At 33.6% G+C, this 72,089-nt stretch overlaps 1 protein-coding gene across 2 annotated transcripts; it reads left to right on the plus strand.

The window, feature by feature from the left end:
* Window positions 1–15,763: 15,763 nt before the first annotated feature.
* Window positions 15,764–48,211, plus strand: LOC148652014 (BMP/retinoic acid-inducible neural-specific protein 3-like). 2 transcript variants are annotated; one of them, XM_088598480.1, is made up of 8 exons: window positions 15,764–16,729; window positions 26,561–26,846; window positions 33,089–33,279; window positions 38,010–38,200; window positions 43,671–43,776; window positions 44,673–44,909; window positions 45,807–46,029; window positions 46,748–48,211. In XM_088598480.1, the coding sequence occupies exons 2-8, from the start codon at window positions 26,653–26,655 to the stop codon at window positions 47,862–47,864; spliced, it is 2,259 nt and encodes a 752-aa protein (XP_088454606.1). In that variant the 5' UTR covers window positions 15,764–16,729; window positions 26,561–26,652; the 3' UTR covers window positions 47,865–48,211. The 2 variants fall into 2 exon arrangements, with proteins under 2 accessions (XP_088454606.1, XP_088454607.1); XM_088598481.1 differs by having other exon boundaries at window positions 15,764–16,168.
* Window positions 48,212–72,089: the final 23,878 nt, after the last annotated feature.

Here is a 72,089-nt window from a genome sequence, read left to right on the forward strand (position 1 = left end):
TATAAAGTCAATAGATGGCACCCTATCAAGCATTGCACCAATCATCTCAAAGAAGGTAAAATACTCTGAACAGGTTAAGTTAGGTGTTAGGTGCATAAGCACAATAAACTGTAAGAGTTTTCCTTGCTGCAACTCGTAGTCTCAGAGAGGCGACCCTTGCATCCACTACGACAAATTCCAACTGTATGGCCACTACCTAGCCTTCCCAAAACAAATGAGCACAGGGCACCTAAAAATAGTTATTGTTGCATAAATGTACGGGCCTGTACCTAAATTAAAACAAAAACCTAGCAGTAGATGTGTAGAAAAGCTATCTTCCTACCTTAGCCCAGATAACAACAAAACAAAGTGGCCAACTAATCAGAACAATAAAAAAACAGGAAGAGAGACACAAAAAATAAAAAAACAGAGTACAGCAAAAGTCTCACACAAGACAATTTTCTCAAGTTTTTCTACTCTCTCACTACATCTCTCTCTGGCCTCAATCCCATCACCTGCCTAGAGCACAGCTGGTGGCTTTTGGGAAACAAAAGTCCAGACAACATAGCTCTAAGGCTTCCTGGGCCACTCAAGCCCCTCCACCACAAGAGGGTCACAATCCAAGAGGGGGAGTGTTCTTCTCAATCCAGAAAATGAAATGCTTTGAAAATTGGTCACAGTTTTCATACAGGAAAGATAAAACCTGAACAGAAACAGCAGGTTTAAAAGAAAAATTATATAAGACTTCCACAGGCTTTATAACTGCATGGTATAAATTAGACTAAATAGAACAAATTACCCTTCTCAACAATAAAAGTCTTGCATTTATGAAAAAAAGCTATAGCAAATATAAATCCCAAAGAATGCAATATCCCTTTATAAACACGTGTGATTACGATTCTATTTTGTTGTTCTATGTCATACATTTTACTACGGAGCTTACAGAGCTCCCTACCAAAGAAAAACAGCCCTTGGACAGTGTATATTGTTACGGTTACAAACTATTACATAAGTGGTGTACTAGCCATGAGTTCAAATACGTTTTAATAGAAATACTAATGATATCTTTCTGAATCAATTTCAGTTTTGTCCTTTTGTCATTTTTGGAATTTTGACTTTGTGCGATTTTACATAAGATAAATATTTTATAGTTGATATTTACCCCCAACAGAGCTGCTGTTGTTTTAGAAACTTGGGTCCTCCATAAATCTTCTATTAAACAGATTTTGAAATGGAACTTGGAGAGGAATGACCTCATTGTAAAAGTTTGTCTGTGAAACATGAAATCCTTATTGCTGCTGTCATGTATAGTAGTTCCTTTCTTCTTATCTACAGGTTTTTCCATCTTACACATCCGAAGTCAGACAGCTGAGGCAATGTCACTGACTTATCTAAAGAAATATGTGAGCTCTAATCCAAAGTACTTCATCCTGTACTAGAGGAATTTGTTTCCAATAAAGTTTGTTCCAGAACCATTTGTGTGAATTATACAGAAGCTGTGGAATGTGTGATGAATTATTAATAAAATATACAAATAACAAAGACAGAAAATTGCCTATAATTTGTAAGATGTTGACTATTATTATGGGTATTACAAAGGAAATAGGCAATACACAATGCCAATGTAGGCTGAGCTGTCACTTGTCAAAAAGAAATGAAAGCTTTTGTATTTTAAACAGCAGCAAAACACTATCTGCATGATGCCTATTTACATTGTATTAGTATCACAATGAGCTATTACACAAGCATATGGAAGCAACATTTCTAAGTTAGAACATGTCATTGTTACTGAGAGTTGAAAGCATTGCAAACAATGCTTTCTGCATAGCTGTAAACCTGTCTTGATTTCTGACAGAACAGAAATATCCCTTGAGATGGGTGTAGAAGAAAATTTAAATGTATGTTGTCAACACATTGTACAGGGTGTCACACAACACAAGTGAAAGATATTCCGTCAAAAAAGTAATAAATATAAATCAGGAACAGCACAGATCTCACAACTGAGCCTTGTGGAACTCCTGACAAAAAAAAAATCAGTTATGGAATTAAACCAAATACTGAATATTTGGGAGAATAGCAATAACAGTTAAACATGGCTATTTGTGATTAAACCATTTTAGCTTATTTGAGAACCTGACATTTTGATCAAACCTTAGGAATTTTCTATTTATGGATCTTACAAAGAACACATTTAAGACAATAGTAGTTATGAATCATAGGAAAGCATATGAATTATTGTATCTGTAGCCATTTCACAATACTGGGAGTGTACAACTGTGTATTTACTAAAATAATTGATAATCTGTCTAATGCACTACATCAAAATATGTAAAATACAAAATTAGACATTTGATTAGATGGTTTTGCCAATACCCTGCATTGTGAAATAGCAAGAGTTAATCTATCTTTAGAACACATAGAGGTTACATCCATGAGGAAAATAACTTTTCATATTAATGACTTTTCATGTCAATATATTTTACAAAATACATTTTGTAAAAGAAATTCATAGACTTAAGAGTTCAACTATTTCATTGATATTTTAATTAAGCAATTTATCAGAAAATAATAACTCTGCACTGATATTTGCTGTTCTGACGGTTTTATGTTCTACTTAGATAGCATTCATGTACATATATTTGCCAAGCCTAAGATCTTGGTAATAAAGGTTATTTTTTAAATTAATTATTGTTGAATTTTCATAAGATTTGCATTCAAATTCTATTATAGAAATCTTAAAACCTTAGTTTACGGTTAGAGTTGCGTGTTTTCTTTGAAAAAGAAACAGTTAAGAAGAAGCATCCTTAGCAGAGTAATATATTTTCATAATTAGACTAATGAGGGTAGAACCTGTGATGCTGATTCTATCATTTAATCATAAACCTACCATAAGCTCTCACTGCTTTTAAATTAGAAACAGGTTTCCTAGTTCTGGAGGGAGACCACACACCACACACCTGCTTAGAATATTAATTCAGTCTCTATTGTAAAAGTCAGTTCTTTAAGCAGGTAGATCATGGAGTGTGTGTTTTTACTACTATTTTTTAAATATTATTATATCAGTATTATTATTATATGAACATATTATATTATTACATATTATTATACAAACATGTTATAAAAACATTATACTCATACTTTTACTGAAACATTAAACATGATACTTATTATACAAACATTCCAAATAAAATATATTTTGGAGGTGTGCTGGAAAAGTTGTTTACACAAATCTTAAATTAAATCAGGAGAAAATGGGTACAATATACAGTAGTACATTTTCAAATAGCCATGTTATGATAGACTCCTAAATACAAAAGGTAAAACAAATCATATACATATGTATAATACATATATATACACATACTGTATGTACACATCTTTTCATGGCATAAACTTATTTTTTACTTTTAGACACAGAAATACTGATGGAACATGACACAAAAAGTCCATAATATAATAAAAGAAAAGGTACATTTGACTGGAGCCACTTTGGTGTGCTGCTGTATTTTCTCTGTTTTGACTTATGACTTGCTGGTACTCAGATTGTTGTGATTTGCCTTACAGTACTATATGTTTCCAGTACTGCTATGTGCTAAATCAAATGTTTTAAGCAACAGAAATGTTCAATTAATCATTTTTTATCACTACCAGGGTAGTGATAAATTCAATATACTGTAAGAAAGTTCACCAAAGTTAATTTCATTAAGACATGTTGATGAGCACTGATGGTAATAAATATTGTATTGATTTAGAAGGCTAACTCTAGAAACATTTTAAAATTCTTTCTTTAAATTGCTCCTGTAGTTATTTAAGATGCTAGACTGAGATATTAAGAAATTAAGACATCAGTTATTGGAGCTCTCTCCTTTGTAAATAGAGGATGAAAGGCACATACTGCATTAGCTTTCACAATCTCTAAAACAACACATCATTTGATTTAGTCATCTTCTGCTAAGAAAGCAAAGCAATTACATTAGTATCTGATTAGCATCAGTACTTTATTTTCCACCCTTTATTGCAATATTTGTAAGAGATTTAGCATATGCAATACTCAATTTATACTGCGTTCTGTGAATGTCTCAAATACTCCATGATAATATAAAACAATGTAGTTATTGCTATTTTATACTGGCACAACAGGGTTTCCATATTATGTTTCACCCTGAGTATGTCCTAGATGGTGGATTTCAGGATGTAGTTAAACTATCCACCTGTTTATATTGTCAATAGGCAAAATTGTAAAGTTTACAATGGGATATCATGGTCATTTTATGTTGATGCAGAAACATTATCTTCCCATACAGCTGCTGAACTAAGAAATTAACTCCAAAAAGTCCATGCTTTTATGCAGAACAAAAACATATTTGTAAACATTTGTTAAAATATTTAAAAAAAGAGTTACCAATCATTTTTTTTTATATTGTAACCACCCAATTTGGAATTGTATCTTTATATATCTTGCCTCACCCCACGGGCTATATTGTACCAATGGAAGGAAAATGAGAAAATGCAGATTTGCTCATTCAATCCACCCTCCCTTGAAACTATTCATCTTATGGCAAGGTTTAAATTCCACAGTGAATTACATGAGATTCAGTGACAATCAGAAGATCTACATGTTCCTAATATGTAGATCTTAACAGAAAATAATGGTTCTTGCTGTTTCACCCCCTAAAAGGTTTTCTGCATCGCAGCGCACAGTAACATAAAAAACATACTCTAAATGTGACCAAAAATTCCCAGAATGCACAAGTTTGGTTATTATGCGGGTTGATCCATGAAATAGCTATCTCTGGGCTGCATGCCCATGCTCTAGACATGGTATTTTTTCATATATGCCTGTATGATGTCCTGCTGAATTCCTGGCTTTGGTTTTGTGCTGATACCATATCCAGTTTATTAATCCACACTCTTGTTCTTGTTCTTGTGCTTCACAGTGTTTCGCAGTGCACATCCATTTGAGTCTGTTACAATTTGTAGTTTGTTATTCTTGCATTTAGTTCCCTTTTCCAACCACGCAAGTTCATACGTTTCCAGGCTGGGAAACAACTGTGGAGGAAGGAATGACGTAATGAAGCATGCACATGTTTCTTTTGCTTTATTTGAATGTTAAATCGTTTTAGAATTATAAATGAATTGTGCAATAATGAAAATGTACTGTACATATTTGAGCAGAATATGTAATTGTTTTATTTAATGGGACAGTGGTAAGATCCTGGAGGCAGGGCTAGCCCTATTTACAGTACATACTGTAGCTCCTTGTTGCAGGGATCCTAATGTGGTGGGACTCCTGGATGTACTTCTTATAGTAGCCTTTATTTATGCAGTACATTTTAGTAGTTTCTGTTTCTGTATCTCTATTCATATTTTTGGGTGTTGTTATTTTTTATTTGAAGGAGCACTGTAAAATAAAACAAACATTCTTGCAGGTACTGTAAATACTATTGTGGGAGTAACATCATGTTTGTGTGTGCCGGGTTTAGTTTGGCAATCTCTCCAGCCTCCCTGTGACACACATCTTGGGCAGTTCTGGTCATAATGAATTTGTGACATGACTCATGCTTGAATGTGGGACATCTGGATCACAAAGACCAACCTGTATTTGGAGCAAGTATAATTAACAGAAGAATTCGTCAAAAACTGATTGTTTTTTAAGATGATTAAGACGATGTTGCTTCCTAGCTTATTCTTAGGGTTTGGTTATCTTTTACAGACAGGATGATGTGGACAAAAAAGAGTGAAAAATATTTCTGGGGTGCATTTGCTGGAGCGTTAGACCTGTGTTTTTTAAGGAATATCACATTGACAGATGTGACGTACAGTACAAAGACAAATTCTTTCATTACATTGTGAGACCTTAAGCTGATGTTATACAGTAGTTTTCTGTTTAAACTGATGGAGAATAATATCATTTTAACTGTACATTACCTGGAAGATCAAACAATCTACAGGATAGACTGGCCTGCATGGTCTCATGACCTGAACTTTAAAAGGCATGCTTGGGGCATGTTGAATCAGCTTGTCTTGTAAGTATGTGCGTTATTGGCTTGTCTTGTGCAGCTACAGACCCTATATGTGCTCCAGATTGCTTTCGAAGAGGTTTCGTTTTTGCCAATATTAAAGGTTTATCAGCAGCATAAGGCAAAACCAGATGATCATTGATGCTAGAGTTCAATGTGTATGGGAATGCCATTCCTCTGATTGTTACATCAGTCCATTTATCTTTAATTTCAGATACAGTGTATAAGTTTCTGAATTTTTTGCAAATGTGAGAACACAGCCATTGCTCCTGATGGTAATACTGTATGAACACATGTATAAACAGGATGCAACTGAATAATAAGTAATACATACAGTATATATTTTATAAATAACTATACAATTATTTTCATCTGCATTTGTACTTCTTTTTGCTGCTGTAGTGATTATTTTGATATCCCTAACTTTTATATACTATTTATGTAACAAGTACAGTACATATATACACATTTCTATACAATGCATTTAAAATATGAGCTCAGATTGCACCAATTTGGATAAAGCTTGTGCATTTCGAGTAACATTAATTAACTTGGAATTAACTATGGATTTACTTTTCTTTTTTTAAAGCACCCAGGGATATTTTATAACTGTTATACTTTTCAGAGACACATACAAATGCTTGGCTTGGATTTGCTGAGAATTATAGCAAGTCCTCTCTAGTGATTCACCTCAGGAGGAATCTGTAATTTAACAGTGCTGTCAATCACTATTTTACAAGTGCTCCAGTAAAGCTCAGAAGTGGCAGCAAGACAAAACAATGGTGAAGGTCAGGAGCTCAGAAATTGTCAAGAGAAAGCACCTTCATTTCATGGATTTACTGTTTTATTTTTTGGTTTCCTTTTTTTCCTTCTCTTACATATGCAAAATGAAGCTAAAATCAATGACGCATTTTAAGATAAATATAGATTTAAAATATTTCAGTATTAACATAAATGTACTATAGACAAAATGTTCAGAAAATATTTTAAGCTCATTAGTGGGAAGAAAGAACTTCAAATTGAATTAAAGAAATGTGAAACCCAACTGCCAGAAATTCATTATGGCTGTTTATTAGCCAGTGTCTACTCTTATCAAATCGTAACTCTCTATTGAAATAAGTATCTGTAATTCTTTATAAACTGTTAAACATTTTTAATCCATGCTTGATTTATAGATTATACCTGAATGTATTCCAATCTGAAATAGTTGTTGGAATGTTGCAAATAGACAGGTGATCCCCAAATGTTCTGACAGAGAGTTGGATTCTTAAGAAATAAAAAAAACGGTTATTATTTTTGTGACCATAAAATCCAGGTACATAACATCCTCTTTCAAATCTTGAAACAGGAGGATCAATGAAGATCAGAGCACTGCGTGTAGAAAACATGGACAACCCCATCCCCCTTCTAGACAGAGCAGAAAAATTTGTTGAAACCAAGACAATCCTTTATAATGTTGATACAGTAAAAAGAGTCTGCATATGCAATCTTCAATTTAGCAAAAAGATCATTTATTTTAGACATTCCCGAGATCTTCACTTATCAGTGTTAATTTGATATGTAGGAGATTACATGTGTTTATATTCTGAAATAAACAATACTATAATTATTATTCATACAGATAAAACCTACATCCAAGCTGAGTCAGACCATTATTTCCTCGCAAAAGTTACCATGACCTGGAGTATATTGCAGATGTATGGGGCACAAAGTGGATGAATAGACGTAGATACACACAAAAGCACACAGGACCTATTTTGAGATGCCAGTTAGACTACCCAGCTAATCTACGGCGCACAGAGTGAAAACCCATGCAAAAGCTTTGGTACAGTATATAAAGTACATGGGTAGAGGAGAATTTCTGTGCATTTTATTCATCCATCAATTTTCAAACCACTTCTTCCAATTCAGGGTTACAAGCACAAGACAGGCTATATTCTAAATGGGACTCCAGGTCATTGCAGGGCTGACAGACACAAATACAGACACATGCACTCTAACATCAGGGCCAATTTTCTCAGAAGCCACTTAACCTACCAGTATGTTCTTGGACAGTGAACATACAAACTCCCTGCAGATAGAACTCCAGGTCTGAAACTGAAACCAGGGCCCCAGCACTGTAAAGCAGCAATGCTACCCACTGTGCTGCCCTGTGTGTTTTATCTGTGTTTTCCCTGAAAATACCTGCAATAAAGTCTCCTGGACTTCACTGTGTTTATCATCATACGTTATTTTGTGTACAGACCCTCAGACCACCCTGGTAAAGGTCTCATGAAGTTTGTAATCACATACCTACAATATTTAGTTTTCATTCATAATCAATCAACACTATAACAGGCAGTATACAGAACCGCAGCTCACTCCAAAAACTGAAGGTAAAGCCCAGTTTGTAACTCAAAACATCCCCCCAAATTTGAAATGCAACCATAATATTAATGGAATATTATGGTTGAACAAAGTTATAACCTTAATCCTCTGTCCAACTCGAACTCAAACTTAAAGATCATCAGAAATTAGTTTTCTAGTTCCAAATTTGATTTATCATGCTGGAAAGAAAACAAACTAGAAGTATAGGCCAATCTCTTATAATCGTCTTCGTATACCTGTATAAATTATAGCTCTCTTTTAAGTGATAATATTAATTATGCACCTAAAACACTGAATGGTCCAACACTGCTAGCAAGAGAACCATATATTCTTGGATTCTAAATTTGGATAATACTGTTTCTCTGTGTTTTTTATTTTTAACTTGAGTGTCACAATAATATTGTACATTGTTTCTTAGAGCCCTCTTTAATTGATAATAGGCTCTTAGCCATTAAAGCCCTAATATGTTACCTGTGCCTACAGGTTTGTTTACCTTGCATTTAGATGCATGAATAACCTATTTACTGAATGATCTTGCTTTTAATTATTTCCCCATAGCAGTACTCTTATTATGAATACATTTTTTTCTCCCATTAGAGTGGTAGAAGAATCCCCTGGGTCTTAATTAATACATGGCAGTGCTCTGATCTTTCTCCTAGTGTATGTAATATATAAAATGTGATTAGTTCTATTTCAGAAGATTAGACTTTCACTCACTGTCTTGTGAAAATAAATTTTAAAGGCACCAGATGAGTGCAATAGTTTATAAATGTCTCCTAAGTTTAGAAATGCCATGTCAATTGGTCACCTGCTGGGAACTCCGATGCTACTGCCCTAAAATTGCTGTGAACTAAAGATGTGATTGAAACCCATCGTAAATTGAATTTTAATGGAGCCAAACCTTTTGCTTAGCCTTGGCATTTTTATTCAGCCACCCACCACTCACCGAGCACCTATTATTTTTCCTCTGTATTATCCACTCAGGCTTGTATTTACAGATATATCAAATGGACTTTGATTCCTGACAAGCTCAGAAGCAGTCCTTATGCAGAGACTTTAAGACACAGTAAAATTTAAACAGGTTGCTTTCTGGTTTCACCATGATAGGTCTTGTTGGTTTAGGCAGCTGTGATCCATGTTCTTCTTGGTTTTAAAACTATCAAAAGTGGCTGTTTTGCAAGAATAATGAGATAACACTATTGTATATATGTGGCAGCATCTTAATTATGTTTCCACTAAGGATGAGACATTTACACTGTCTCCTTCTACATTTGTTTTATACTATATATGAAATTGGGAAACAAAATCGCAAAATGAATATGCCTCTATTATTGTCATTTTGTAAATTTAATTTCAGGATTAACATGTTTCACTTCCTTACTGATGATTTGCTCCATACCCTTTTAATAACTAGTAGAAAGATCACAATGGCGTGACAAATGGCATGCTAACAAGGACTTAAATTCCAAATACCTTATTTCATCCTGAATTGACATGCCATACTTACTAGCCCTGTAATGTATTTTTCAAGTTGGAAGTCAATGTTTGTGGCATATTTGTGAGAATTAAATGTTTTATTAATTCAAACAAGCACACATAGAATAAGCATTGTCAGTTAATAATAACAAACATCTGTATTAAAACTTACAATTTGTTAATGGCATTGATATGAAATGTATTAAGAGTGTATGAGACATTTGATGAGGTGTGTGTGGTGATGGAGGAAATAGATATCTTAATAGTTATTTTGCTCTAAATAATGTAGCTGTAATCTATCATTTACTGCTCTAAATAAGTACTGCACATTTACATATCCTCAAAAAGCATGACGGTCTGTTGCACATTTCGAAAGAAGCTTTAGGTTATATGTAGTAAGATATTATACAGTATATCATACTGTACATTATATTTAATGTTTCTGAGTTGTGTTTGTTCTACCAATTTATTTATAATGATGCATTGTGACACATTTTATTTCTTTATGGGTGCGTCTTACTACTTTCACTTTTTCAGGTGAGAGGAAAAATGTGTCAACACTGATACTGGGATTTCAGCTTGATCTTCGGTCTTTGTGAAATAATTTCTTACTGTTAATTTTAAGGACTTGATATCCAATGAACAGGCCAAGAATACTTTATTAAAAGGCTATTAAATAGAAAATAAAAAGCTCTACAGTATGTTTAAACCAGAACGTTTGTGTACTTCCCTTTGTTTACAGTAGGTTGGAACTGCCTTTGAATAGTCTGGGTCACTCACCTATCTGTAAATTCACTTCTACTCATTGCTTTCTATCTCCATGAAACAGTGTATTATTGGTAACTTTGAAGTACCACAATATTGTAATATTTTAATAGATTAATTACTGTAATATTGTTCTTGTCACGATCGTCATCCCTCCTCTAGAGGGTGCTCCGACCCTTTTGTATTTTAGTCTTATTACGTACACCTGTCTCTGGTTTTCCCTGTATTTTTTAAGCCCCGTGACTCCAAAGCTCTAAGCTCAGCATTGGAAGATGGAAGCCCAGAACCCCTCCTACCAGCGGGTCCAGGAGCGACCGACGGCATAAGCTTCACCCCAGTGTCCTGATCATTTGAGTCCAGGGCTCGGAGCTCCTGGCTCTGTTATGATTTTAACCTCTGTTCCTGGTTCCAAGTTCCCTGTTCCTCGTCTTTATCTCGGGTGGACCTTCCCTGCTATTGGATTTTGGACCACGCCCCGATTTCCCCTTTGGACTGTTTTGGACATGTATGCCTTCTCCACGCCCCCCCAAGCACCGGATCCCTGCTATCAATGCCCTCCTGTCTGTAATCAAATCCAGATCCAGCTGTGTTTTCCCTGTTGTCCTTCTCCAGTCACTCCCGGATTATACCATCCGCATAGGGTCCTAAACAACGCACTTTACGGGAGTCAGGACCGGCTCCCGTGACAGTTCTCCTTGGTTAGTGTCAAGGCTGGACTTTTCCAATACACAGTCGACACTATGTAAATACTGGAAATTTCTCTGAATATTGGATATTTCTTTCTTGAAAGAACATTTAACAAACTACTCAATACTGTATATACAGTATTTTAAGCAGCTAGATTTTGAGGGAGATTGAATGGAGAGAAGTAAGGTGAGTAAATGCCTCTTCTTGCTTAACAGTACTAAGGCATCTCAGACATGTTATTTGTTAAATTCTGTCTGCCTTCTAGCATTAACTTGTTGAAGCTTTACTGTCTATCTCTTGCACATCCCGGCTACAGGATTTTAGATTGCATAGCCAAGCATAGTTGCCTTATGCACTATACCACTATTGATGGATGTCCAATCAATCTGCACTTTAAGTATTAATGTTATCTTATGAGCTCGAACTAGGCACCAAATCACATGTGGCATGTTTCCAAGATAGCTATTTCCTGTTTCAATATTTTCCCAATTATTTACAGCAATGGCATGTTGTATACAGTTAAAGCAATATATCATCTTATTTATGGGATTCATAATGGTACTGTGTATATATATACAGACACACACAAGATATAATATTATAGAGACAGTGATGATACATATGGGTATCAAAATGATACATCAATGGAATATTGCATGTGCTATCAATAAATTACAATGACAGGGTACGAAGCTTAGCTTTTCAATTTTTATCTCTCTATATTAAAGATATGGATTTTAGAAGGGGTCATTTCAATTTTATTCAATGGCATAAGAAATAGTATGTAACACCTATTTGATAGAATTTTTGCACACAAATTAATCTTGATCTGAAAGGTGACTTTGAAAATACAAGGATGTGCATCACAGATCTTTACTATTTAAATATAGATTGTCCCTCTAGAATGCTTATAGGAATAGAATTTCATGTTGTTTTTATTCTCAGATTTGATTATATCATAAATTGCATTTAATTTATTCACAAAAAAATAACTTTTTTCAAGTTGCTGTATTGTCATTTCAAGGTATCTATCAATTTCATGTTTCATTCAATTTTCATCCATCAATCAATCTTCTAACAGATTTATCCAATACAGGGTCAAGGGGGTGCCAAAGTCTATCCCTTCAAGCAACAGGTAGAAGGCAGAATACACCTTAGAAGGAATGGCAGTATATTAAAACACACACAGACATCAACATGAACACACTAGGACTAGGGCCAATTTTCCCAGTAAACTAGAACACCTAGAGGAAAGGCAACTGGAAATCCTGCAAACACAGGCTGAACATAAAAACTTTGTACCCACTGTAGCCAGGGCCCCAGCTCTGCAAGGCAGCAATGCTATCCATTGCACTACCATACTTCCCAAACCCATTTTCATTTCAAGGAAGAGTGCTTGTTAAACAATCTATTAATACCTACTTTGTCCAACTTCAATAGTCTTTCTTTTTAGGCTTTTTTTATCGCTGTAACCAGGTGTTGTTGTTGGCAACATTTGTAGTTGATTTATGGTTCTGGTTATTTGTTTTAGCCATGGTCCATGCAGTTAAAACATCTATTCAATGTTACTTTCATGAAAGATCATAGCTTTTGGTAGTGTGGCTCAGGGGAATTTAAATACTTAAATAACTCCAATCTTTGATGTTATTTTAGGGTTCAGATAGTTAATTAAAGCCAAGAACCTTTCTTCTTTGGAAAAAATAAAGCAGACATCTTCTAACAAAGTAAAAAGCTACTTTTCAAAATATTAAAAATGCCAACTTTAGAGAGGTTGGCTCCCACTACTCCTTTTTCTCTACTGTTCACCTACAGTAACTACCTACAGCTATTCACTTACTGTGATTACACACTAGTGAACTATTTACTTAAATTAGTCTTGAAACAATTTTGGCAGCCTCTAGTGGCAGATTTGTGGTTATTACAGACCTCTCACTGGACTATCTGTTCAAATTCCTCACCTATGTAAAATTATCTAAAACTAGTCAAGCCACAGATGTAAAATGCATGAATAAAATCAGAAAATATCCATGCCATCAAATGGTCAAAAAACACTGCAGCAGTGTCAAAGTTTGATTCATATTCACTCCAGTTCTGACAGAGCAACCTGCTGACAGACATCTTCAAGGAAGTGTTAACAACAGAAATTAATAACCTCTTTCTGCCTTTCTGACTGAAAAGCATTTTATTTCCTGTGGAGCATCTTTGGCAAGTACTAAACTAAATGGCACACAGTTTATTCAGCATTAAAATAAATTCAGCAAACCATAAAATGTCACCCCACTCTCCTCCATGGAAAGCACAAATGTTATTTCTAGCGACTTTCACTTTAAAATAAAAAAATATTTGAGTTATGCCTGTTCTTCCTAAGTGACATAAAATATTTTAAAGCATTTTAAGAAGTTAAAACTACATTGCCTTCTTTTAAATTTAATCCAGATGTTGAATCAATAAAAAAGGATTATATTTAAGTAATATTATATTTGTTACTGCTATACAATATACAGTATTAACAGTAGGTGCCTTAATTTTTAATGTGAGATCAAAACCTGGTGGAGTTTTTTACTGATATTTTAATAATGAACTATACTTGTGTACTATGGGGCTCAATGAGGACACAATAAGCATGTTATTTTCTCTACAGTAAGAATTGGGGCAATATTTTCATAAGCCTTAATGATTTTAAACTGATTATCTTCTTTAAAAATCCTTAGAACCCCTTGAATTCCATTGGGTTTACTTTCAAGAATCTACATACACTGAGGAACCATCTTCTAGAGGTTATTCATTAATATGCTAATTGAGTTGAGTCATAGCTGATGATGAAAAGGAACTGAACCAGAATATCATGTAGGCTAGAAAGTGGCTGAAGTCTGAGGAGCGGCACCCAGAAAACATAGACCTCTTCAATACACTGTATACTGTACATGTATATAAATATATTCAGAATAAAATAGTAAATTATAAAATGTCTTATGGATTTTCACCCATAGCAGGTACATAATTAAGCCTCTAGGTTATTTACCTAGATTAAATAGTTTGTTGATCTATAGAATTCGGGGGAAAAAATAGATTCACTGTACATACAAAATTTAGGCATGTATAAGATCTATTCAGGTTGCGAATGCCAGATCACGTAGACTTATACAAATTGAGGTACTTAATAGGTACAACAATGGCTAAAAAATTGTTATGTATTTACATTTCTAACCATATCTTTATTTTTTATCACCATGGAAGGAGGAATTCTAAACCTTATGAGCAACCTGCTCAGAATTACCATTACTTCCAACACATTGCTATTTTTTTTTTATTATGAACCGAGTGCATCTCAGTGAATCATATCTATTCAAGAAGGTTGGGCTTGAATTTATTGGTTGGTTTTACAGTCCTGGAAAATACTTCTATATTACATTAAGTATCAATCCAAGATCACTACTAATATCTCAGACAATATATAGAAAATATAAGTAGACTATTGTATACAACAAAACAGTGATACAGTATATTTAGAAAGCAACAGTGCTTGTATTATTTTACGTAAACAGTACTTAATCACTTGCAAGGAAACAATGCGGGTTATAGCTTAACGAACACCCCAGAACAATAAAGGTCTTTTAGTAAAATTTGGGGGGAAAAAATAATGAAAGTGGCAAAGTCAACAGTTCGTGGCCACAGAATAGTTTTGTGTAATACAGTTTATCACCGAGAAAAGTTAAAACACGCTGAATAGAAATGAAGTGTTTTAAAATATTATTTTACATTAATAATTTATAATAATACCACTTAAAGCAGGGTACTGCACAATTGGCCCAGTTCCTGTTTTGGTGGACTATGTTACACGTTATCCACAGGTTTGTAATGATGTTTTCTGAATGAACAAAATACAAGTCTGATTTCAATAAGGGATACATAAAATATTCAAAACAAGCGTTATGTGCTTTGTTCTCGTTTAATAGCGGTGTAAACGATAGTATAAACTATTAGGAGAACTAAAATTCAGCACCTTGGAAATATCAAAATTAACAGGAAAGTGACTTTAAGTAAATTGCTTTCTACTGCCCTAGCAAAGTTACTGCGCGGTTAATTTGTTTGCCCCACCTCCTACTAAAAATGTTAATACGGTACTATAACTGTTATGTGCTTTAATATTATTTAAACGTATGGCTCGTATTAATCTCAGGTGTAGAGACCGATGAAACATTGTAATAAACACCTTAATATTGCAAATGAAAGTTTTAGAACATTCCATATCATACTTAGATCTAATTACTTTGCTGAATCGTGTGTTGATATTTCGTGTTTGAATTCCAGATAATACCAAATAAATAAGGCTTCTAATAATATCTTCATATAAAAATAATACATCAAATTACATATGTATGTAAGATATATATTTAACATTATGCTTCCCGGTTTTGTAGATTAAAATATCTGCATCTCTTCAGGTTAGGGAAGGCGTATACTGCATGCATTGATAGCTGGTCTGTTCCAACACGCAGAGGGTCTACGGGATTTTTGCTGAAGCAAACAATTTGCTGAAACAAAGAAGCTCTTTTACAAATAACAGTACTAAAAAAACAAAACAAAAAGAGAATCCAGTACGTGCCTAAGAAATATACAGAAATGATCATCGTAGGCTACTGTTGTGTACTGGTATTAACTATTGCTCCTGCTGCAAAAATCGTGCTGTGCTTATGGTCCCGATCTCCTGAACGCTGGATGTAAACATCTTTCAGAACAGTTCCAGACGGCTACCTGTATTTTGTGTGTGCGTGTGAGTGAGAGAAAGAAAAGCGCTTGTCTGTCCTCTTCGAGATCCGACACCTCAGTTGGTTCAGACGATGATGCATAGAGGGAGGGTCAAGAAGGACCAGGTAGAAGTGTAGACTTTATAATGGAATATGAAACCAGTCACAGGCACTTGAACATTTTGTTAAGCATTACTAAATGCGATTTCTTTGCGGATTAGAAATGTTTCCGCTTACCTTTCTTTCGCTTATCCAGTGAATGCACTCATTTGCTATATTGGTGAACCTTATTTTTCTTGGTGGAACGTTTAATTTGTAAACTGTATTCGAAAAGGTCGCAGCCTGTTCTTACCGGACGTTAATTTATTCAGTGGTCAACCCACATCTACATTTCAATAGAACAGCGAGTTCAACGGAATGGTTGTTAAGTTTCGGACTGGAGTAAACCAGGAGAGATGATTGCATTTATCAGCTGTTCGTGACTTATCTGTGAAATATCTGTGTTATCTGTGAAAAACATAATTAAGAGAGTTTTACGCTGGGTTTGGTGTTGCTATTAGAACCTCATGTTTGCTGCGGGAAGTTGACATTTTTGACAGTTCTATTGACAAAAAGTCTGCTGATTGCCCAGGATCGGACACAATCACTGTTCTGTTTCCAGAAAGCTTTGTGATGGAACACTTAATGGTAAGTTTGGATTCATATTCCGACAATAACAACTGAAATTGCAAAAACAATGCAAAATGATGCTGTTATGTGACTGCATTTTCAATGTGTCTGTAGGGGCATATATTTTAACTATAACTATTTTAAATCTGCTGTTTTTTATTACTTACTGTATATGATTCGGTGGTAGTCTGTGTATGTTTTGGATCTAACAGGGATTAGAAACTAAACGAGTTTTTATTAAATGCTTTTATCATGTGATTTTCCACTTCTTTTTTCATAAATAATGAATTTAGAGTATGAAGGCAACGTCTTACGTCTTTGATATTTACAAGGTAAATAAATGTCTTAAATTAACTAAGCCCACATTCGACTGCGAGTTTCATCTTACTGTATGTTGACCTCCCACTCCCTCGACCCCTAAGAGACTGTATATGCATTTAGGTTTGCTTTGTGTATAGGTGTTTTACCTAGTGGTGCTTGGGTTGAGTGGAGTCTTGAGTGTTATTACCTCAAGGATTTTAATTTTAATTTTTAATCAGTTATTATAGTGTATATAGAACAGAGAACAGAGAATCACATTGAATAGGTGCTGGAACCTTTGCCTACACAACAAAATTAATTCACTATTATTTTATATTTCATATTCTAATCTGATAATTTCAGTGATTTTTGAGAGCATGGTAACTTTTAATTAAAATTTTTAAGTCAATTCTTAATTCAAAAGTTTTTAGTGTTCAGCCACAGACATTTATACTGTATATACTGTATACAGCATATAATGTATATATCAATAAAGCTGAGATATGGATACAAGTATTTACATAATTTTCAGGCAAGGGAAAGACATGGTAATTACCATAAAACACCTTTTTTTAGAAGTACAAGATTAAAGACTTGTACGTACTGTATAATGAATTAATAAAAACAAAAAAAAATACAAATCACATTAACAAGTAATATAATCATATTAACTTTATTGTGAAATATTGTGGGACTGGTAAATAACTTAAACTGACATATCTGTATATTCATGTCATTTTACTAAAATGGTGATGCTACATTAGGTGAGACATTCTGTAATATGTCTATATAATATTCAGTAAAACAAATTAATTGTCTTGTACTAGTTGATGGTAGGAATTTGTTATTTTCAATGTAGATTTTATAAATTATTTACAATTGCTCTGCTTGCTAAATTTATCTTTGCTTAAAAAGGTTAATATATTAAAAAGACCCCCAAGATGGGTGTCTGCATTTTTTTTTAAATAATAAGTCCTTCTGTATTATCTCATCATGTGCTACTGTATGAAGAACCTACTTATTTTTAAGATTCTTTCTTTTGGTACTGTATATTCCTAAGCAAGATGTAATTTAATTGGTAACCCACACTGCAGCATTATTAGTATGTTTGAAAGCAGAAAAAAACCTTGTGAAGTTGACTGATTCTAATTGTGGTAACTTGATGGGATGAACTTCTGTCAATCTTACAAGGTACTGGGAAAAAGTAACCTAAATAAATGTATAACTTTGGCTCACTTGATTCTTTATATATAATATAGCTGTCATAGCTACAGCCAGGATTAGCACATGTAAGGTACTGTACATTGTTAGTTACCCTGTTTCCAACCCAAATTAACCACTGTCTTGAGTGTATTAAGATCACCACCTGTAACACTGCTTATTATCCAAAATTCAGTCAGAGTATAACATGAACTACATCAAATACAGCATACATCAACAATGACCATTACAAATAGATAAAAATGTTAGTTGAAGTTATGAAAATGCATTATCAGTAATCTACACATTGCCTTTAAGACAATTAAAAGATTCTTGATAGAACTATGAAAGTGTTACAGACATAATGTTTTGGAAATATGTAGCTTTATTTTGTTGTCCATTCTCATTGTGGGTGTCCTCATGACTGTTTAGTCACAAGTACCATTTATGAAATGAATCATAATCATAGAATTTTGCCAACCTACATAATCAGAGAGGATAGTCTGCTTAGCAGGGATTGCTATGGTTTTGTTAAATGGATCTACATCTAATCCTCCATCCCCAATGTACAGGAACACGAAGACTTAGTATAAAGCCAAGACATGAAGGAAGTAGCATGAAAGAAAGATAATCTGTCATTAATTTGCTTTTGCCTAACTAGTTTTGAGTAATTGTATAATCATCTGAAGTGCAGAACTGCAGTCCAGGGCATTCTGAGAGACCTGAGTCTTCATTACAGATGTTGCAATCGACAAATTTGCTAAACAAACACTGCATTGAGATTAAAATGAATTGCTGTTAACACTTTAGATATCGATAATGTTGATTTGGAATTATATGAGGCTTAGCATTACGAGAAATCCTTTATCACAATTTTAAAACAAGGAAAAATTGTCTTTTGGGCTTCTTAGATGTTCATTTGACATTTCTTGACACCAGGTGATATACTGTAGGTGCATTTACATTAACCCACAATAGAATGAGCAGGCAAGAGGAAGTGTTATAATACCGTATATTAAAGATAATACTTTATTGTCTGATTTCTCGGAAATGTGTTATGCATTAAAGCAGCTGTTTTACACATACTATACAGAGACTTACAAATAACATACAAACAGTACAAATAAACATAGCATTAAAATTGATATAACATTGCATTAAAGACATTTTCCCATGCATAGGCGTTACACATCACTCTTATAGGAATCCACACTGCTTACCAGGACCTGTAAGTTTACTTTCCCCACAATCACCCTAAGCCCCTATAATTGAACAATATCCCTTCATGTTTTGTGCTTAACCACTGATTGCACTTGCCCGTAAACCAATACTATATTAATACTATATACATGGGTAGGTCGATTGAATGTGGTATAAAGAAATTCATCATTTTATTATGTATTGAGGAACTCTCAAATATTTGTTGGTATTGTAACACATACGGCCGACAGGTACTGTGTAAGAGCCGGCTTACCAGAGCAGTGACGTCACTGCCCTTCCCTGTAATAGCAGGACCACAGCCCCTGGGCTGTAGAGAGATTTCTCTTTAGCTCACCGGGCTGGGTCCCTGTTGAGTGACGCGGGAATCCCGGGTTCGAGCCCCTGACGGTGCGGGGCCGACCTAATGTGGAAAGGGAGCCTACCTGAACCCCATTGCGTTACAGTATTCTTCATGCAGAACATGTGAGAGATCAGAGGGGAGACTAACAGGTAATCTCAACATATTCTTAATGTAAGCAGTTTGAAAGCTCATTGTTTCAAATGTTGGGTTTGTATTCTTGCATAGCCAGTATATTTGCTGGTGTAAATGCGTTAAAAACATACTTCACAATAAAATTAATAAAAATCCCCAGTCAGTAATGCGCACAGAAAAGCAATGCCATCACATTCCTGACTACCCAAAACTGACACTTGAAATCAAAGGAGCACAATCACATAACTTTTCAACTTTTAATTACTGTATGGAGATCAGTTCTGTTTACTTTTCATTACTTTTCATTATAGCATTACTCTTTATAGTTGAACCACCTTGTGATGGGCATATCACTTTGATATCAATGTTTTGTGATGTCATTTCACACTGCTGTACTGTAAGAAACATCAGAACATCTTCAGATTACAAAGTACTCATGCTCAGGCTTTTTTTCCAGACACACAAATACCACCTGTACTTGTAAACTCAATGTCCTAGGCGGAGTCTATTGGAATCCTATTGAAATTATTCTGGAATAAAGAGTGCTTCTACCATATCCAGACCAATATCCTTCTCATTACTTAAAAATATACTGTTGATGTAAAATATAATCTTAATTATAAAACTAAAACATAAAACTAGTTTACTTAACAGAAATGTCCTCTGGAGAAAACAACAGTGTTTATGGGATATTTTGGAGTTAATTATTCTGCAAATTAATGAGTAGCTATGAAAGACTACAACAATTTTTATATAATAAAGATTCACAAAGGGGAATTCATGGTTTGACTTGCAATGGCACTAAGTTTGAAGAAGGCTTTGCAGGAAATATCCATTTCCTATTATTTTACGATAATAAGCTAACTTCCAGATCACTGGAGGTTACCTTTATTCAGTGCTGCATTCTGCAAAAGAAAGAAAAAAGCATTATGCAGAAAGATATTTCAGAAGATTGGCTGCCTGATTGGAACATTAATACAAAAGTGCCTCAAGGAAGGGACAATAATTGAAAAATATGCTTGGAGATAAGGGATTACACACCGTGTTCAACATGCACATTCTGACTCCTTCAGAGAAACAAATAAGAATCTTTGATATAATTGTTTTCATGAAAACGATTGTTTTATTCAGAAATTTCTTCCTAAAGTATTGTATTTCATGTTACAAAAATAAGAGATGCTGAGAAGTTAAATAGGAGAATGTTGAGTTTTAAGTGAAATGTAAACAAGGATTTAAAAGGACATATTAAACTGGACACATTTATTCACACAGTTCAGTAACTTACTGTACATTCGCTGACAAGCTATGCAGTCTTTGTTACAGTAGGTTGCACTATGATTTATCCAAAACTGGAAAGTAAAGTTTGACATGTTTATTTTTGTCTTCCATTATTTTTAGAATTCATTGTTTTCCATGTATTGTACTAGAACCAATATTATTTTAACATTGAGGACTTGTTTAAAATCCTCTTCTATGACTGGTAGGCTTGTAAAACATTATTAAAGTATAGTATTAATGTTTAAGAACTGGAGTTTCCACATACTTTACAATTAAAATATAATGTAATATACTGCATATGAGAAGCTAAAATCAGTTGACTTTTAATGAATTCCACAGGTTATACTGTTGAAGCCTGATTACTGTGGCACATACATAATGCATTTGAAGCATTGGTTTTAACTGTAATTATCTCCATGGGAATTTACATTCTTTTATAAAGGGCTGTATTATATATACATACTGACATAGTAATGAAATAAATTGTTTGCATGATACAAATCAAGAATGGCAGGCACATACAGTACATTAATACAGCAGCAGCACACAGACCCAGCACAGTTAATCCCAGTCTTATACTCACCAGGGACTGTGACATCTGAGTAACATGGGGGTTCTTGTGCTGGCAGGCAGCGGTAAAACTCGACAACTCCCACCAGACCAGAGTCCCAGGCTGTCACTTCCATAAAGAAGCTTCTATGACCTACGTGATTGTGACTCCTTATTGTCCATACGTGACTATTAAAGCAGACCACATTCTCAGAGTCAACATTCCTACCAGAGCACATAGCCTTACCTGACCCCTCCCATCTCTATCTTCAGCACACTCACAGAGAAGAGCAATGCAATTATATACACTCAGGAAGGAGCATTGCTAACACATGGAATACAACTTACATAAACCTAGTCATTTCTTCTGTCTCCAGACTCATAGCCATTACAATTTTAATGCACTACAAAATTACTAGACAAAATCCAAAATAATAGATCAGTCCACTTCCAGCAGTATTTACAGCCTTCAACATGCTGGGCATTGACTCACAGATACCCCCACAGGTATATGTGGATATATGGAACCACTCACTTCTTCCAACCATTTGCTCACTTAGAAATAGGCCGGGTATGCTACTGTCTGGACAAGCATGTGCCTGTTTACTGGTCTCTACAAACCAGATGCCACATATTAGCCCAGCTCATTCCACATATGGTCATTAGGGCTCAAATGGAAAAATATAGCATTCATGGAATAGTAATAGCAAGATAGCTATTGTTACTCAAGTAGCATGGTTTATTCAAACAGAATGTGCAATGTCCTGCTGGAATTGTGCTATGTCACAATAAGTCCAAAGGAAGGACTGAAACTAAGGTCTTAGTAATTGATTAATACAGCACCATATAGTCATAATGCAATCAAACAACATATTCTGTAATACCTAGTAAACTCCTGTCCTGATCATCACAGTTATACAGTACCTCCCATTGATTGGGAATACAATAGTTCCAATATTGTTTCTTCATGCCTGTGCCACAGTGGGGAGATTCAGTCCAGCTTCCAATATAAGTATGACATACTGTAAAGGTCCCATTCTCTTAACCTGGACATATTGACTTCTTTCTGTGTTTTTCTTCCTTCATTTGTACCAGGGTTAAAATTCAATAGGTTGAATCTTCTCAACTGTGCCCAATTATTGCAAAAATGTCACCTACAGTGTATCACAGATTAATTATTTAAAATGACGTCAAAACATTTAATCCATTTCCAATATCTGTATTCTTTATTTTTTTAGAACATACATGCATAAGTAGTGTAATAAGTTCCTGTTGATCCTCACTGAGTATCAGAGAAAACTGCATGTACTGTATGCATTTATGCATGGGGTATGTGAAGGAAAAGGGAGGGACATTGCTGTACTGTATATACTCCCCAGACATATAGGGATTGGAATAGAGTCTCTACCCCATTATTTGATATAATATTAATTAATTTATAAAATAATATTAGAAATTGCTGCAGCAACAAAAAGAAAACATCCATTAATGTTTGTGACTTGCATATTCATCTTTTTATTAAAATAAACATGTTCATTAACATTAACTTTACGTTTTCCTTTATTATGAGGCAGAATTAACATGCTTTTTTTATAATTAGAAATGTCACTGTAACAATATCTCCTTTTAGAGAAATATATGAGATTTCCCATGTTTAATTTTGAAAGACCCCAGGGCATTTTAAGAGTTTGGAAATTCCCTAGTAGTGCATAAAACATATGACAGTAATCTATACCAGTTTATCACTTTAACATTCAATGCAACATTTAATTGCATTGATGTCAAACATATATTTGAGATACCACTCTTATGGAATTTATAGCTATTATTTTACTGCCTTAACTTGCTTGTACAGTATATTGAACTAAAACTATTCTTTAAAATTGCAGCAGAGCATTACAGTGTAGGTGGTACTAAACACTGATTATTTAAGTTAAGATAGTGTTAATAACATACTGGAATGATTTTGTGCTTATATTGTATATCACTTATTATCATTGTTATCATTTTATTTTTTACAATATCTCCTGCCTACAATCTACACTTCTTAGAATTTGGTCAATATATCTAGAAAGGTTCATATTGTTAAACCCTGCATTGCTGTGACCTAGTTTGGTATCAGGCAATTAGATCTTGATACTACAGCCATTTGACTGAATACTACTTAATGCAAAATTCAATACTGCATGGAATAAACAGCATCATTGTTAGGAGTTATCTGTCTATGTGCAAAATCTATCTTTATCTAAGGTAATGATTTTTGTATATCCTTAGATAATCAGTCATTCATACCAGTGTACTGTACTATTGAATATGCTGTAAGTTAGTTATCCCTCCTTGAGAACAGTATTCAAAAGCAGTGTGTCCTCAATAGAAATATTAAAACAATATTCTGTTAACTGTAGAAGAACAAATTGATAAGTTTCCTATTCATTTGGAATTTTCTGTTTTCAATGTTGCTTGATGAATGTAACGGGTCATTATTACTGCTGTTAGGTCTAGACAGCAATATAGTCTAAAAGGGAATAGGCTTTTTCACTTCAATGGCCATTTGCTTAAAATGTGTGTCTTTTTTCATTGCTATGAATAGCAATAATGTCAAATGGATATGTGCACATGGGTGATACAATGGTTATCGTCAAATTTACCATTTAATCAGTAATTATTACTAAAATGCTTTACTTTGTGGTAATGATTATTTAGTTGTTGTTGTTTTTTGGAGGAATGTTTGAAAATAAATATAATGTAGATTTATAACATAGATCAAGGCCTTCACTTGAGAAGCTCTAGCAAAAAGGTAGTGGACTGGAACATGACAGCATTCTTAAACTACTGAGACTTCAAATAACATACTGTATACATAAAAAAAAACATGCTAGAAAAGGTAGGATCGGGTATCTTTCTGAACATATTCACAATATTATTTGTAAAAAAAGATTTAATTTCCAGGTAAATTTGTGTTAGGACTTGATGAAGAATATCTTTCGTGGTGATTAAGTATCCTATTATTAGTGAGTTAGTGAGTTAATTGATACTGATTAATTCATAGTGTTTAAGCTACAAGCTTTTATTACTTGAATGTTGATGAGAACATTTTTTTTCCTGTTACACATATGCAAAAAAAACTGGAATAAAAATGGAACATCCAAACAAATTAAGTCTGATTATGTCAGTGCAGCTTGTTTCTATTCCTGCTATTGGTAAGCATGTTTGCAGAAAGATATGCGTTTTGGGGAACATTTTTAGCAAAAGCTTTAAACTACTACACAATTGTGCTTATTTTTAAGGCTTTAGAAACTGGAGCTGATTTTAAAAAATCAGTCTACTGAACTGTAGTGCTGAAGAGAGGACTGGCCTTTTAGTTGCTTTGCGTTAAGCCATGGTAACCCTCTGATGTACAGGATAACTGCTGTAGTTTAAAAAAATGTATTGCAATGTATCATTATTGCTTTTCCCTTATGTACATGTACTGTATGTGAACAAGTTTACCTTGATGTAGTGATTTGTAGGTGGAAAAGATTAATAGGAGATAATGGGGCCAAATGATTACTTTTTCTGCATAGGCAGCAGAATCTACAAAACTAATTTCTTACTGAATGTCACATTGGGAAATACCCTCAAAACATCATTTCATATCATGTTTTTTTTCTTTCACAAAGATAAAGCTTAATATGAAGATCCTGTCCCTATTATATTTTTTCAGAATACCTCAAGGTCATATCAAAACTGAATGTAATTATTTTTGAGCACTTTTAGTGGAGCTATTCAAGTCTTTTTTGATGATAAAAAGACACTTTTTTCCCATACTACACATAATACATCATTCTTTATTTTCCTAAACTTTTTGAAAATAATGTACTTGGTTCATATGAAAAAAATATATAATCAACAACCCTGAAGCATGAAAACAAACATATATGCTTACAAAAGTGAGTTTCAATGTAGTCACTAGCTGAAAGGAAGTACTGTAACAAACATTATGCAATAATGTCACCTTTCAGCTTGTATGTATAAAAAACAAATCTATAAAGAAGAAAAAAAAATACTTAAAACATTACATATTGAAAAAATAAATACATGATTGGTATATTGCCTAGAAATCTTATAAATTTGAGATTGTATTTAATAAAAAATGTACAGATGTATTGATGTTTTCTTAAAGATTTGAAGATCTTCCATTTTGCTTGTCAGTGTGATGCTGAGATTTCAAATTTAATTTATTTTAACTCCATAAATATAAAGGGAATTTCAATAATAAATTGATGCTCAGTATATACAGTAATTTATAGATTAGCAGAAACTGTTATTACCATCTTAATCTTATTATTTATATAATCTTAACATAGCCACATTCTTCCCAAAAGTTGTCAAGGAAAATCTGCAACATATTTAGAGCTTGAAATGTTTCTAGAACTTACAAATCACGGTAAGGATAAACACTTCCAAATAATCCTTCCACAAGTAAATTTTGTATATATAATTATATATATACAAAATAATTATAATTATAATTTCATTTCTGTTTACTTACTGTAATGTTCATTCTGATACTGTATGGATTCACGAGTTACAGTACTTTCTTGTTTCTTATGGACAAAATAATTAAGTGTTAACAAATCTGAATAGTTTCATATGAGTACATATGTGTCAGGCAGTTGTAAACTGTAGGTCAGAATGAACTGGTATAAAGTGGACAGTTTTATTTTTTTTATTTTTCTTGCAAAGGCTCAGAAACTGTTTGCTGTCCTTTAAAAAAATAGAAGGAACAGGAATTCTGTGGGGGTTATTCTCTAATTGCTTGCTGTGCGTTTATTTGTGTCTTCACCTAGGTGTGCAGGGAGATCAGAAAAAATGAAGATTCCAAGTTACCAGTGGGGAAATGATATAGTGGTACAGTGCTGTTGCTGAACTGCTCTCTCTGATGGCTCTATGGGAGTGGATAACACTGAGCCTCCATTGCTGGGTTTTAGCTGCTGCAGTGCTTTCAGATCAGCATGCTAGCGGTCCCCTTGATTGGCTCCTTTCAGACAAGGGACCTTTCCACCACACGCAGGAATACACAGATTTTGTCGAAAGGAACCGACAAGGATTCTCTACGAGATACAAAATATACAGGTGAGTAGGGAGGACGAGGAAAAGAAGAATGTTGAGGTTCCTCATGACTTTTTGTGGCATAAGGATTGGAACAAATCATAAAAGACTAATGGGGGTATCTTTGGTTGAAGATCTGTCAATAACATGTATTTCATAAACGTAAAACCTTTTTGAAAAGCAAGCTTGTCATAAATGAGCATTCAAATAACATTACACACAATACTGAATGTTGTCAAAATACATTCTGTGGAAATTAGTGAGTATTGGTATTGAAACAACTGTAACAATATAATCCATTGGAAGCATTCATAATAATGACAGATATCTCTCATAAAATTAGCAAGTTGAAGGTCTAGAAAAGAGAGTCATGTCCATATTTTCAGCCAGCTTAATACTTTTATTGAGTTTTTAATATTAAAAGGTATCTAAATTACAGTAGGTACAACCCTTAAAAAAATATTTTAGAGTTGCCATATTCGTAGCTTGGTCCAGACAGGTTGGGGTTTAAAACGGTGACGGTGATGTCCTCTTGATTTATTATAATGAAATCAGCAAATGTACTCATTTATTATTGACATTTATCCTATTAAATACCCAAACAGGTATTGTTACAAAACAATAACCAGACTAAATTAATGCAAGGAAGTTGTGTACTTGTATGCACCTTGTGCACCATTATCTCTCCTAATTAGTTTTTTTAAATAATTACAGTATAAGACACTAAGTATGACACTGTATCTTTTGCTTTTTCACAAAATACTGTGAAATTATTTTATTTCTGTCATAACTTGAATATATTGTGCCATCTTTATAATTTATAAAATTTTCAATGCTTATGTACAGTAGTCCAAACATTAAAGTCTACTCAGGAGGTTGCAGGTTCAAATCCTGGGTGGGACATTGCATTTGTACCCTTGAGTAAAATACTTCATTTAGATTGTACTGGATCAGATTATATTGGATTGTAAAATGCCTTGCTCTATAATGGACACACAATTAAGTATCTTTGGATTAAAGAATCACCCAAATACTTTTATAACAATACTGGTGCAGGCGCCCACAGCTGCCTTGTGGTTACACATCACTATTTGGCAATGCATGACGTAGCAACGACTTTGAATATATTAGCGAAGCAGAAAGGTAGTTGTTTGACTACATTTCATATTATTTTCATGTAGGTCTCTTTTAATATGAATGGCAATTTTCAAGATATGTCATTCATTCTCATATAATATTGATATGTGCATTCAGCAGGAATAGAAATATGGGATCTGTGATTGCAAAGTGGCCAAAAAAATCCCCTCAAGAATAATTGTGTAAATACTGCATTAAACTCTCTAGCTATAAGATTTAACAGTGTGATTCAATATTATTTAATGACATATAAAGATGATAAGGGATTGTATTTCTATTGGACTTACGTTGCTTGTTTTGTTTACAGCACCTTGTATGAATTAGTGGGCATTGGCAAAGAATTAACATGAGTTAAATGCATATTGTACATACACATTCAACACATTCCAAAAATGTATTCTCATTTATTCTAATACTCACTATTGTTTGAAGTGAATATTTGTAACCAAAACCTGAGGGCTCAAAGTTAACATTTTTATGGGTCGCCAAAGGTTAATGTTAACAAACACAGCAAAGAAAAAAATAATGACTAAATTATTTTATTGATTAAACATTCACCTTTCCTGAGTCGATACTTACAGAAGTGGCAGCAATCACAGTCAAAAGTCAACTTTGTATATTGGGATGGTGCAATTGTTATTCAGTGAACTTTGCTCAAGGTCCGTGTATTTGGTTAGGTATCATTGATAGACAACACAGTCAGGACTATCAAAGGACATTAACATGCCTTGACAAAATTGGGCAGCAGCTTTTTAACATAACTGCTTTTATTAATAATAATGCTGCCTCCATTATATTTGATTTGTTAGTAAGGATGATATTGACTATGTGATGTGATTGTTGGCTTTTTGATACATGTAAGGCTTTGAATATAGACATATAAGGTAAAACTTTGTCATTTGCAGTGTCACTTCAATGTTGTATTGCAAACTTCATGCATCATTTTAGATACTGCTATATTTCAGTACATACTGACATTTTGGGGAGTACTGTGGGATATTTTTGACTTATGGACATGTACTTCCAACTCTAACATAATTGGCCTCAAAGTAGCATCGCTAATGAGTCTCCTCCTTGGATGGCTATAAGGTGTTTTTATACTCTCTCTTTCTCTGTGCCTTTCTACAACTCTATGCCTGATTTGTTCTGAATGCTCCTTGGTTTTCTTGGTTGAATCTTTGCTCAAAATTGACTACCTGACTAATGGACCTTATCTACACAGACCAGTTCAGATAGAGAGGCAAGACATTACTTCACCAATTGAATTAGGAGCTTAAGGAAGTCCAAAATGTACAGCACCAGAGTGGTGTTAGCCAGAGGTTCCAAAAAGTGACTTGCAATATTTAGTGACCAAATATCTATGACCCCACCTTAGTGTCTCCTCTGAAAGATGATATCTCCTAACAGTCACCACAATGGGGCAGAGGTTGTCCAAAGGGAAAAGCACCACTCACTGGTCCAACAACACCACTTGCTCCAACAACTTGCTTGTCCTTCTCAATGGCTAGTTCCAGCCTTTTTCAGGCATTGAGATCTGACAAGATTGTACTACCATGTGGTAATAAAGCTGCCATGATTGGTTGATGTACTTGTGGTGTACATAGTTTTTACAACTCTATTTTTAGACTTTTAAGACTTGACATTACAATATAACTTATTTTTTACTAATGCTAATTTGGAAATATTACAGGTGACAATATTATTTTGACACCAAAGGTTCTCCTACAGAGTTTCTTTCTCTTTACAAATAAGTTACAATTTTCCATTACATCATATGCTTTTGTACCAGAACAGTTAATGTACACATGCCTATTCTCACAGTTTTAATGGTATTTAACAGCAACAAAGACGTAGCCATAACACAATGAGCTGACTCATTCCTCTTTCAATTTTCTAACTTTTCCCTTGATTGTACTAAGACTACTAGAAAGTATAAATATTGTGGTAGTTTATCTTTCTTTGTGGTAAATATTTATTTTTTAAAAATCATTCTATATTCTCTTCTAAATGAAAAGCCATTATTCAGAATGGACAGGTTAAGAACAGCTGCAAAAGCGTTATATTGTAGAACAACCTTAGATGCTGCTGAGCCTGCTCAGGGGTTAAGATAAGACAAGCAGAGCTTATCATAGCCAGGTAACTGAAGGAGCATATAATAGAGGGGGATTTACTGTTTCAATTTGCACTTACACATCATTTATGTGCCGCACTTTCCTTTACTACAAACAAATTGAATCAGTTAAAAATCTGAGAATGCTTTATTGAAGTGCGCAATCTGTATTTCTAGAATGTGTCTGCTTGTACAGAACAGAAATCAAGGTGGCCCACAACTTTGTGCTTTGTAATTAAACTGCCATCTTTTTTTTCTTTTTAAACCCAACTTGACCAAGTGTTTAATAAATCACACATCTGTCTTTTTTAACATTTTATTTTATTGCTTCAGAAATAGAGCTTAGTGTGTATGCTGAAATTACAGAAATAATTCAAAAGTATGCAGAGCTTATCTTAAATTTCCATCATGCTCCCAGTTAGATTAGCATGAACACTGCCTTGGTCATGTAGAAGAACCTTTCAATACTTAAAGTGCCCTTAAGGAAGTATAGGCAAAACTGCTCTTTGTTGGTGATGTCTCCAATTGTATCTATAAAATTAAATATTATTGAATTATCTATTTTGGCCATATTTCTATCTATAAGTTTAAACTACCTCATACCAGTTTACATAGCTGTACATTTACTTGAAGCGTTGTGTTGGAACTGCCTTGTATAGACTATAACAGAAGTGTCCCTTTGAACCCTCAACCTTCCAATACTGAGTCCTTAACCCCAATTACTGCCCAATTCTTTTTCCCGGAACATTATTTGTCATATGATAATATTGTCCAGCTTTGTATTTGTGAGAAAACAAGAATTTGCTTTAAGCCATGTATTTCAAATAAATGTCAAAAACACAAAATTCTGTTTACTAGATATAATATGTTCTAAATGTTACAATTTTACCTGAGATTGTAAAAAATGAAAGCATTTCACAGTTACAATAAAATATACTAAATAATTCTGTGGGAAACCTTAGCTTAAAACAGTAGGAAAGAAAAAGGCTTTAACTTACAATGAGGCTCCGCTGTGAGTGAACAACTAATGATTTAAAAAAATCTGTTCTTGAGAATATTTTTCGTAGCTCAGGCACAAACTACAATCTGGTTACATTTTGCATCTCACCGTCATTTTTATATTAGAGCATTTCAGTATGACAATGTAATAAGTTAAAGAAATTCTTGCCATGAAATGTACTGTAATAAATTATAATATTGTTAAGTGTTTCATGAAGAATTTAAGACTTACATTCAATAATGTGAACGAATGAAAATAAATCAATGTATTGATGAGACTAAGTTACAATATGCGTGAAATATGGTTTTACGACTAAGAACAATATTTCTATCATACTAAAAGAGATTCACAAGTGAATTGTTACATTGTTACAATTGTTACAATGTAAAAGGGTCGGTTCATGTTGTTCATGGATTGACAATGAAGCACTAAACATACCTGGAATTTTAATCTATTTTGTGGTATAAATTGGAGGTTTTACAGTATTGCAGTGCCCCCATAAATGACTGTATCAAAATGTCTTTATGTACACAGTAGCAAGTTCAGTTTTCCATTGTAACTGAATAACTAACCTAATAGAAATGATCACAGAATATAAGTACAGTATGACATGAACTATAAAAATTATAAGCTTGCTAATCAAGCCTTAAAACTTTTGAGAAAAATGTTTAACATTTTAAAATGCTTCTTTATATTATTACATAAGCAATGATCAATTATTAGTGATTACCAACAGTCTTTATCATGAGAAAGCTTTTCAAATCAGATGATATACTCACTAAAAGATTTACAGTACACTTAGTTTCAGATTGTTTTTTACAAACTTCTGTAATTTTTAACTTAAGTCCCACAACCAGGAGTCAAACTCCATTTTCCAAAAGAGTCCATAAACATTTGTTATTATTTGGAAATCATTCAGTGCAGTATGATCTACTTTTGCAGATTTTAAAGGGAAGTTGAGGGTCCCTTTTAAAAGGGTAATCTATCAAGTGTAGAGAATGACAGTTGCTTTAATATATTACTGCCCATTGTATTGAATGTGTACAGAACAACTAACCTTTAGCAAGTGCAGGTGTTACAGGTCCTTCGCTGCATTATGGGTATGAGAAAAACATTAAAAATACAGAGGCGAAGATTATATACTGTATATATTAAATTAAGTACTATGCCTTTTGTATTTCCCCCACAGTATTCTGTGAAAAGCAAATATTGGGGTATTTCCCACGTTATCTGTAGCAAATCAATTAATAGTTTGACTCCATACTGGGCATTCTCATTTACTTCTTACAAAAAATAAATAAATATACAGTAACCTACCAGAGAAAAATGAAAACTTTTTTATAAATATATTGTAATGATTATCCAGGTATGGGACACAGTGAATTACAATTACCCATCATGTGGTAAAATATGCTCTGTGTAGAAATTGAATGTGCACTGTCTTTAACAGACAACTGTCATTTGGTGTATTGACAATGGCTAATAGAAATAATATAACAAACAATAAAATGTAGTTAAATAAATAACATTCTAAATAAAATAAGTCCAGGACAGTTCTGGTACCTTTTGCTAGAAAATGAGAGAAGTGTCAAGAAAGCATTTTCATATTCCTTTGGTTGACTGTGAATATGAGCTACAGATTGTTGTTTTTCACAGACATGGAATGGACCAATGGGAACAGAGAAGTTTTCAGATTTGTGTGTTTTCCAGCAATATTTTGTTCTTGAATAAATTATTTATAAAAAAATGGTATCATTTTTATCAATAGACCTATTTATTTTTTTAACTTTTCTTCTGTTAGGAACTTACTGTACTTGACTGTTCCCTACCTGTTTGGGCTAAGCTTTCAGTTTTCAAAAGAAACCTTTTGTGATGTTTAAGATACTGTATTAGTGTTTGTAGTCATTGTTACTGCTGCTGGCAATACTTTTGCTAAAAATACAAATAAGGATTATCAGTAATGTTTTATTTGGTCACATTTTTTTTTCTTTAATCACAATGATTCTTCTTTCTTTGCAGAGAGTTTGGACGATGGAAAGTGCATAACCTGGCTGTTGAGAGAAGAGATTTTCTTGGCTCACCTTTACCTCTTGCCCCTGAGTTAATAAGAAACATCAGGCTGCTGGGACGCAGACCAAGCCTTCAACTGATTATTGAAAATCTCATAAAGAAATATGGAACCCATTTCTTAATGTCAGCCACATTAGGAGGTATAATCAGTTTTGCAAATGATAAAAATTCCAATTAAGTAGAAATATAGATTTATTGTACTAGGATAAAAATGAAATGGAGAGGATATGGAGTTTGACATGCAACAAAATTTAAATCCAACCAAAAAAACTAAATTAGCAACAAAACTGTAAAATTAAAGAAGCGATCAACAAATTCCCACCTATGATGTGTAAAAAGAAAATTATACGGATAGATTTTTATAAGTTCTGTTTTCATTCTAGTTATACAAATAAAATAACTCACACTGATGTCAATAAGGGAAATAAGCATTATGGTTTAAGTATATTAATTTTAAAGCAACGACATCTGTGAAGTGGTCATGCGTCTTTTAAAATCTCCTCTAATTTAAGTTTAATCTATATAGTAGATTGGTAGATACTATACTGACAATGATAAATACAGTAGATATAAAGATCCCTTGCTTTTTATAGACATGCTTTCACAATTGCACAATGAAACTCAATAATGCACAATGAAATTCGTCAATAAGTGAAAATTATTGAGCTACAGTACATACTGTATGTCATCACACTCCCACATAATGCTTATTTTGGAAAGGCAGCCAACAACAAAATGTGCCACGGTTGTAAACTATTTGAATAAGTATAATACAGGACTTTACATATTCCTATCCAGCATTCACAGTTATAATACTCTAGACCAAACCCAACCTCCACATTGGGCACCCATTAGCTTATGCCTCACTGTGAGTTTAGACTATTTAATCCTCTTGGCTACACTGTTGCTTTTAAGAAAAGTGAGTTCATGCCCAAAACACAGCTATACTAATGCATTACATATTGCTTTGTTCTCTGAATTTCTTGAACTTAAATTTCTCACTTTGTTGTCTCTTTTGTTATTGTTTTGTCACCCCACTCCCCCCAAAAATAAAAGTGAACAATTTACACCAACAAAAACATTTGAATTACGGCTAAGGAATGAGTTTTTTAGTTCATTTTGGACAAATTGTAGAATACAGAATTGTGCAGTCCTGCCTGGTGGCACAATTAAGACTTAAATTTTGCAACCACTGTGCTGCTGCACACTTATGTGCTGTCAGTCTAGGTTAAATATTCATGCAAAAAAACTTGAAAAAAATATATATACTGTAATAGATAACACTAAAACTCCCAGATTCCCAAACAGATCACTTAAAACCTCAAAAGGGTTTTTGCAATGTCAGCTTTTCTTGATCAAATCATGAATGGGTTAGTTTATTATAATTTATTTTTAGATTCTGTGCTGAGGTGCAAAAAGAGTATGCTATAAAATTTAACGTTTATTAACCTGTTAGTGTAAGTGCTCTCATATGCTGATCATATACTACCCACAACAATTGGTCAAACAATGTTGTATTTAAAATGTGTCACTACCACAGTGACAATTCCAAATTTGATTTGGAATCTAACAATGGTAATAACATTTTTATAACGTTTATTAAAAAACAGTTTTACGAACACTAAATGCTTTACACAAAAATGATTACTATTCTGTGTGTATACAGTATAGTAATTAGAAAACCAGTAATTTTGTTTTATGTTGTAATTACTGTTAATACAGTATCTATATTTTAGTGGCAAAATAACCATATCTGTTATTACAAGTCTAATATAGTTGCCATTTTACTGCTAATTGCATAATATTGTGAGTCATACATGTGTTGTACCAGTAACATTAATGGCTCTACAGTATTACTAAACAGGTACAGTTTTAAATGTTTTCACAATGAAAACTTTCTTTTTCCCCACATTACTCATTATTGCAGCCTTGCATAACTCTAATTGGACAACTGATTGTATGGGAAATGTAGTTTCTTAGTTCATGTATGAAATGCCACAAGTTAAATTAAAAACTACATTGCTTAGTGGTGTTTTTTTGAGAGCAAGTTTAATTTTCTATTACACTGGAGAGTAAGTATTATATGTAATATACAGTATATAGAAACAAATAAATAATATTTTTGCCCTTATAATTGCTTGCAGAGGAATTGAAAATAAAACAATGGCATGAATAAAAAATTGCTGAATGAAAACTTATATTAAATTACTTTGAAATGCACCAAAATATAATATATTATTAATCAAAAACATTTTGTCATGAATATTGTAGCATTGTGTTGAAATTGTGGTTCTTAAAGAGAATCTCTTATGCTTACTGAATCTTTAAGGGATTGGGTAAAATGTGGACCGATGGAACACAAGAATGCACACAATAAATGAACAGATTTGAGTGTTTACTTAAAGTGGTTTATTTTTATACAGTACATTATAAAAATCAACCACAAAATGTCTAGGGAAAGGGAATCAACACATTTAATTATAAATTTGTCTAAATTAGTATTTTGATAGCATGTATTTTGTTTAGTTTGTACTACACAAAAAATAAGAACATTATCTAAAACCACAACTTGGTTTTCCCATTAAGGAGTTCTGATGGCTTTGCCCCCCCGCATTTAAAATCACTGGTCCTGCCCAACCTTGGTGGTAAATAAGTACTTAGAGTATGTAACTTAAGTTTTTTTCAGTATACTGTATGTTGTTTGTTGTTTGTAATTTGAACCTTGCAAGTGTTCAATGTAGTTAAAATGAGTAATGTTAAAACCTTCCAAAAATAACCACAGCAAGTGACCAAGTTAAAGAATTTGATGCAGAAAATGTTTATGAAGAAGGAAGAATACTATTTTGTACCTTACTGCTTATTTTCAGATACCACTACCAGGTACAGTATATAATATATTATATAACATTCAGAAACATTATTATATTGTTTTTTTATTTTCTGCTATTAATTTTTTTCCTTTAGTTACATGTTTCCAGATTAACTGGATTTACAGAAGTAGGCTTCTAGTACATGAATGTTACAGTACCATACATAGTTTTATAATAATTGAGAGCTTTCAATCTAACAGATCCAGCCACAATACATTTTAAAATAATAATAACAATAACAATTAATATGATTATTATACTAAAAGAAAATAAATTAAACTACTGATTCAGTAATATCTTACAAAACACAATGGCCCCCTATTGATCTTCTTTGAGAAAGTGAAGGTCTAAATTCGGCATACTGAACAAAACAGTAGTATACAGCAAATACACAAATATGCAAAATGTATACATGCTTTTTAGATGGTTGCATCTGTATGTAGTTGTAGACAAAATCCACCTCTGTTTAAAATGAGTTAATTCATCTGAAATATTCATGGCTACTCACTGCAATGATAAGTGTTCAAAAACATTAAAGTAACAATGTGTACAGTTTAGTGGAAAATACTGATTAAATATTAATATTTAATATATAAAGTAAATCATTTGCTGAATAATTGTGCTTCAAAGACCATAACTTGTGTTTATAATTATTTGCATGCATATTTTTTTTTTGGAAATGCAGTTAGAATAAAAAATTAAATACTGTTGTATATAATGTGATCACTATTGCTTTATCTCAGAATTCATCTAGAAAAGACAAATCATATGAACCTTTGGGTAATAAAATAGAAAAAAAACAATACACTAAAACTAAAATACATAAAACATGAGCATTATCTGGCAGACAATCTGTATTTAGTTTTCATAATTAAAAAAAAACTTGTTTATGTTTTATGCACATAGGCAAAAAAACAGCTATTTTAAAATTACCTTAATATACTGTATACAGTAAGTTTAATCAGTGTAGTTTGAAGTGAAATCTATAGCAAACATAAGGACTGTTATTAAAAAAGAGAAATATTACATTTTTGACATCCATGAACAGATCAATCTTTGTCAAAGGTCATAGCATAACATCAATCAAAGCTTCACATAGAGAAATATACTGAATATACAAGAACATCTTAGTTTCCAAGACAAATGGGTTTATTTTTTTAGAAAATAACAAAGCCTTTATCTGCTTATAACTCATAAAGGTCAATTATACAGTAGGAATTTTATCAAAGAATAGACACCTTGTACCAGCACAACACAAGAACACAAGAAAAACTTTTATGTTGTAGTAACCATATTAAAAGAGAATGGATAAGAAGGGCTATAGAATAATTTAACAAAGGAACATTGTTTTATTCTCTGGCATTCTTTTTGTTTTGGAAGTATCCATACACATACTGTACATCTAACATGTCAAACAATTCAAAAGCAAACCAATTTATTATATTGTTTTCACTAAATTGACCTTTATATTTATTTACAGATGTGTGGTAATATGTCACAGTCCCCATGTATCACAATTTGAAGGAACACCATCTCCCACAACAAAATATCAGATATCACAATAATCTCTTTGGGCAGCCAAGCATTTTGGGGAAGTTTTTCCTTTAAGACTCTAACTGGTGTTAACCTTACTTACCTAGTCCAAGTGGTTTTGAGAGTCATATTTGAGTATGTTTTTGCACCCAAACTGAGTAACATTTTCTCAGTACTGATTATGTTTATGTTCTGTAATTTGTAAATTTCCCATAATATTTGGAAAATATACAGTATAATACAATTTTGAAAAATTCACAACTATATAAATATTTTCTTACAGTCTTTAATGAGGTTCCTAGAGAGCTCAAAAGTTAAACCTTTATCCCCTTTTGGGCTTAATCGTTGTCTACAAGAAAATATACTTTGTGTTTTGCATTGTGTGATAATGGACGTGTAATTAATAGATTTATTTTCTTGAGATATTTGTTTTTACACAAATCGGTGACATTGAGTTTCATACGCAGGAGAAGAAGCACTGACCATCTTTGTGGACAAAACAAAACTGAGCAAGAGAGCAGATGTGAATGACTATGCCAGCAACAGCTCCATCGTCACACTAGAAACTCTTCATCAGCTGGCTGCCTCCTATTTTATTGACAGAGAGAGTACTCTTCGTAAATTACATCACATTCAGATTGCTTCCACTGCTATCAAGGTATGTTTTGGCGTAGAGCTTACATCAGTAATGATTTTTCCTGGATTTCCATTAATCAAAGATCCTCCCAATCAGGTTACCACAGCCTGTTTTTCCTTCACAATTACTGTAATGATCTTAACTCTGATTTTCTTTCTTTAGAAAAAAGGGGGAAAAAATCCTCTTGCAAAATCTACTTCCGATCATTCGTGGCTGTCTTTACCTTTCTGTGGCTCAAACTTAGAAAATGAACTGAAACTGTTAAACTTTAGTCACTGTCGATTTTAAGTTTGAAAATCAATTAATGTAATTTACAAACCGTAAATCCTCACACTTGGTCATTTTTTTTGCTTTAATATAACTATGGATTACTTGTCACGCAGCAATACAGAATGCGGCTATACTTGTTTTTTTTTTACAAAACCAGTTCATACCTAGTTTTTGAGCCAGCTGTTGAGTTTGTCGAATACATTTTTAATAAAAATTTGCTTTTAACAAAAAGGGGAGAAACTGATAGCAGTAAGGAAGTAATCCACAGGCAAGACACCAGACAGATGGGAAAACTGTTAGGATTTTTCAAATTGTTCTGCCAGTCTACCTCAAAGTCATCCTGGAGGTACAATTATCTAGACTGATAGAGTTCCTTCTGTAGTGAATTTAAAAAATGTTAAAGAATTTCTAAGTTGGAATGTCTCCTGAAGTTATAATACTTTTTCTTATGTGAAGTGTTTTGCAAAAGGTATTCATACCCTTTCTATGGTGTTCAATTTTGTGAAATGACAGATCTTTTTTAAAATGTATTTATTTATTAACCTTAAGTAAATACATGTTTTTTAATATTATGCTGAGCTCACAGTTGACTTATGAGACATTTTGATTGAGGTTTTTATAATTTAGCATTAACATTGAATACATTAAGGACATACTTCTAATTTATTTATCATTTTATTTATTTTAACCAACAATTTAACAGATTGTGATCTCTATAAGGGTAACAATAAAGGATATTTTCAACACACACCCTGCTGTATTTCATGCCACCTGAAAATGTGAAAATGGTAAATAAAAAATATGTTTTATGAGATATGTCTGCACAAGGAATACCACTAGTAAAAAAAAAAATTTTGCAAATCTATATAAAACAGAAAAGGAAAATGTATTTGAGTGACTCTAATAGCAGTTTGTACATTGGTATAATTAGTTGCTGCACCCCTCACCAGGACAAGTAGACAGTAACTGGATGGATGTATAATTAGTTGTCTTGCTGAGTTGGAAATAGGGTAGTCTTAATGTATTTTTTTTTTATTTTGTGCTTTTTAAGGGAAGACGCTGATGTAATGTATACTGTCAAATCTTGCATCAAATCTCAATTTCTGTCAGCTCAAAGTGCCCAACCCTGATAGCCCAAATAAACCTCCAACTCACCAACATACACCAAAAGGTTGGTCAACCAACCAAGAGAAGTTCCAATGCTTTTGAGAGTCTCAGATTGGACTCTCATACCATACTCTCAAACCTGTCATACTGACCTGCACGGGATGCCAGTCCATTACAGACCAATGGAGGAAAGGAGAATTTAGAATAACTAATGAAATTGAACTAGCATGTCTGTGGAAGGTGGGAGCTACTTAAGCTATTTACATAAATCCTATGCAAACCTGAGAGAATATACAAATATCACACAGCAAGTGTCAGACCCTAGAGCGATTAGGAAGAAGCAGCTCACCCCTGTACCACCCACATTTCACATATAAAAAATTGATATTCATAATGTATTCGCATTTTATATTAAATTATCAATGCTAACAGTTTTGCTTGTGGGTGGTAATGGGGGGTGATGAAACTGTGTAAATCAGAAATTGACCGAGTGGTTAAGTCAATAAGTTAAATAATTACTCATAATCCCCAACTTGTAAGTGCTTTTTCCAGAATATACCTAAGCAGTTGGTGTAATTAGAGGCACGTGAATTCTTTTTTTCTCTGCCACAGCTTTGGTGAATAGAGTAATAATCCAGGCACACTTGGTTAAACAAATATTTATTACAATGACAAGACACCAACTACACAACACACCACAAAACCTACAACAAACACGTTACTCTATGTACAGTATTTACCGACAAGGCATTTCAGAAACCTAACATTCTGGTCACCCAGAAAACCCCAGATAGATACTAAGCAGTAAACTCTTACTGCCTACAGAGGCAACATAAGAGATAAGCTGCCTCTTTCTTATGACACCAATCCCACCGCTGGTGCGGTGTGGTTTGTCTACAATTGAGATGCCAGAGCCCATTTCCAATGACTTCCAGCACAAATTAAGTACAGGTTGTAATATTCCACTTTCCTGAGGGAAGTTATTTAAATAGTTTAATGCTATTTCAGTAGTAATTGATATTACATCTCCTATGTGGTCTGATTTAAACTTTACTAGTTTTGCCAGAGAATAAAAAGTGAAAAATCAAATCAACATCATAAATACAAAATTAAAACTGAAATTATATTTATATGTATATATAGTAGTTATAATGCGTCTTTAAGAATCTAGATACAATGGGTAACACCAAGCAAGTTGATGTTTGCTGAGATGCAAGGTTCCCAGATTCAGTGATCAAAGCAATATTAGTTTAGCTTGGTTAACCTTAGAAAATTCTGTAGTTATGTCCTGGGTTATCGATTAGCTGTCATCAACAGTCAAGGAACAAAGCATAAAACAGGCAGACCAAAAGAGAAAGAGAAAAGGACACAGCAGAGGAAGACAGAAGGAGATAGCTCCTTGTCCTGAGCATCCATAAAGACCGGATTGGAGTAAAGTATTTGAACCTTTGAACCAAGAGACCTTGCTATTCTGTTGTCATTAGGAATTTTGTTTTCCTGTAATTTTGCTTTCCTAAATTATTTTCCTTTGAAAATAATTCCTCAGTTAAAAACAGTTAGTGGGTGCAATTTTAAATAGGGAGATGGGTTTCCCATTCACTTTGTATAATCCAAGTTCGCAGATGGAGAGATTTAACTGCAGGTTGTATTCTGTGTAGTTTAGAAGGCAGCTTTATCTTATTTTGGCTTTTGTAGGCATCATATAAGTGTTGAATACTTGGTAACAGCCTAGGATTTTTGTGAGTGGTCAGGACTTAGACCTCTGGAATGCCTAATTTGTAAATAGCCTAAGATGTATGTTTAATGTTGTGTGTTGTTTAGTGTGTCATTGTTATTAAATATTTGTTGAGTGCTTGAATTACTCTTTTCACCAAAATTGTGTTAGAGAGCAAAGAATTCAGCTCCTCTAATTATACAAACCACTATATAAGATATATTTTTTGCAAAATCATTTGCAAGTTGGGGGTTATGATTGTTTATTTTTCTTATTGATTAATCCTCTCTGTCATTTCTGATAATTCTCTTTTTTCGTAAATTTGTAATAATATATTGTATGTGTATGGCTGCATAAATACTACTTGGGAAGGCTGGTAAGATTTTGGACGAATGTATTCAATACATTTATCATCTGATTTTGTAATGTGTTATAGGTAAGCATATTTAGTCAGTAAGGTGAAAAGCTTATAAGATTTTTGAATTGTTCTGTTCATTTTATTAGGTATAATAAATCACCTAAATAAAAGAGGTGATTTTCCTTTTCTTAAGGTTTATTTGTCACTTAGCCACATTTCACATTGTAACCAATAAATCTGAGATAGGGACACAATTAGAAAAAATGCTCCAAACACCAAGAGAATGTACTGTATATCTGTCACACTGCTTTTTTCAGCCAAATAAGATAGAATAAATAATTACTATATCCTAATTAAATTAAATATAAAAGTGTCTGAAAAAATAACAATTTGGAGAGAAAAGCTTTCTAAATGGGTATATCAAAAAAAGAGAGTAATCTAAGGTTTAATTTAGTAAGATGATCAAATATGTCTGTTTACACTTAATTGGTTTTGCATCCTTTTAATAATCACTATGAGGATGATAAAAAAAATATTAGGATGGCTTTTATATTAATTAACTTCAACAGAATTTCATAAAATGATATAAAAACAAGATGAAATCCTCATGAATATGTAGGAAAAAATACCAGCATAATATGTTATATTATTACTTAAACATGTGAATTGGATACACACACAGGACATACACAGGAAATCTTGCCCATTACTTTGGAAGTTCAACTATTCTTGTGAGAAAAATAGGAATTGGACTAATGTTAAGGCTTAGGCTTCATCCATCAAACCTTTCCGAGCATTTCAGCTTGATGTTATAAGTACTTTGTATTTCTCACATTAGATTAAATGTTGTTTAAAAAGGTTAAACTAAGGAACATCATTGAATTAATAAGAATCTGTTACCATATAAATAATGAAATATGTAAATCAATTAGTTGTACTTCAATGCATTTTACACTAATTTATAACAGGTCATCACAACATGATAGAATGTGTTAGAACAGCAAATTGAAATGTGTCAGTCAATATATGCAAAAAAGGTTAAAAAAATTAAATGTTATACAGCAGCAAATATAAGAACACAGCTAAAAAATGTGTGCCTCTCTCTTTGTACTGTATGTACAAGAGAAAAATTCTAATGAGGTAATTACAATCGATAAAATGCCCACAGTCTGGAATAAATTACCCGTTTGAAGCACAAAAAATTAGACTCATATATATGTTCAATATCTTTCTACACAGTGCAACTATTATCATTAGGGAGATAGTGTTATTAAGCAACCCCATTGAACAAGGAAGGTGAATTGCTCAGTGGGAAGGTATAACTCCTTGTGTGTGACAGTCAAAGCAAAATGCAGAATGTGTATTATTAGACTCATTTTTTAGCATTATTCTTCTGGTATTCTTTTTATGCTCTTACTGATGAGGTGCAGTGGTTAACATTGCTGCCTTGCAGTGCTGGAGCCCTAGGTTCAATTCGTGGTGTGCTATCTGTAGGGAGTTTACATGTTCTTCCTATGTTTGTGTGGATTTCCTCTGGTTGTTCAGGTTTCCTCTAGCATACAGAATTTGAAATAGTCAAAATTATAATAGTTTCCTCTAACAACAATGCCCACAAGAAATGGTGATGCAGTGCAGATGGGTATAGATTGCATCCACCAGTCTTAATCAAGGTGAATTAATTACAGTATGTGTAACTTTGGGATTAACTTTATTGTAAAAACCTTCTAAATTCCATCTGTTCATTTATTATTGTCTTAGTGTCTTGTTCATACCATGTCCTATTCCCTACCCTGTATCTATCACATACTGTATGCATGTCATGTGTCCAACATTCCTGGGAAAAAGTGGTAAGCAAGTCAAGAGGTGCTTTTGTAACTGTGTAAGCTGAACACTGCATTTGTGAATATGTTTCTTAGGGCTGTTTTGCCTATGCACTTCAATAAGGAGCATTAAAACCCATTTCTGTTTTCCAGTTGATACAACCCAGTATGTAAATGTTGTACAATAATATCTAAGAAAACACTACCGTCTTTTATACCTAGGTAACGGAAACTAGAACAGGCCCACTTGGATGCAGTAACTATGACAACCTAGATTCAGTTAGTTCTGTTCTGGTTCAGAGTCCTGAAAACAAAGTTCATTTGCAAGGTAGGTGTTGCGGTTTTATATTAATACTGTTAATTGCTCAGAATTTTATTAATTTAAATAAAATTACTGTAAATCACACCTTATGATAAAATTGTAAACACTTGCTGAAAAGAAAGACTGTGGCTACTGAAATATTTGAGAATGAATTGAGTTATGTTAGACCATGAATCAGCATGCTATGGTTCTGTTTACAATCAAGATACAGAGAAAAATGTAAAAATACAATGTTTTTGTATTAAATATTTTTATATTGCATTATAAACAAAATAAATGTGACAAAGTACCAAAAAAAGAGAAAAATGACACAAAAAAACAAAATAGAAAAATGCTGTTATTCAAATACAGTATACTCTATATATGTAATATACTGTACATTAAATGTCCACAGCCATTCTCAGTAAATTCACAAAACTCAAGTTTTCTAACAGTAAATCTATTTAGAGCTTGTATAATTATTTTTCTGGTAGAGGTTCTTTCCTGAGTTTGTGCATAATTAATGCTGATTTAGCTAATTGGAGTTTAATACTAAGGTCTACCTTATCAGGAATTTTACAAGAAGTGAACTTTTAAATTTTCTCTACATTTAGTCATTCAATTGGCAGTTTCAAATGGCTTTTTGATATTGCTTATTCTTTTCTTTGTGTAAGCCAATTTAGCTGACATGTGGTACAGTAGATTCTCTCCAAATTTTAACTAGGTAGAATTAATTTGTTGTTTCAGGTCTTTGGATTATAAAATTCTATAAATATATGCTAAAAAATAAAAACAGAAAAACAGCCCCTGCATTTTAATATATAAATCAAAGTCAGCCCAAGGAAACAATGTCAACATCTCTAATTATGTAATGCATCTTCATATTTGACTTAAAAAAGTGTTTCTTTTTTTTTATTCATAAGGTCTGCAAGTGCTTTTGCCAGATTACCTGCAAGAACGCTTTGTACAAGCTGCTTTAAGTTACATTGCTTGTAATTCTGAAGGGGGATTTGTCTGTCAGGATAATGACTGTTGGTGCAATTGTGATCACAAGTTCCCAGATTGTAACTGTCCTTACATGGATATTCAAGCAATGGAAGAAAGCTTACTTCGAATTACTGAAACTTGGAGTGCCCTTTACAAAGAATTTGAGGACTCAGGTAATAACATGGAAGCAAAACAAAAATGATATATATATATGTTTTACTGTAATACGTATTTAAAAATAAAAGAAAAAAGTAGGTTAATTTAATGTGCAACTAACAATGTATATTCTGTTATTATTTTAAACTATTTTCCTTAGCAAATAAACATGTAAGAAGCAGAAGTTTTTTTTTTAGTACTTAGGTTCTGTTGCTTTGAGTTTCACGGCTTCTGAATTAAATTACTTGTTCATTTTTAACTGTTAACAGACGTGCCATGTAACATAAATATTCTGAAACTCTTTATAAAATATATAGATATTATAATAATGGGAACATATGTGTAGCATGATTAGTCTTCCATAAAACATGTGTTTATTGCCAGTCCAGCATTAAGCATTGAGGTAATAGCAGCCAATGGATGAGTATGCTTAGGCACTTAAGGTCAACCTGCTACAGTATATTAATTCTGTAGGTACCACAGTACATTTTGTTCAATATTGGTAAGTGCATTTACATTAAAATGTTTTAATTTTAGAGCAAACAATGTAAGTAAAACCATAATTTCAAGCATAAAGCTTGAGCTTTATCCTCCTCAATGGAGGATATCAAAAAGATTAAAAATTACTGTATTGGGTTACAAATCAAGATAGGATGCAAATGCAGACATGAACCAGAGTATTAAAGAACTGCCCTGTTATCCTGGATATTTGTGTTTGTAGAGTAGGTTTGGTTTGTGTGATGAGATGTGTATGAGCCATTCTTACTTCAGAACCACAAGATGTGTATACAGTACCTAATGATGAAACTAACTTTTGAAAATGTATTTAGATATGTGGCAATACACGCAACCATCTAACTTCTATTTTGATACGTACAGCACAGTTTTACTTTTTTTTTCCCCCTGATTTTCAGAGGAGTTCAAAATGTTTCTCGTAAGGCTACCACAGAACTACTTCCTAAATATTTCAACTATACACCACTTGTGGTCAATGGACACCAGTTTTCAGCGTCGGTATGAGCAGCTGGAAAACAGTATGAAGGGCCTCTTGAAGAGGGCTCAAAGAGTGGTATACAAGATCTTCAGCCTGAGTAAGAGATGTCAGAAGCAACCTCAAGTCATACTGCCAAGAGAAAGGTTAGTGCAATGTAGCACACTAAATTTAAAAGCTTGACAGATTATAAATTTATGCAAATGTTTATTGTTACACATTTTATTCCTGTGGAATATCACTGAATTTATACACAAATCACAAAAGATAAGAACATTTGTGGATTTACCGAAATGATAAATTTGGCAATTTGTAATGCAAATTAATTACATTACTTACATTACTTTGTTTATTTGTTAAGGAAATTATTACACTATACTTTAGTTGAGAGAACAGCATTCATAGTTTGAAATTTAAAATATGAAGGTCCAATTTCTTTGTAAAAACATCCTAAATGTTTCATTTAAACTACTCATAAATTAACTTTACTAGCTTGAACAAAGGTAATCCAAGGTGCACTTTTATTTTCATCTGCTTCAGGTATAGAAATGGTGGGAATATTTTTTTAATTGTTCATTATTTGAAAAAAAAGGTGTGACATGAAAGATAGAGAGCAGACCTTGGAACATTTACAGTATATGTTACTAAACTGCATAACATTCTATCAAATATTTTACAGGAATATACATTTGAAAGAGGATATTTTGTGAGATGTGGTTTTAAACAAAATAATGTATAATTAAAAACAAACACTCATTGTAATGTTACAAGACAGACTCCACTATAACTATAGTAACACATTATCTACAGTGCATTCATTTTACTTCATATTTAAGTGATGAAAATTTAATTTTATCTTTTTAGGCCCCAGATATACTGGCTGAACCATTTCCAATCATTATTGTATTGCTCTGAAAATAACCAATTAGGAATATTTTCTGAAGAAACACATACCTGCATTTGTGCCTATGGTCAGAACACCTGCCAGCTGGCTACTCCATGCATGCTAGGAGAAGGTCTAGCTTGTGCAACTTGTGCTGCAGACAATCACACCCGCTGTGGAAGCTGCAATTCTGGTTATGTGCTGAGCCAAGGAGCATGCAAACATTTGGTCGCTGACTCAACTGAAAATTACTTGGGTTTTGAAACAGACCTGCAAGATCTTGAACTGAAATACCTCTTGCAGAAAGCTGACAGGAGGCTTGAGGTCCATGCTATCTTTATTAGCAATGAAATGCGACTAAACAGTTGGTTTGACCCCTCGTGGAGGAAACGGATGCTTCTAACTTTGAAGAGCAACAAGTACAAGTCCAACCTTGTCCACATGTTTTTGGGTATTTCCATGCAGATTTGCCTCACCAAGAATAGCACACTAGAACCTGTACTTTCATTATATGTCAATCCTTTCGGTGGTAGTCATTCAGAGAGCTGGTATGTTCCTGTGAATGAGAACAGCTTTCCAGACTGGGAACGGACTAAAATTGAATTACCCCTTGAGTGCTTTAACTGGACCTTAACGTTTGGAAACAAGTGGAAAACATTTTTTGAAACCATTCACATCTACCTAAGAGGAAGGGTGAAAACACAGAGTGCCAACAGCAGTGACAGCATTTATTATGAACCTCTAGAATTTCTTGATTCATCAAGAAACTTGGGCTACATGAAAATCAACAGCATCCGAGTTTTTGGCTACAGCATGCACTTTGATCCTGAAGCTATTCGAGATCTGATTCTTCAGTTGGATTACCCCTACACTCTGGGATCACAGGATTCTGCATTATTACAACTGCTGGAAATTCGTGACCGTGTGAATAAGCTTTCACCCCCAGGACAGCAGCGTCTGGACCTTTTTGCCTGTCTTCTCCGACATAGACTAAAACTAACAACCACTGAGGTGGTCCGGATCCACTCATCATTGCAGGCATTCGGCGCTAGGTTGCCAAACTCACTGGACTATGAAACCACAAAATTATGTAGTTAACAACATTGTAAGCACATATTAAAATCTCCATTTTAACACATTTATTTAAACTGTGTGTTCATACTACACACTATGATGGAGATTTTGTTTCTGCTCCTGGCCAATGACAGGTACATTCGGGAAGACAAAAATAATAAACTATACTTGATGCACTAGAAAACACTGAAACACAGTCATTTCTAAGTATTGAGACCAAATGATGGCAAACTTTGCTTTTAAAATCGAATTTGTAATTTTTATATGTATGTTGCTACTCTTGATGTGTGCTTCCCATCATGGGGAGAACATAAAAGTGATGTCAGTAAAGTTTTGTAGATAATTCACGATTAAAAAGTATATCAAGTACATATTATGGGACTGTTATTTGAGAAATTCATTTTAGAGCAGATGGATATTGTAGATTTGTAATCTACATGATTTAGATGTGTAAAACTAGGAACATTTTAATATTCAGACAATGTACTGTATAAAGATGGAGCTATTATAGATTAAGAATTAAAGTCCACCAGCTGTTATTATTATAGTGAGTGTACAGTATATTCAATATCCTTACAAAAACATATGCCTTTCATATTTCAAATATAATCAGCAGGTTATGCATTGTAAAAATATCTTACAGCTGTATAGTACAATGAAATGGTGAGTATATGTGCTACATTCTAAAAATAATTCTTTGGTTCACTGGATAAGGTCCTTGTTGTCTTCATATTACCTATGCCTGTCAGGACAATGTGACACCCTGTAGGCAAAATGAACTACACAATATTCTGGTACAATTCCACCCATGCTGGTGTCCCTAATAGCTTATTACAGGCCAGACAAAGTGGTTCGAGCAAGGACATTATAAAACTACAATACTGCACTGGGTGAGGAAAAAAGTTATTGTATTTCTTAAGAAGAAATCAGAAGAAACGACTGTGCCACTGAAGGTCAGACATAACAAAAATGACATGAATTTTGCACTTCAGTGCTTTCCCAACATGTGCTCTTTTCAAAACTAAATTTCAAACTGTTAAAGTCAGGTAATGTGGATGGAATTTTCTTAGAGGAATATAGTAGGGTGTGAGAGTGGGATATAAAACCTGAGAACTTTCACTTAAGCACTGCAAAAAATGATTTGAGAGATCAGTTGAGATGAACTGAATGTCAGTTATTTAAAAAATATGGTGTTCATTTTGTTTCTGAAATATTACCCATTTCAAAAGTCTTAAAAGTCTTAAAAATCTGCTGATTTGCTGCTCCAGAAGTTATGTTCAAATGCCATGTGAACTGGATTTGCTTAATAGAACTCTGAAATCCTTGTTACCTTTGCCTCCAGTCTATCCAAACTGAAATGAAAGTCTGATATCACAAAAGCATTTAGCCATGTTCTTTCTTGTATTTCCATACAATTAATTAGACACACGAAGAATAACCTATATTAGGATATTTTAATTATTCTGGTTTACTTACAAAAGTGTGATTTCAATCCAATTTATGCATGATATAATTTGGCAACATCGAAAATAACTTGAAGTGTTTTTTTTTTTTTCAATGCAGCAGTAAGAGTTTGTGCAATGCACTGAAAGAACTGTGCTTGGTATCTCAAAAAATACCTGTTTGTCTCTGGCTTTACCTGAAGTGAGTTGGCTCACATTAGCAGCAATCCCATACAAATGAGTTGATGTCCATGTATCTTATGTAATCATCTACAAACACAGTGGGCGGGAGTGAAAAACATATTTGGAATGCCAGATGCCTTCGTTAGGTACAGTATATTCAACAACACAGAAATGACAGGTGAAAAAAAATCTGTGACCTGCATTACTTAGACATATTGAGAGTAGTAATTTGATTTAAATTGCTTTAGCAATCACCACTCAAATTAAAAGACGTCCTTTATTAAAATATGAATACATATGGATATTTAAACAAAGACTGGGAGGATGTCAAACCCTAATCTTGACCACTTTTATATGTGTTAGCAATTTATAAATATTATGATTCCAATGCATTCCATTTTCAAATCTTTTCTTCCACCCCATTTTGCCTTTGGGGTCCCGTGGCTATCCTTCATTAAAGGGGAGTTTCCAAAAACCCTATCCCTACAGATGACTTCTTAGCCAGGTGAGTTACTACAATAAAAACTGCATTTTGAATCATGCCTCTTCTCCACCTTAATTAGGGTTTGACCACCCTACTAAATTTTAATATTGAAGTGAAGAGATTTTTTGAAGACATATGAAGACATAAGTTTGCAGTCTTATGTCCAGTCTTTAATCTTTTAAACTGATTATACTTCCCTTCATAAGGTATTTTCTTTTATTTAGTGAATGCAAACCCAAGCAACAGCTTCTGGTCCAGATGTGTTGAGGACTGCCCAATCAATGAGTCTGTAGATTGGTTAGTAATCTAGATTGTGCCACAAAGTTTTGCTCCATCCCAAAGAAACAAAGAGGGATCATACTGGGTGGTTAGCAATGACTATCACCAGTCCTAAAGTGATTAAGAGTAGACCACAGCTCCTGGGAGGTTGTTGGGTAAGGCATGAAATGAGGTGGGAGCAATGGATCAGTGTTCATGTCACATCCCCCATCAGTACCAAGGCATGCCCAGGCAAGTTATTGATCCAACTAGCAGACTAAATTCTAAGAGAAGCTTTAGAAGAGGGGGCTTGAAGAATCCTAGACAAAGCAAAGAAATAACAAAAAAAAACAAAAACACATAAAACATTAGTTTAGAGACCACATGAGGGAATCCTGGGGATATGGTATAATTTAACAAAAAAAACACACATAACAATCCCTATATTATTTGTGTAATAATATCCTAATTCATTATATTATAAACTATTAATCTAACAGCTCTAAAAAAGAAACTATGTTTGGGATTTTTAATATTATTTTTAGGTTTCTTGTATATGATTTTTTATTAGATAATCATAAAATGTCTAGCACTGTTTAACTTATTAAACGTTTAATTTTATAACAGTTTTTAAAGAATGTTCGTAGGTATATTTCATATAATGTCTTTTGACATTAACACAAAGTTATCAAAGGTTTTATTTTTTCAAATTAATTACAACACCGCAAAAAACAGTTTGATTCTACAGTGTTGCAGAAATTCAATTTGAAACAGTGTAAATTATTGGTGGAACAAAGGCAAATCTATAAATGAACATATCCTTATTGGTAAGTTACAAAATCAAAGACACATAGTTTGAGATTTGTATGCTACCTCTGGTCTGTGAAGCCAGAAAAAAAAAGTTATCAGTATTCTTCATAGTGAGAAATAATTTATTTTACAACATATTATATGTGCCATCAAAAACACAATCTCACTCAAATAATAAGTTCAAGAACCTGCTTTGACCTCAAAGCCATTGTAGGTGCATGAATGAAACTAGTGTAAAAAAGGAAAGCTTTAATTGATAAAATGTGCAATTTATTTACATTTGACGTCAAATTGTTTAAGTGTTAACCTTAGATTGGTGTGTGGTATCCCATCTAGATACACCTTAGATTGTGTAGCAATTTAAAATCAATTTGGAGTCTATTTTCTGTAACCTCATTGTCCAGTACTAGGTCACAATGTAGCAGAGCCTTAGATAATAAGTACAAATTTTGAATTTGAGGTGCACACACACATGCATTCAGGGAATAATTTCGAGGCAACAATTAATGTGGACAACTTTGAAATTAACTTTATCAATGGATTGTCGGAAGAAACAGCTCACCAAGAAAAAACATGAAGCCATAGGAAAAACATGTAAACACAGATGGTTCCCCAGACCTGAAACAGGCTCAGAACCAAACCTCTCTGAATACAAGATAAAGAAAACTTAAGAGCAATTAACAGGTGGTGTGGTGGTTAACATTGCTGCCATATTGCTGCCTTGCAGTACTAGGGCCCTTAATTCAATTCCTGAGGAGGAATTAAGGTGGTTAGAAAATGGATGGATGGAAGAGCAATTAACTGGTGAAATTTAAAATTTAGTACAACAAAACCCCATCCCACAGATTTCCTGTATTTTTTGCAGCAGTTGTATGATTTATGGCCTCAGCATATTGTATCAGCGTCACAGTAAGCAGTCTTGTTATTGCAAAATACAATAAATAGCAACAAGAGTAATTTAAACTGTATATGCAGATGGTTGGACGCAGATATTCTTTGTAGTACCTCATTAGGAGCTGTTGTAAATACTAGGAATTCAATACACTCAGTAACATTGATATAATATGTATCATACATTGATCATTTTTGTTGATATTGGTTGTTTTACAAACATCTAAAGACCATCGTAGAAACAATCTGCTGAAATGTGTAAATTCACAATGAGTATAAAATAGCAATCCTTTTAAATTATTATTTTGCAGAGCTTTTATTTGTATTAATTAAACAACTAAAAATATGAACAGACCGCTGTGAAGGAAGGAAGAAGCTTTAAAAAAAACCTAGAGACCACCTTTAGTGACAGATGCTCACAATATGCTATTCCTCAGCATGCACCATTTTCACACACTATTATCATATACTGAGCTTGAAAATGTATTTTCACATTAACAAGTGGCTATACAGTAGTTGCTCTCCTTTTGTTTCTATCTGTTGTCTCCTGAAGGGGTTCCTTCACAGTAAAACTTTTAAGTACATCTTTGTTGTAAATTAAAAATGCTGCTGAAGAAGATTGACCATCACTAACAGAATGGAAACTATGGAGGCATACAGTATTTCTCATTTAAAATGAGCTGTTGCTCACTATGTTTGCCACAGAAATCTCACTCACTCTCAGTGCCAGCCAGACTGCAAAGTGGCTTCATGTGTCTTTGTGTATTGGGAAATAAATGGAAGTGATTTTAGATCTACATTGGGGGTAACAGGAAATAAGGCAACACTTACCAGTAATGAATCTAGAAAACTTTAAAAAGTAGAAAATAATAAACAAATACTGTTAAAATTTAAGAAATGTGTATTCATGTACTTGGTAACCTGGCTAAATATTTTAATATCAGAGCAGCATGTAACTTGAGGTGATCAAATGGCAATATTCATCCTCTTTCTGTAATTGCCTTCCATCACAATTGTGTCCATTACATTTTTATATGGATCAACACTGCTGCAGATACAGGGCAGAGGGGAGGAGGGGAGGAGTGGTGGCACTGTGGCTGAGGATCTGCATCTGTGGCTGGAAGGTTGCCAGTTCAAATCCTGCGGCTGGTAGAGGAATCCTACTCCGTTGGTCCCCTCAGCAAGGCCCTTAACCCCAGCTGCTCTAGGGGTGCTGTATGAATGCCTGACCCTGCTCTTGAACCCCAAGCTTCTCTCCCTGTCTGTGTGACTCATGGAGAGCAAGCTGAGGTATGTGAAAAGACAAATTCCTAATGCAAGAAATTGTAAATGGCTAATAAAGCGATCATATCTTATACTAATTGGTTTGCACTAGCTCAGATATATTCCCCCAACATACAACTGGCTTGAAACATGACCATAGTATTAACTATGTTTTAAGGAATTGTGCTGTATTCACACTTTACTTTCTGCAAATAACTTAAATTAAGAGTTAGAAGTATGGTCAGGACTAGAGTTTTTTTTACTATCATACAATTAATCAATTGTCTAGATTGGTTATTATCACATACAGTATATACAGTACCACTTTTTAGTTATTCTAGTTAAGAGCTTAAACTGCACGTAAGAGTTTTAGTAAAATTATGATTTTAGTTGCAGGCGCACGTCTAATATCTTCTTTTAAATTTAGGTTTGATAAAAATAAATTTGTCAAAACAGATTTTGAGCAACAATGAAAATTTTCAGGAAGTCCCCTTTTGTGATTTCTCTAGCCTTTAGTTTATAAGGGTTTTGTGAATTTTTGGAACAAAAAATCAAAAGAAAATTGCTTTCATTTTTGAGGTACATCAAATCAAACAATCAATAAAGTATCTATTTATTAAAATGTCTAAAATAAATTATTTCAACTGAGGACATTTCTTTCATTTAATCGGTTTCATAGATTTTAAACACTACAGTCGTACAAAATACTCCACTTGAATAAGTCTGCTTTTTAGTCATTTCTGCAGTGATTATTCCATATGAAGTGGACTTGCTTAGAGTGCTTTTTTTATTTATGGACTGTTTTCGAATCTTACAAGAGTACAGTACATACTAGAGAAGAGCATAAGCAATACAATGTGGTGAATATCATAAAATTTACTTTTCAATCAATAGTTTGTAAATGTTGAAGACATGACATGAAAGAAAGCAACCAACAAAAGAAAAGGATAAGGGTAACATCAGAAACGAAATCAATATGTGGTTTTATTACCTGAAAGAACAGAAGGGTTCTGCAGGGAGATCAATACAGTTCCTGAAGTGCTTCTCCTATATGGACTGTCTTTTGTCCCTGTCTCTTCCTTGTTCATATAAATTTATATTTATTACAGATGTTCTGTTTTCTGCTTTATGGTGTTTATATAAACACAAATCAGTTTTGACATTTACTTCCAGAGATGATACATTGTCAGATTACCTCATTTCAAAACTTTACAGGTGCTCCTATTTGTTTGCATTTACAGAGATATAGTTTCTCCAGGAGTACATCTTAAAATGAGCATTTTTGTCCCTCACTCTGTCAGTTAAGATTATCATTGTATTTTATTCCATAGTATCAACTTTCTGTTTTTAACATCTTAAAAGCTGTTGGGGAAACGGATACAGTAGATGGTAATTTTCATTCCCTACCTCTTAAAGGATTTTAATTTAAACATAATAAGCACTTTTGTTCTTGAGTGAAATGAATATTTCACTCAAGTATTCACCAGGGGAAGAAATCAGCAACATGCCTCAGGAAGACAGAAAAATAAAGTTCTATGTTAAATAGCATTACCATAGATCAGGCAAAAATGGTAGTTTACTATAATGTAGGCAGTAGAAGCACTGAAGATAAACACATCTCCAAGGCCAAATGAATATTCTACCTATTGTACTTAAGGAAACGAGAGATATGAATCATAGGCAAAAGTAATGAATAATACTCTTTGACTGAAAGTCTTAGTGTAGTGGCTACTCATATAAAAGGCAACAGAACTGAACCAAGTATTAAGGTGCAATATGGCTCAGTTTTATTACATGTAACTATGGAAAACAGAATTAAACTAGAAGATAATGTACAGGATTATGAAAAGGTATGTGCTGTTTAACCTTCAAGAGTTCTTTGAAGAAGCATGAGCAGTAATGAGTACAATTGGCAAAAAATATGGTATATTTTCATATTGCTGGTAGGATTCATGGAAATGCATTTGTTTTTGGATAAAAAAAAAGTGAATGCTCTAATTTGGCAATATAATTAGCACAGTGCAACATAAATCTATATTTAAACATAATTCAAGTCAGGGCAAACACTCTGCAACTGTCATTTAATGTAGCCTGGTACAGTGTTGCATGTAGTTAGAAAAACAAACATATACTGTATGTAAAACAGTATGCAGAGCTTCCCATTGGCCAGTGATTTAGACAATGGGAGGTAGCAATAAGAAAGGCAAACAGAATGTTAAGATATAAATTGAAAAGCCTTGAACATGCATTTCAGATTCAGTTTCTGGACTGTTTAGTGTCTGGCTTTTGTTCCAACCTGAGTAATCTATTAAACACTTAATCTATTTTTTTTGTAGTTTTACATAGGACTGTTCTGAACATCTTTTACTGTTAATTACTTAAGACAGTCATTTCATTAAAAGTGCAGTTAACTATAAAGCACTATGGAGTCCGGTTAAAAGAATTACAATTATGCAGTTAATTAAATGAACTATGTAACAGAGAGCTCAGGTGGAACAAAACCCAGAAGACTCTTGGCTCTCCAAGAACTTAGTTTGAGACCCATGACACAGGAATTAAATCAAGCGATATTAAATTAAAATTCTACAGTGCACTTGTAAAACCTCATTTATATATTTTTTTTCACCACGATACAAAAAAAATACAGTTCTAGTATTTTCAGAGAAACGCGACCACGTGCATTACTGGGCTCAAAGTAATGTCCCGACAGCCTATTTTTTTGTTGTTGTTTTTAACAGTAAAGACTGTTACTTTAAAGCAGAAGCTAAAATACAAAGTGTTGTCGGAGATTGGAACAATAAATTCATCAGTGTTGTCAGAGCCAATACCCTCACATCTATCAAGAAAGGTCTGAATGGGTTCCTTGGATAACTTAGCTACTACAAGTCAAACAAGCTAGACAGACTCTCAGGTTCAATTATAAACCTTTAGAGATGCTTCTATTATATTTATTTTTTAGAAATAATGAACAATGATTGTATATTAATGTTCCACAACTAGCAATGTTTCTTTTTCTGCAGATGACTTATATTATATGACAGTTCTGACACCCCATATTCTTAGTAATGAAACGACCCAAGTCACACTGAAATATCCTAATCAAGGCACTATGTCAGATTTTTTTTTAAAGATGTAAGCCACCTTTCTGGTAGCAGCAGAGATGTGTCAAAAATAGAGATCAAAGTTACTATTTGACAAAACTCCAACTACATGTTCTGCTAAATGTTTTATAATGATGATATACAAGACAACAATAAAAGAAAATAGCATAACAATGATAGTTAAAAATAAATACACAAGGATATGAAATGAAGTTGTTTTTTTTTTAAATAAAGTGGTGGATCACATATGAACATAAATCAAATAATTCCCACAGGTTTCAATAATGCTGTATTTGAAAATACATTCCCCAATACTTTTAAAACAATAGTTTTTGTTCTTTCCTATCACATATTCAAACTCAAACATTTCTCACTCAGCCTCCACTCTTCGAATAAATGCTTCTCAATGGCTGTAAATCATACCCCTGGGGCTCTGTATTAAACCATGTGATGTTCTGAGGTTCTTTCATTAAATGTTGGCTCTAACTGGGTTCTCTAGGTTTTTATAAGGGTGGCTGTCATGGAGTTTGGGATGTACACCATCTTCAAATACATAACATTATACTGTATACTGAGAGGCATTAGAATGTTCACTTAAAATGTGTATACTAAGGAAAATACATGAATGTGCATAGGACATTGAATGTAATTAACTTTTATATATACTGTAAATACATTTCTAGATCTCCAAGCAATAGACTTTTTCTGGACCAATCCTGAACATGTACTGTAGAGAGACACAATATGTAATAGACTACATTAATATGCATTTATGCAAAATTAGAAGTAAATGCCACCAAAGCAATTGCATTATACAAAGAAATACAAAGTAAATTGTGGGTTTTATAAATGATGAAAATTTGCCTCTAATAAATGATATGCTGTATAAAATGTTGTTTCTTATAAATGCAATGATTAAGGAGGCTACAAGAAACATCTGACCTAATCAACACTCTGGGGATTTATGCACATTTTGTAAAGAAAGGTAGTAGTTGTAATTCTAAGAACATTTGCAGCACTAAGAATAGCAGCCAATCAATTAATATACTGTTGAAAATCTATTACTTATAATTAACATTACTTTTGCAGTACAAATATCAACTTAGCTAATTATGATATTTGACTATTTTAAACAAAACACAAACCTTTTTGACAATCAAATAAACCACCTCTCTAGGCTATGTACCAAAGAAATAGTGCAGAAATATATTAAATAGTAATAAATTAAGCAAACAAAATAAATGCATGACATGTACTCCACACTACAGTATATGCTACAGTATATGGTTTTGTGAAATCTACAAAAGCAACAATTTTACCAAGGAACAAACATCCCTACCTTTATGGACCAACTGCTGGAAAGCTTAACAATAGTTGTTTTAAATCCTGAACCTCCACTTGTTTACAGAAACAAACAGAAGAAGAACGCCATCACCACCACAGCATTCTGGCCAACATTTAGGCATATGAACCATAGTCTTGACTGATACAGTATGCACATGGCTGGCTTCCATTCCTATAAATACAAAGAACTAAGGAATGCAGCTACTTCTGTTACAAAACATGCTGCACGGAAATGGCACTTCAGAATCTGTTAAAAATGTGTTTACAAAAGAGCTGCAAATAATAAACTAAGCATACAGAGTAAAGGAGGATGAAATTCATGCCTGGTCAAGAGTGCAAAATAATGTAACACTGTATGTTTCTGTAATACAATAGCTCACCTAAATAATTCAGTGTGTAAAGCAATTTCTACACAATAGCTTCAAACACCTATCCATTAAATAATGCATATGCCTTTGATTGAATCCTTGGCTTAGGATACACACACAGCACACAGCAGCTCCAGATTTCACATTGAATACAGATCTGCCTGCCTGCTTTTAAATAATAAACTACATATAAAAAAAAATCAGACCACAATTACATGAATCCCTTTTGGCAGCCTTCTTAAAAAAGTCAAAATATTTCTCAGTTATTGACAGATTGTGAGTCATCAGTACTGTTCATGTATTAGCAATGGGTATTTTTTTTGGGGGGGGGGTATAAAATTAGTCAATTAGTCTTACAGTATGTTGTCTTCTTTAGTTTTCATTTGTTTTGTACCAAATGTTGTCTTGTAGAAATCAGGGTTTTCGTCATCATTACAGGTGGACATTAGAAACAATAGTTTACTTATGTCATTGTCACTGCAATATTGAAACAAAATTGTGATCAAACTTACAAGCTTCAGCTTGGCTTAAACATTAGCAGGAGCAGGCTGTTCTCCGACACTTGATGAATTATTTTAACGTTTCCTACAAAGTTGTTTGCATATACATTTACATAGATTTGTCATTTAGTTCAAAATATTTTGAGTAGAATGGAAGGTTTCAACCAATTTTACAACTTTTGACTAATTTTTAATTAGGTAGTTAGAGATCATTGTCACTATTAGTATTAGCAATTATATGTACTGTATTATAGCAGTCCAAAAAGTGTTTTAAAAAAAAATACAGTAGTAGTCAGCAGTAATTTGACAAACAAACTATTTTTCTTCATTTTCTAAATTAAACAGTTAACATGGATGATGTCCCATACTTACAGTACATGATACAATACTGTATGTTAGGAGAAGTATCACAAGCTGTGTGAACCTTCCCGGTTCCTATACTAGACATGTGGTTATTGTAGGCATTCACTGTAAGTGTGAATATCGACACCAAATAACATTGCATAATCAGCCCTCTTTAACACATTTTAATGACAATTAAAATACGCTCATTTTTGGTTCCAATATAAATTCATTCAGATTTGACAAGCCTTTTCCTGAAACAGTACTGTGCTCTTCTAAAATAATTTATTTCTTAAATGTGACTGTAGCCCCCGTTTAAACACATGAGCATAAACAGGATATCAGGTACTGTATATATAATATTTAAAATACAATTTTGACATTATAGAGTGACACTCTGGAATTGAAGGGCAACCAAGCAACTTCAAGGTTCCCATGACTGAGCTTCATAAACTGACACCCAGAGTATAGAATTTATAACGACTTATTTCCTGCAGTCTGCAAAGATGTATTGTGTTAAAGGCTAAGCAAGATTTATACAAAAGATATAAAAAACTAAGATTGAATTTACAGGTTCCCCATCCTGGAGCTGGGGAGTCACACACCTGACCAAATATCTGAGCATTCAAATATTTGAACGTTTTATAGATCTAATAATGGATTTAATTTGATCTCTTATGTCGGGTTCAGTTCCTAAACATGATGAAGGTTGCATTTTAGCTATTGTACCTGTATTTCATAGGTAACTGAGGACTTTCCACTTTTGAGTGCAAAGACAAAAACTTGCAAAGGTGACAGCCAAACAGCTTATTAGTTTTAATAAGGATCAATATAAGTAAAGAGCTCAACTGCAATAAAAAAACCAGCAGGTGTATTGTTCTTCCAGGCCATGGATTGGAAACTGTTACCTGCCTTTAAAACAGAATTAGGCAGGGTTTTTTTTTCTGTTGTAAAAGCCATCATAAAATTTGTTCCTGTTATTAGTGAGTGAATTACCATAATAACAACAACAAAGAGCATTTAAATACTGAAATACATTTAAACAAATTTTTCAATGTTTAATACAAGTCACAGTCTTCCTTTATGACATCCGATCTTTATCCTACAGATTTTCATTCCAATTCACCTCTTAATACCGAATAACTATTACCGAATTTACTATTAAATTTGCAATATCTTCCTATATTATGAGGAATGGTAGGTGTAAGAAAGAAATACACTGATTCTGCAAACTTCAAAGATGAGCTGGATTCACAGCTAACAATAGAAGTCATAATTCTTTTCAAACTTGAGAATGATGGTCCTTGACTGAACAGTGACTGAGGTCAGATTATATATCAGTAGTTCCAGTGAGTAACCCTAAAGAATATGACTACCAGAAATTTGATTGATTGGTTTTACATTTAACCTCAGCAATTCCTCAGGGTAAAGAGACATCAGGGTATTAAATCAAATTATACAATATAGGAACAAATTGAGCAGCAAATATCTAGTGTCATCTAGGTATTAATAATCAAATGCTAGTGGAACGCCATAATACTTTTTTAAGTAATAGCAATTCTAAATGTAAAACATTGAAATTCTTTTACAGTATGCATCTTTATAAAGTAAGGTTGTTTCTAGATAATGAAAGCATGATCACATTTACACATTTCATACTTGCCCCATTTATCCTCAACACTCATTTGAAAAAAATAGAGCCATTTACATGTGTATCTGTCAAGAATTGTATTATGTGAAAAAAACAGGCTACCAGATACTCTTGCGTTTTTGTCTTAATTTTAGCTTGATGTTTTGCCTTACATTAAGTAACATATAAAAATATCTTATTGACAATTTCAATGCACTAATTCTTGTTTTTAATGGTAAAATATATTAATTAAATGACTCCCTTTGTAAATAAAACCAGTACACAGGAGTAGTGTCTTAACCAACATTTATCTTAAGACTTGAAGTTCCAGACATTGTTATTCACCAATTTCACTTCATTTTGAAATGTATTCTTGAATTGAAAAGTTCTGCCTATATAAAATAATCCTCAGCACACTACAGTATGACTGTAGTAAGCAAAATGGTTTCCACATTGTTTTGCTAATGTATGCTTGTTTGAATATAATCTACAGTAGATCTCACAGATTTGCTTTACTTTACAAGACAATCATTGTACAAATGTCAAAATAAACTCCCTAAAATAAAGTTTGTTGCTGTTGTCAGGCAACATGCTCCTTTTTTGTCTTCTTGCTTTCAGTGGGGATTTTTAAAAAGCAATCTCCTTGTTTTCTTTTTCTGACCTTGTCCAACTGTTCGATTCTTATTCCTGAAAAACTCCCTATATATTTTCTGAAAGGCCTTAGGCCATTCAAACTTTATGGTCTCTTGTTTTTAGTTGATGGTTTTACTACTCGGCTGTCAATCAAATATGACTATTAATATATACTTTTTTTAAAAACAAGGGTGTTAAACACGTTTACTATGGCAGGCCAGATTTGATTTTACTGTATTTCAAGGAAGCCATCATTTATGGTATGTATTAAAATACTAGACAAAACCATTGTCTCATTATACATTAAATTTGTATGTGTAGTATTTTTAGGTTTTATTATACAAGGAAATACTTTTTCAATTAATTTAGCAGCCAGAGTCTAGTTGCCAGTTTAACAGAACATTCTCATTACCCTCTGAGAATGTGAATTATTTGCCATAATTATTAAAGCTATCACAATGATTATTGGACCCTAATGTACAGATATCTTTGTTCTGTTGAAAATGAAACATCACATTCAAAAACTGGTGAAAATAAATGCCTAAGTATATATACTGTACATTTGATCTTGCTTTCATGGTGATTTTTGTTTTTGAACAAAAATCACCATGAAATCATTTCAGGTGTTGCAGAAAAATAAGGAAACCATTTATCCTGGCTCTAAACCAAAATGATAAAAAGTGGTTGAAAGACGTCTTCATTGGTTTTAAACTTAGCTAAGCTGTTTACTGTGTTGAACAGTAAACACAATTTACATATTGTCGTTAACTATTGTACTAAACTAAAAACCATCTAATTATTAGAAACAAGCAACAGTGCTCTTATTTTAAAAATGTAATTGCAGTTCTCAACAATGTAGTAACTGATTATTGAACAATTTGAACAAGACTTTTGCAAAAACATCAGATGCCTGTTCACATAATAAGATTTTAATCATCTGCATAATTCACATTATAAACAGTTCTTAAGGAATTAACTTCACAAACCAAGAGATGGATTTATAGAATGTCAATAGTTAAACTACAGTTTCTGAACTGTGAGTTACACAGTAGGGATTACTGCTCAGCATTACTTGTAACCTCTGCCTGATCGACTGACAACACCTGTGATAAGTAAGAAGCAGCTCACGTTGTTTTATATTAAGCCGAGTCTAAGTGCTTAACATCAAAATTGAATCAGCGAAAAGATAAGGTTAAAGAGGTGTTGCTTAACAAAAAATAAACACTGAAAAATCAGTCCTCTACTGTAACTATTGTTCTTGGCCAGAGCTATTAATACAAATTGTGCATGTTGGCTTTCCATCCACTACTACAGATAAATAGAAAATTCCCATATAACTACAGTATGTTCAAAAATCTCTTTTTAAGTTCCTAAAAAAAAAACAAGGTACAGCAAGACCACTGCTGGTTTAGTTTCTAATGTTGCTTCAGAATTTGAAAAAAGTGCATATCAGATTTTGCATATCAATTTTTTTCCTACTGCTTTTTTGCAAAGACATGCCGGTGTAAAACTAGATCTGTGACATCCTCAAAAAGGTATACTACACCATTACTGGATTGAGGTACAGAACCACAGGGAGCAGTGTGTATCCGAGACTCTTAATGCAATATCGCTAAGTGTGTTTGCTTTGCTTGTGGGCTGTCAAGGTTTAAATAAGGTACTAGTTGAATCCCACACCATGGCCCTGCCTGCACAGCCACAAAAGGCAAACAAATGGGCTTGCTGAGCAGGATCTGAACTGCAGGCCATATCTTTGACAACCCTGTCAATTATATTTTTGTATTTCTTGGCTGTGAAGTACAGTATGACCACAGTCAACTTAACTTTTCATAGGTCTAAAGCATCCTGGCAAAGGACTGTTATGTTAAACAATAACCTTAGCCTAGCACTGCAATTAGAAAAAATACACTTTGCCTTAGATTAAAACCATACTGCACAGTTATGGAATGGATTATTGTAATGCTAATCCTCAAATGCATTGATAATTTTATCAATGTATTGGCACTGCATGGTAATGCAGTAGTTAAAATGGATACAAGCACTTCTGGGGGTAACACCATTATGGGCTAGGCAGGAGAAACTTGTTTTGTCTATCCAAGCAATGCAAAAGAAACTGAGAAAATCTCTAGCCTATTTACGTATTAATTTAACAAAAGAAACTGCAGTAAATACCTGTATCTTTTGCAACAAAGAATATTATTGCTTCACTGTGCACAGCCTGCTGCAGAGCAGAAGCCCCAGTAGAACAACAAAGATCTACAGAGACTAAGTACAAAAATTGCAGTAAACAGCTTAAAGGCAAAAGATTAATATCATGAATTGTTAGGGGATTCGGAAAACTAATTAAACGTTTCTCAGTTACACCTGTCTGTTTAAAAAATAAATGATTTTTTCCAATATTCCTTCACATTTTCCTATTTATATTTTACAGTTGACAATAAACAGGAAACAACAGGGATGTCTGCCAGATCTGAACCTGCGAGTTTAAGTAATTACAGTCAACAATGTTCCTAAAATGCGATGACGAAGATTATAATGAGATATATGTAAATTTGATATTTATAAAGACAAATTATGTGCTCAAACGTATTTAGAAAGAACAAATTTCTATTCCATACAAAGCACTGACATAATATGAGTGGGGTTATTATTTTGCTGTAAATTGCAATGCCAAGATCATCACTCCTGATATGTAGGTTGTAGCCTACTCTTGACTTAGAATCTGTAATGAAGCAGTCCTGTGAGATGGGTTAACAGATATGTTTTCACAGTGTACACTATGGTAGATATTTTCTTTTCTGTAATATTCTAGTTTAAAACTCTATATGCAGCTTAAAGCAGATACTAGATATACAGCCGGACAGGAGAAAATAAATGCAACTAAGACTTTTATTTATATAGGAGCATTTTATTTTTGTTTAGGAAATTATGAGGACATTATAAAGTGTTTGTTTCTGGAGAACAGCTGAACAGTTATTCAAGATAGTAAAAGTATAAAAGATGTGTATGAGTGACCTAAAAAACATCCTAATGGTGAATAAGAGAAAAGGCAAAGTGGGAATATGTAAGAAATCAGATATCAAATCAAGAGGAGAGTATTGGTTGAATAAAGGTTAAAAAACGGGTCATACTTTTTTTCTCTGTATACATCAGAATTTGTTATTTTTATTACTAGATATAGAAGGAAAAGTAAGGGTGTTCAAAACATTAGGTTGCTTCTGGGAAATCTGTAGTTCAATTTTACACAATATCAAGTCCATGACTTTTATAAACAAGTTTAAAATACTATTTCTCACAATACATTCCAATAAATTGATTGAAAATAGCACAGACATACTGTATTAAATGGAATTCTGGATAGACCATCACAAAGTTGCAAGATATAAATCTACATATTAATATACACTTTAAAATATTACTGAATGGCAATGTCAATAGGAGACTCATCCTCTCAAAGTAATTGGGATGGCCCATTCCAGAACATTATTTCTAACTCTTATTTCTAAAGACTACTGTACAAACATTGGACTGCAAAAAGCTACTGAACTGCTTCCTTCATCTTGAGCAGACCTATTTCAACTGCTGCTGGCTGAGATACCACTGATTGAAGTTATTACCTTGGCATCATTTGAGAGATGGTTGGATAAGATCCTCCGATTAATTAAGTACTAACAACCACACAAGCTACATTACATGGAAGGAATGGCCTCCCCTTGTTTGTTAACTGTGCTACATTAATACCTTATTATCAAGGAGCTAGAACACAATACCTGTTATTAAGGGCATACTTTAGCATTTTGATATAGAGACATACATCTATCAGTTATCTGAAAACCACTTTGTCTTAGTGATGTTCATGACAATGAATGGCAATTCCAGATGCCTAGTGTGAAGGTAAGACATACTGTACATTAGCATGACATATCTACTTCAAACTCATTTAGCAATAATAATGCATCTTTTTTAAAGAACTAGAATCAAGTGAGCTGTATTGTAGTTACAATTTTACATGTATTACAATCAGTTTACTAACCAACTTCTACAAATGTAGAAAATGCAGTCTGCAAGTAGTATTTATAAGTTAAACACATAAGCAAAAATCAGGAATATTTCTATAAATGTAATACCATAAGACCACATGTGAATCTACCACAGGCAGTCCCAAATGAGACCCTTTGGAATTCATCCAGTCTTTGGATTTATATTGATTTACATGTCACTGTCTTATCTATGGGTGTAAATTAAGTGACTTTCGATAAAATAAAATTAATCCAAAACAATAATGAGATTAGCATCAGATAAAGTGTAGAAACGCACTACAGGTGATTGTATAGAAATTGATTAAAGTGATAGTTTTGACTCAGACCTCTTTGATATTCCAATTCAAAGCCTGTGCTGGGGATTCACATTGAGTGGCTATACACACTTATTCTTCTACAAATCAATCACATTAAGCCTAGGCCTTGAAAGCTATTGAGAGTATCCCTTGAGAGTATCAAGATTATCCTACTAGCCACATTAGTGAAATTATCATCTTGAAATTCAATCAAAATATTAAGATACATGGACAAAACAAATTCTCAGGGGGTAGTAATCCTTATCTTTCACATTGAAAATAACCTTGTATTTTCTTTAATCCAGTACTAACCATTAATTTCTATAACACGCCAAGTATACTTAAGAAAGAACAACTTAAATGCTCTTTTTCAATTGATTAGATTATGAAATGCAGCTGAGATGTGATGGGCCAGGCCCCTAACTCCCTAACTAATGTGGTGTGCCAGTATGAAAAAAGCTATCCAGCCATACTGTTAAAGACAATAACCTGGCTTCTTTCAATAAACAGCTGGATGTGCCACTTGGATCAATTACCTACTAATTACCAAATGGGCTAGATGAGCTGAATCATCTCCTCTCGTTTGTAACCTTTATGTTCTAATGATTTTTGTTCTGCCCGAGTTGTAAGATTATATACCCAACAGGGCTGTGGCTGTCCAATACTAAGAGTGAAAGCACTCTTCTAGAATCTATATATCAGTTAAAATACGTAGAGGATTTAGTATTGAACATAAGACTATATTAAATAGAAGTAACCGCTTTACTTTTCGTGAGAAATTTAAACTTTTCCCCAAATGTTTTCTGAGGCCAATGCTCTGGAAATAAGACTCATTAGAAAGGAATTAGACATCATGGTAAATTCTATGTACTGTAGATCTACTGTAGGCAAATATCTTATTTTAATGGCAGTTGACTCTGCCACACGGACATGAAGAGTTGCTGTAAGATCCCATGGAATCTATCTGCATACTGTATTTAACATGTTTTACTATAGATTATACAATCAGACATTCATTCTGAGCAGGGAAAGTCTATGAGGGTCATCCAATCTTTTTATTTATGTTGTCTTTCTCCTGCTGAGAGAGCTATATCCCTGTCTGTGGTAAAGGAAGAGTTTAAGAAAATACAAATCACCTGGCATTGATGGCACCCATACAGTATCTTTTTGGCCCCAGGGAGGTCCTTTTAAAGTTGTGTTCTGTTGTGTACAGAATAAATGTTCACAAGGAGGCTGAACATACAATTTGAAAGCACGTGGCATATGTTTTGAATAAAACACTGTGCCTACATTTCTTATTTCAATGAAATACTGTATAACCTTTTTCCCCCCACAGATAATTAGCAACCTTAAATATGTAGATACATCAACAGATAGATGGAGCTTCAATTTAAAAAGGTGACTGTTGAAATATCTGATTTTCCTGTGGGAGAAACTTAAAAAAAAGCTTAGCTTATTAAAATTCACGATGCATGCTTATGCTGCCATAAACAGATGGTCTTTCTGCTCTCTTTACATTAATGCACAAGGAATTACTACTTTGACAGCATTAGAAAAACTGAAGTAATTGAATGTCACTTGATAATGACTACATTTCTGATGGATTTAGGCTGTTTTAATGGCTTTATAATTAATACTTATACATTGCTGATGACACCAGTGTTTTATGCACAATAATATTCTATAACCATTAAGCAATTTTAGCCCAAGTAAAATCAGTACAGGTTAAAATGATAATGATCTAAGGTCTATTTACATTCTCCTACTTGTATACCCAAAGCAGCATTTTCCACTAAGCATTTTTATACAGTACATAATATATTATACTAACTAATGGATAATTGTTTTAAGTCCAAATCTATCCACTCTGACAGCGTTAGCCAAGATACTGCAGAGAAAAAGTTGATGCTTATATATTTGTATTATCTCCAATGTGTGAATTTTTAAAACAAAATCTAATGTCCTATTTTGTCATTATGTTGTTTCATGTTACCTGGATGTGATGTATTTATATTAAACAATTAAGAAATGCAATCTGTCATGTATCTTCATGCTTCACTATTAATTATGCAAAGCAAACCAATTAGTCTGTTCATGCGTGATATAATGAGAGGTTGGCATATGCCTGTAGTAATTGTTAAATCTCTGATTCTGTTTTTGCCCTGTTGCTTCTTGAATAAAATGACAACAGTGAAGCAAGACTTGATTTTTGCAGGTATAAGCTGAATTTGAACCATTAAAAGTTAAAGCGGTCAGAATTCAGAGAAGAAAAGAGAAGGAATATGCTCCAGGAATGTTACTGACAAGAACATCTATCATTAACTCATCAGGGTGTTGAATGTCCATACATTTACCAACACTAGACTGTGGGAGCACTGCAAACTCACATGAAGTACCTACAGTATATTTGATCTGGTACTCATCAACCAAGAGAACTGACCCAATGAAAGGATCATAAGATTTGAAGGAACCACCTAAGGGATCATTTCCACACAGCATGATTCATGATTGGTGAGACAATAGGCTGTCATTAAAGACCCATAAAACAAATTACGGTCTTCAGATGATCTACTGGTACAGTATCTAATGCAGGCATCAGTACAATAACTATCAAAGGTCTCTGAACTCTGAAGTGTGTGCCTCAAAATTGAAGATGGCTCTTTCATATTGATTCCTCTGTTGTGCATAACATCATGTACAGTATATGCCTAATCATGTGAAGACAGAACATCCACAGAGGAGCAACCATGAAAGATAAGATGACACTGTGTAAATTACAGAGTGTTTTTAATGGAATAGGTGCAGCTGGAATAGGGCTGAAGCAGTAAATGGCAATTGCACTGCCTAGTTTATGCTGACCACTAGTTTATGTGGCTGTATCACCTTGTTGTTTCGTAACACCAATATCAGTGTAATCCTTTAATGTTTTAACACCCTAATCCCACTGAGCTGCTGCAGGACAAATCAGTTTGGTGCTTAAATCAACATCAAATATTAAATAATGTTTCTGATTTCATTTTTGCTTTAGGTATACAGAATGAATGGAGGAATGAACCTGCAGTACATCTCGAAAGTACAGGCTTTATTTTGTGCATTGGCATTCAAGCAAATACTGAATCCATCAGTGCTGATCTCTTACAAAGAGACACGTGTCTATAAATGACGAAAGTGATGTCACAGCCAGCAATATTCCTACTGAGTAATTTTACCTTTCCAGTCTTATGTTAATATTTAATCCAAATATTTTAATGTATTTTAAAAGGAAAGGAATAGTAAAAGCAAGTAAACAGACCTAAAAGTAGTCTCCCTGAAGATGAAATTAATAACAAAGCAGAAAATGTAAAAACGCTACTCAGGAAATTGCATAATTGAAATCAATTTTACATTTGGGATTCCATGGGCCATTACCTTTTAATTTTACATCAACAAATCAGATATTCAGACTATACTAAATGAAACAGTTATTACAGTGTTTAAACATTTAGTATAAACTTTTTTTTCACATTAGTCCACTACCATCTTTCTGAAATCAATTCAAAACAGCTCAGTATAATGTAATACAATGTTATCGGATGTTTTTCAGGTCTGGAAGATTTTTTTGTCCCAAAGTTAGTGCTTTAGGTTTTGAGCTTTTCTATTCTTGTGAAAGTAATTTTTGATGGCAATTGATGTGAAAAAAGGTCCTTGGAAAGGTTTTCCAGAGTAAATTTAATGAAGGTCTGTGACAGAGGGACCTCTGTCACTGTCCGCAGACAGTACAGTACACGACACCCATTATCCATCTTAAATTACACACGTTCTTGCATACACTTTCCTGTCGGCTAGCTAGCTCATGAGGGTATGGGTCTGGTCTTGCTGTCCAGGGATGCGAGGTACCAGCTAACATTGCCTCTTTACAACGTGATGACTTATCTTTGCAACCCTTGTTTGTAAAAGCATGTGTGGAGAGTGGGAAACCTAATCCAGAATATCACCGTGGGGATGTTTATTCCATTGATAATGGTATCCTATATGTCGGGGAGACGGGGAAAAGCAAACGTTTGGTTGTACCTAAAATATGTAGACCATTAGTACTTCACCTCGCATACACAATCCCCTGGGCAGGCCATCTAGGACAGCAGAAGACATACATGCGCATCAGTTCACCTTTTTATTGGCCCACCATGTACACTGATGTCCAAAAATACTGTACTACTTGTGCAGTTTGTCAAAAGACAAGTGCTGTCCGGAGATCTGATAGATCTCCACTGCATCTGCTGCCGGTGATCTCCACTCCTTTTCAGCGCATTGCAATGGATATAATGGGACCATTAGAGAAGAGCCATACAGGATATCAATATATCCTGGTTGTATGTGATTATGCCACCCGGTTTCCAGAAGCTTTTCCACTTTGCTCTATCATAACACCAAAGATCATAAGCGCTCTGGTGCAGTTATTTTCCAGGATGGGCAATCCAGATGAGATCATCACAGACCAAGGAACTAACTTCACATTCCACCTGATGGGTCAACTCCACAAGCAGCTTGGCATCACTGCTATCAAGACCAGTGCCTATCACCCACAGACAGATGGCCTGGTTAAGCGCTTTAACCAAACCCTCAAAAATATGCCATCGAGAAGGAATATCTTGCCATCAAGTGGGCCCTTGATAGTCTCCACTACTACTTACTGGGACAAGAGTTTGATTTGGACACTGACCACCGAGCACTCACTTGGTTGCAGACATGAAAAAGATCATGAAAGGGTGATGCGGTGGTACTTGTCGTTACAACCGTATTGTTTTACAATTCGTCACAAAGCTGGCAAGATGAACATCACTGTGGAATCTCTGTCACTGTCTGCAGACAGTACAACACGATACCCATTATCCAACTTAAGTTACACACGTTCTTGCAAACACTCTCCTGTCGGCTAGCTAGCTCATGAGGTAGCACACTCGGGGCTTGGCTAGCAGTTTCCTATTTCATACACGCAATACATTACCACATCTGATTTCAAAATCAGTTCCTGTTACCCGTAGAGACACAAACACAAACTCTGTAGGTCTATATTTATGTTTCTGTTTATTTATACTTAGCTGTGTGAGAGAACGCTCTGTCTGTCTGTTTGTTTGTTTGTTTGTTTGTTTGTCTCTTCCGTGTTGCTGTCCGACTTCCGGGTACGGTGGCCTCATTGGTCCAAACCCGATACCCGTTTTCAGCTTGGCTTTGTAGTGTCAACGCTGAGTGGTGCATGCGCACATCTTCCGGTAAAGGAAGTACCATTTTTACAGATGGTTAAAAATAAGTAAAATATATTCAGGGTTGGTATTTTTTTACACTATTGTTTAAAAGAATGGAGGAGTTGCCATGTTGGAAAATTAGTTTATCTTGGGTGAAATGCAGCTCCATAATTATGTAACAGTGGTACAGTCCGAGGGGGCAGGGCTATACGCTACCTATTTAGGAGGAGGGGAGAGATCTAACAGGAGCTTAGTCTTGCTATAGCTGCAGTGGGGAGCTGATAGGACCTAAGAGTGGTAGGACTCCTGGTCTCTATTTCTTAGAGAAAGGGTTTGTTTTCTTTGTGTGCATACTAGTTCCATTTTGTTGGGATTTTTTTTTTTGCTATATATAATTGTTTGTGGGGAGCACTGTCCTGATAAACCATCACTTTTGCACATAAGTGCAATTGCAGCTGAGCCATCATTCTGTTTTAAAAGGACTCACTTGGGCACCCCTCCTGCCCTCCGGATAACAAAGGTGACTTTAATCATATTTACTTTTAATTAAAGTAGATTTCTTAAAATGTTTACTTCACTAATGGAGGATAAAAGTTGGGTTTTGTAGCTTTCAATTAGCGATAACTTGACAACTTATTTTGTCAAAGCAATTACAAGGAAGAGTGCAATTTACTCAATTAATGTATTTAAAATACTTAATTTTCACTTAGCTCTATGAAATTGCCAATTCCTTAACTAATTTGTTTTTTGTTGAACTAGAAATGTTTCAGTTCACAAAATGTGTTCTCGGTCAATTATATAGTAACTTACAAAAGTATTAATCTAATGCCAATAATATCACATTTAGATGAATTACAAATATAGTTTTCATTTTTTAAATATATTCTTCAAGTTAATGTTATTTAGAACACTAAAGTACATGCTGAACATTGTTACACTGTATGTTAAGGAGGTTGAATATCTGTAAAGCCTTTAAGGAAGATATAAGAAATTAAATTTACCAATTGAATAAGTAATCAGCCTCCTAAAGTCAGTACTTTGTGTATGCACCTTCGACAGCAATTATTGCTATCACTGTTTCATCAATCAATCAAGGTTAATTTATCAAATGCACAACAATACAGTATACACCGGTGGTTGTTGACAATGAAATGCTTTTTCTGCAAGCTCGCAAGGAGAGATAGGACAGAAGTTGATAGAATTAAGGTTACAGAGTAGAATACAATAAATTATACAATTTACAAGATTTATGCAATGAATAACATACTGTAAGGGGATAGGAGGGATAGGAGTTGGAAGAAGGGGTAGGAGGTGTCGGGGAACAAAAACGCAGGTGCACCTTATCAGTTTCAAGTGGATTGACTATCAGTGGCCGTTTGGGTAATTGCTGATGACTGCTGGGGATGGCTGTTTAGCAGTCTTATTGCCTGAGGGAAAAAGCT

Source organism: Lepisosteus platostomus, chromosome 11 (genome assembly GCF_059453375.1).
Source record: "Lepisosteus platostomus isolate fLepPlt1 chromosome 11, fLepPlt1.hap1, whole genome shotgun sequence".
Classification (NCBI taxonomy): Eukaryota; Metazoa; Chordata; class Actinopteri; order Semionotiformes; family Lepisosteidae; genus Lepisosteus; species Lepisosteus platostomus.

Bases quoted from the DNA above. Each gene is read 5' to 3' on its own strand.
- LOC148652014 (XM_088598480.1), top strand. From the start codon at position 26,653: ATGGCTCTATGGGAGTGGATAACACTGAGCCTCCATTGCTGGGTTTTA. The intron at 33,280-38,009 runs GTATAATCAGTT...TTTCATACGCAG, and splicing joins AATGTCAGCCACATTAGGAG to GAGAAGAAGCACTGACCATC. The intron at 38,201-43,670 runs GTATGTTTTGGC...TTTTATACCTAG, and splicing joins TTGCTTCCACTGCTATCAAG to GTAACGGAAACTAGAACAGG.